This window comes from Triturus cristatus, chromosome 5_1 (assembly GCF_964204655.1).
Source record: "Triturus cristatus chromosome 5_1, aTriCri1.1, whole genome shotgun sequence".
NCBI classification, from domain to species: Eukaryota; Metazoa; Chordata; class Amphibia; order Caudata; family Salamandridae; genus Triturus; species Triturus cristatus.
In genome coordinates, this window is record NC_140587.1 from 976,995,047 (window position 1) to 977,067,135 (window position 72,089).

Consider the following 72,089-nt stretch of genomic DNA (forward strand, 5'->3'; position numbering starts at 1 on the left):
TTGTGCTGCAACAGAAGAAAAAGCAACCCAACACCATCTACGACGCCGCTGCCGACTCCGTGTCCTGAAAGCACAGCTGCAATGCCGCACTGTGACCCTGGTCTCACCGACGACGCCTGCTGAAGCTGCCACTGAGCTGCTGCTCGCACCGTGACCTGTGGACACCGCACTCCGCACTGCCTTGCTTCACGACGACGCCTTGGCCTCCCCGACGACGACGCTCCATGCCAAAATCGGTGCCGCTGCTTGCACCGTGGTTCTAGGGCACCACTCGTAAAGTTACATAATGCACCGCCCTTATCCCACACTGCAGCCTTGGCTTACCGATGCCGGTGCCATCGATTCCAGTTCGTCAGTCGACGACAGTGCTTCAGAAACGACGACCTGCCAGCACCGTAACGAGCACCACATTCACTTCGCACTGCGACCCTGTCCTCACCGACGACGCCATCTGATGCCACCACCGAACCGCTGCTCACACCGCGACCTGAGGGCACCGCATGCAGTACCGCTGCACTTTGCACCGCAGCACCCGACGCCTGCCGACACCAGTGCTCCTCACTTCAACAGAGAGGAGATCGATCAGCAATGCGTGTGACTTCGAGGACCCCGACAACTCCTGCACCGACCTCTGGAACCGACACCTGTGGATGCCGTGCTTTCGGAAGCCCAACGAGAGATCGTCGACACCCTGCATTTCTAAAAGGTACTGTTTGCGGGTCTTCCAGACACCCTAGCTGGCCCGCGACGCCGCGGTCAGCCAGAATTGTTTGAATTTGTTTGCTCATGATGCCGTGATAGACCCGGACAGAGCTATCGACATCAAGGAACTGTTTTTCAAGCATATGTTGATAACTGAAGATTTTTAAGTACTGTATTGTGGATTTGCATCATTTTTGGTCTTGTCTTAAGTATTTAAAAATATTGGATATTTTTCTAAACTGGTGTGGTATCCTTTTGTAGTGCTTACACTGCATTACTGTTGGTTATGTGCAAATGCTTTACACACTGCCTCTAAGATAAGCCTGACTGCTCGTGCCAAGCTACCAAGGGGGTGAGTAGGGGTTATTTTAGGAGTGTAACTCCCTCATCCTGACTAGAGTGGTGGTTTCTGCCCGACTTTGGCACATGCCCTAGCCAACCAAAAATCACATTTCTAACACTGTACTCACTCTGACAGTGTCTTTTTGCTTATGGTGCAGTTGACGCAAATGAACAAATCTGGCAGAGAAGGCGGCCCGCCAACGGTCTTTCAGGTGGACCCCCTAGTGGGTGGGAGGGGAGTCCAACAAAAAAACAATGGCTGGACCAAGTCCACCAAAATCTAAATCAGGCCCAAATTCAAAAGGTAAGTTTCCACTGGATGAACGTGACCCCTGTATACGACCCATGCTCCATCACAGTCAAACTTAACTCTTAACATTTGACTTTGATCCGGTCTAGTGCACAGCAGAGGTGCCTACCGAACGGGAATGGGAGGTGGGGGGGCAGCAGGAAGCACACAGCCTCCCAGACTCCCCTGACCAATCACAACGCTGCCTTACAGCAGCTTTGTGATTGGTCTGAGTGCCGTAGTCCAGTACAGAGACTAACTGGAAATCTGGCCATGTTCTCCACCCAGGCTGTAATGCAGGCTGGGTGGAGAACATGCAAAGTACGCATGACATTTTGGCCGGTCTGAGACGGCCAGCCAAAATGTCATGCACACTTAGTAAGTGCCCACCACTCCTCCACTAGCCTCTAAATAGCCCAGCCCCGCCTTGTCCCCTAACCAACTGAGCCAGTATACTCAAATAAAATGATAAAAACATTAAGGGGCAGATTTACAATTAACTGGCGCATCCCTGCATATCAGCAGGGATGCGCCAGTTTTTTGCGTCACGGCAGACACCGGTGCACCATGGCACAAGAACAGACAGATGCGTGACGCATCTGATGTCGTAAAGGTGACGCAGTGCTGGAGTTGTGTCAAATTACATTTTCTGTACAACATGATGTTTATGAACCTGATGGCACTACACTGGGTGTGGCTCGCTGAGCAATGAGGGTGGCAGGGGCACAGATTAAGGCTGCCTGAACATGCCCACCCCTCCATATAAGGGTGGAAATGGTGATGTGGTGTGGTTGGGAACCAGACCCCCCCCTGAATGACCAATGACGCCATGGGTGCTAGGTTGAATCTCTGACAAGGACATCTTGCGGAGTGTGTGTGTCCCTCCCCTGGAAAATGGTGGATCCAGTCCCTTGCTACTGTCAATATTTCATGGCATGCAGTACCAGTGAATTACTACTGTTGTCTGCTCCTGCTGTCAACACCATCCACACCGGAAACATACCAAGCAGAATTTTCACTAAATTAACTGTGAGCAGCATCAATGTTTGTGAAATCGGATCAAAGTTGCTCTCACGCTGCGCTTAACTTTAAAATCCCTGCATTGAGAATGTACAGGGCACCGTGCATGGTCCCATCATAATTACAAAAGTAACAATACCGTATCCAGAGCGGTGCTAAAGTGCCACACAGGCAATAATTAAAGCGGACGTAAAACAAGGAAGAAAAAACAGCACTCATATTAAAATATGTCCTGTAATTCCTCTGGATAGGTGATTTTCACCTCAGCCACAAAGGCTTTTCAAAAGGCTCCTAACTATAATATTCAGAATGTATTTTTTCTCATCCTGCTTGCATTTGTGATGTTCATGTTTTTGTATATCAGTAAGTACAGTCAATGGGGCAGATTTATGTTGCACTTGCGCCACTTTTGTGCCGCCGTTGCGTCACTTTTGTGACGCAGCAGCGGCACAAATCCTGCGGCTGCTTGAAGCAGGCGTAAGGATTGACGCAGCATTGTACAGATAGGGCCCCCCAGAACATTGCTGGAGCTGCGTCGCGCTTGCGACGCAACTCCAGCAATGCGCCACTTTTACGGCACAGATGCGTCACGCATCTGTGCCGTTTTTGCCCCATGGTGCGCCGCATTATAAATGCGGCGCATCCATGGTGGCGCAGCTGTGGCGCATAATAATTGGCGCATCCCTGCTGATATGCAGGGATGCGCCAGTTAACATAAATCTGCCCCTATAGTATGTAAATATTCGTGTGTTATTGTGTGCATGAGTTTGCGTCTATGTGCATGTTTGCAAGCACAGATAACACCAGTATTGCGTTGTGTGACTTCCCCTACTCCCCTCTAATCACCGCCTCTCATCATTGCTGCTCAGTGCACCTTCGCTGCTGAGCTTGAGCAATGCAGCTGCAGGTTTAGGTCAGCCAGGGGAGGAAGAAAAGCAAATACTGTATTATATCATCATCTTGGGAGCATGATTGTTTCTGCTGTGTTAATTTACACTAAAATCTATGACCCAGCGCAGCTGATTGATTGCCGAGGGCGGAAACCTAGCCCCTGGCCTAGTTTATTTTCTGAACTGTAGCCTCAGATAACGCTGCGAGCCACAAACATATTGATTCGAAATACACGAGATGGCTCCGCGCGCTCTCTGGGAAATTTATTGTGCCGAGTCAGACCTCAGACAGTGGAAGAAAAGTAGCTCTTTAAATTGAAGAAGGTTATCGTGGTTTGACTCCCGGGTCACTCGGGTTACGAAATGGCCCGAGTGTGGCTGGGTCACGGGAGGCCCCGGGGACCCGCGCTCATCAGTTCTGAATGTCATTGCCCTTCAGTGGGCTTGAGTTATTGCTAATAGGGGCTCTCCTTCGCCTATGACATTTGGCTGCCCTGTGCGTTAAACATCATAACCCTACTCTCAGTGTCACGGTGCTTGTAATGAATGTAGAGCGCGGCCCGCTTGCTCTCTCGATGCTCAACACCGCACGGTTATACAGTATTAAAGAAACTGCCTGCGAGGTGGACGGCGTTAAAACCGCCATTTGTCGAGACAACCCCAAAATCTGCCACGACTGTAAATTGCAACGGTAAAAAGTAATTTACAGGCCTTGTCACGCGGTTACGATTGCTTGGACACTGTAACCGTCTTGTTCCTTTACAGCAAAAATCCAATGTCCTTCTGTTAGCGAGGATAATAAAAGCAATGGTTTAATCTTCATTTTGATTGTGCTTTGGCGTCTTACTGGGGGGGGAGTTGTTTGGAGGTAATCCAGGCGACGGACGTTTAAAGCTGCCTCTGGTTGGCACAGGGAGATATTCTTATTGGCTGGAGATTCACGATATCACACTACCCAAGCAGTACTGTTTAATTTGTTTATTCTAACAAACAACATGCCTCCCAGTGTTAAAGCTGCGGACAGGACCGGACTGGGAACCCAAAGCAGCCCTGGCAATTTTCTCAGACCAGACCCTGCCGAAGCACTGCTTGGCCCGGGGAGGCTGGAAATGCTTGCATGCTGCTTTTTAGGTCTCGCCTGACCCAGCGCATGCGCTGGTCTGGCAAGACATTTTGTGAGGGCTCCAAAAAGTGCTACCAGGCCAGCCTAGACATACAGTGAATGTGCGCGGGCGCGCGCGTCGCGCTTTCCCGCTATTGCTTTCACTTTAGCGGCGGCACGGCCGCTTTGATGTTTGATCGCGATCACTTTCGCGACCGCACGGCCGCCTTGATGTTCTCCGTGAGGCTTCAATAAATTGCAGCAGTTAAAACAAGCATTGGCATAGCCAATAGGTCTCGCTTTTGGGACCTTATAAGTGTTTAGTTATGCAACTGTTGCATGGCTAAACACTTATAAGGTCCCAAAGGGGAGACCTATTGGCTATGCCAATGCTTGTTTTACTTGGGCCAATATTGCAACACTGCTGCAGAACTGGCCTCAAGTAACACATCGGGCCCCACCGTTGCAAAACTGCCCCCACCTTTTCAACCTCCGGGGGACATGCCTGATGACAGGTACAGTTCGGCCCTGGCTGCAGATCATGTCTGTGGACAGCATGTGTGCACCATGCTCATGTGATGCACGGAAGAAAACGAAAATGGTGACGTAGACTTTAACTATTTCAGTAAAGTGTGACACCTGCTAATCAGCCTTATGGTCTAATTAGGACGCACAAACACCTGTGAGTCAAAGTATACTAATTACGAACCAGGAACATTTGATGCCTACGTTTGCTGTGATATACAGAGGGACTTTCGATAACCCTCCTAAATGTTTGTGCTCTTTTAATCTGGTTCTGCATTGTTTGCTACCCACTTCATATGAAATTCACACAAATGTTTCGAATGCCCAGATTACTTACCGGTAATCCTCATTACTCTTAGTCCTTCTTATCCTGGACCCAGACCTTACTAATGAGATATTGTCCAATTAGAGATAGGAAACAAAACAGGAAATGTTTGCTGACAAGACTCACCCTGCAGCTAAGGTCTATAAGGAATTGACAAGGCATCCACTCCCCAGGCCAACATTTCTGCAGTCCTTGAACAGAGCAGTGGTAGAAGCGCACTGGCTCGGTAAGAAAATGATCAGTAGGTACCTGGACAACTAGCTTGCCACTTGCCTGTGGCTCCCGTTCTTGCTTGTTCCAGACTGATCCAGTGACACCGCATCTGCCCGAGTTTTCCTGCTAGGAGTTTCCCGATCAGGTTTTCCCACTCCCCGTTCTACCAGCCAACAGAAGCCCTCACCAGCCCAAGGCCTACTTAATGCAGGCCGCAGTATGACCGCGCAGTAGACACATGCAATGGGCGTGCTGCTGGCATGCCAACTGTGCATCAAAAGCAAGCCCAACTGTGACCTTTCACACCTGGACCACACTCAGCACCACAACTCCTGGCGCTCCCACCCCCGAAGATGCACCACCACATATTGTGTGCTTCCTGCATGGCCCATTGTAGTCTATCTGTACATACTGGAGGCCTCATTTTCCTTTGCACACATTACTGTAAAAACACATTTGCGTTTGTGCCACATTGTATTTTCGCACCAAACCTGCATATGTTTTTGCATTCTGTTCTTTCTTGGGATTTAGTCTGAACACCATGGACAAGGTCAAGCAATAATGTCCCTTGCTATTATTTCTGGCCAGACACTAACACCTAGACATAACACAAAACTGCAGCTGTTGTTTATGCACACACATTTCCTATCATATAGATGAGCACATGAGCAACAAACACACACATGCAACAAGAGCACTGCGTCTGCAGAGATGTAGAACGTCCATCTGTGTATGCTGAGGTACGGAGTCTGCTAGTAATCCCAGACATCATTGATATATAATCATTTATCTTCATTAGCAAGGGAGGGGGGTTTAGGTTAGCCTGTCCTATAAAATGACTGTACTTTTAATGAAATACGTATTTTTAACCATGCTAACAGATTTTTTTAGTATGCATTTTTTGCTTATTGTGGCACATATACTGCATTTCAGAGCACAATAATTTAAATAAATATTCAAAAATTCCTCTGTGGCTCCTGGTTTGTCTTAATGTGGACAAGTACGAGTGAAAGAGCAAAAGGGTGCTTCCTTTTACCGTGATCCCTGAGAGGGTTGAGAGGGTTGTGTTCTGGGTGCCAATTCACTTGTTTCTCTGGTAAGGTTAGTAGGGCAAGTGAGGCACAATAGCTCGTCGGACTCGGGCCCTATAAATACTGAGGTGGTATGGTAACTCAGTCACTACATACTGATGTCCTATGATTTTAAGTACAGTTCTGTTCTAAGAACACAATCCGTGCATCCACCCGAAACACACCACAGACACCACCGGAACAAAAAAAACCTTGCATGCGCCCTTCCCAACACACGCTCACTATGCAAGCATTCCACTGAATTATAGGACCTCATCACCACCCTCGCACCGGACATAATCTTCCTCACTGAGACCTGGCTCAAACTCACATCTACCCCAGACATTGCCACAGCGATCCCCGATGGATATAAAATCATTCACCATGACCACACCAACAAGCCGGGAGGAGGAACAGCCATCATCTACAAAGAAACTATACAGTGTACCACCACCACCGAAAATACCACCACCCCCATGAAAAATCTCAACTTCAAGCCCCACACAGATGACAAGACAAACATCAGAGGAACCCTTGCATACGGTCCGCCCGGCCTGCACTCCAGCTTCTGCAACACCATTGCCTTAGACTCCATCTTCCTTGGAGATCTAAATTTTCACATCCACCCCAACTACAAAAACATCGCACACCTCCTTGACAGTATGGGAAGCCTCGGATTAACCCAGATTGACCATGACCCTACACACACCGCAGGACACATGCTCGAACCAATTTTCACCTTGAGCAACTGCATCAATTACAGCCATGTCACAGAACTCACATGGATCAATCACTCCATCGTCCATTTCAGCATCTCCAGCCCCTACACCGCCACCCCATGATGACTACCGCCACCAACCTCGAACAGGGAGTGAAAAACTTCCATGGCTAGAACACCAATTGCACAGACAGCATTGTCCCCATTATGAGAAACATCGAGGGGAAATCCTCCAAAACGGCCAGCTGGTACATACAAAAACTCAGAACAGTGAAACGAGACAGCAAACTGTTGGAAAGAAGATGACGCACCCACAAGAAAACCTCAAGCAGGGCAGCCTTCAAGACCTCCCTCAACCTCCACTAGCTCCTGCTAAGGGCAACAAAGAAGACAGCCCTTGCTGCACGCATCACAACCAGTGCCAACAACACCAAGGAACCTTTCAACATCGTTAAGGAATTCTCTAACCCGGTTGCCAGCAAAAACAACATCACAATCTCATAGGAGCTGTGCAACAACCTCACCCACTTCTTCCATGACAAGATAGCAGCCATATACAGAAACTTCGAACCCCAACCCACACCTACAGACTTTCTCTACATATACTGCACCACCACATAGGACATGAACTGCAGACTGATCACCTAGAACGTCCTCTCCACCCAGGGCACCACCTCCACCATGGTTTCGCTAGTTGGGACTTGTCAGCTGGAAAGCAGGAAAATGCCCCCGGAGTTGATTGTGGCCCTGTATCTCAAACAGTCCATTAGAATCACTTCTGGGGTCGTGGAGGCAAGGAAAGCAGGTCCAGTCTTGCTTCGGGTTCTTCAGAAAGCGGGGTAATCCTTCTGACCCTTATCAGGTCCAGGAGTGTTCTGAGGATAGTTCTGGAATGCCACTTCTATGTCCAGTGTTAGCCTGTGTGTGGGAGAAAAATCCTTTATCCACTCTCTGAACCATGTCTGGAAAGCTCCCCTGTCCTACTGGTTTTGGGAGACAGCCTGACTAGAAAGACTAAAGAGAGGTAGACCTACGTGAGAGCTTCATCTGCCTGTGACAGGGTTGGCATCATTTGAAGCTTAGGAAGTGTCTGGGCACACCTCCAAGGCCATCCTGTTAACTCCCAACACACAGAGGCCTTTGTCCACTGTCCATGAGCAATGCACATCTCATCACAGGCAAGTCATCAGCAGTTAGGTGACAGATGGATACTGGCAGAAAGGTCTTTTAGTTCTATGTAGGAAAGGCTACTTTCTAAAAGTGTTTTTTCCAAAATAGTAATATAAAATCTGGTTTAACGATTAAATGTGATTCTTGGTTAGTATTAAAATGAGTCTTTAAAATATTTCTATAGCTATTCCCAAAAGGAATTTTGCATTATGGAGTGCCATAATGTTGCTAGGGGAGAGCTAGCCTTCCCATAGGGAAACATGACTTTGGAGTTTTTCCACTACCAGGGCATTTAAAACATTAAATATACATGCCCTACTTTTAGATACCATGCCCCCCTGCCCTCTGAGCATTTGGTGCCTACCTTAGGGGTGACTTATAGGCATAAAAAGGATGGTTTAGACCAGTCAAAATCAATATTTTGACAGGTTGAAATAGCAGCTTAAAACTGCACACCCAGGCTGTAGTGGCAGGCACAGAACATGTTGTTTTACAGTGCTACATTAGTGGGTGGCACAATGTGTGCTGCATAGCCCTGCCTGCTGAGAGTGCAGCAGTAAAAAGCAACGATTCAATAGAATAGCCTCATTTTATTATGATCTGCATCAGTGCATGCCAGTGGTGACTGTGATGGTGGGGTTATTCTTCCTGCTGATTGATTGGCAGCAGCACTGTTGCAGGGATGACACCTAAAGTGTGGAGTGCACATTTCAGATTGGCCAGCCCCACATGCGCACTTGTGCCTGCAGCAATCCAGCAGCTGTTTTAACAGCAGTGGATTGCAGACACAGGCTCCCAGTCGCACAAGAAGCGCAGGGTTAGCTGCTCCATCCAATCTTGCAACTTCTCCTAATCTGAAAACAGCATGATAGCAGCTGCAGGATTGGTTAGCTTCATATCAGTGGTGTCACGTGAACCTGTCTGACAGCTGCCTCTGAGGTAGAGCAGCCTGCAGCTCTCAGGGAGAACAACCGAATGCCAAACTGAAACTGATTTACTGTAGGTGAGGCCAACTGGACAATGGGGCAGATGAACCATGTTATGATCTGGGGTCGCTGTGGGCTATGCCATGCAACTCAACACCTTGGTGCAGTTTTTGACCTTCTGGTAACTTGTTCAAAATTGTAGCCTGCAGTGTCGTTAAGTACTAGAGCTCAGCCTGCGAAATCTTCATAGGCTTGTTATGCACGTACAGCCCTTCCATACGTATGCAGCATGCGCTTGTACTCAGTGACATGTCATTAAGTTGGTTTCTCATGTAGCAGATGAATGGCATGATCGCCAGATAGTGAGGCTGCTGCCTCGACTCAGATTAATATGTGAATTTTTGCCTTTCATCCGATCAAGGTCGATAAAAGGAGTTTCAATTAGGTGGGGTAAAGTAATTCATTTTTTTACAGCTGCATCTGCTTGGATGTAAGCAATCTGTTACAAAATTCAGGCTGGCACAATCATGACTCTTTTGGGCAAGTTGATGCCCTGTTGGTTAATGGCCCTCATGGTGACAGTTCAAGGTATTCTCATTGTTGGACCCTTGAGTTGGAACATGAACTCATACTGCATGTGGACTCCCCTGGGTAACAGTAGAATAAATAAGCACAGCATCATCCGTTGTAAATCACTGACAATCCATAGGCAACTGTGCGCGCTCAGTGCTTTATGGAATCACCAGAGACTACAGAGCAGGAATCTGTACAGTCAAAATGTTTTTCTTGTGCAAGGTGTAATTCTATAATCCAGTTCCAAAGATAGGAAGATATTCGCTTGTGGTAATAAATGCTAACCAGCTTTAAATATCGAGGGGACATCAGTTGGCCCTACGGTAATTTATGACAACATTCTGCAAGACATTGTAGAGAATTGGAAAAATAGATTACCTTGTTAGTTGAATGCAAGTCAGTCATTGCCCCCCAAGCATTTAGTGCACACTGCTGAAATTTGGTGTGGCCTACAGGTGATGATTTGAATCCTGACCAGGTTAGCACAACCTTTCATCCTTCCAAGGTTGATCATTTTAGTACCATTATTATTAGATATTAGGCATTGTTTCTTTGAAAACCTGTTTCAAGTAAAAGATGCTTCAACTTCTTTCAATCTTAGACAATAAAAACTTCTGTAAAGAAGAGCAGTAAACATTCCCTCTCCTGCTCCTTCCTTCCCAAACAGATGTGCAAGGTAGGTTACCACTTACACAATATCTCTTATTTGGTTAATATTATAGCACCTTGGAGAAGATCATTATGTTCAATGGGATCTCTCCTTACTACATCCTTCCTGTTCCCTCCTTTCCACCTGACTTGTTCGCCCTCTGGATTTATCATACGAAATCCCTTTGTTGATGTCATAACTACACTTTCATAATTGCTTTATTAACCTTCTTGCTTTCTCAAATTTGTTTGAAAATGCACAATTTGCCCACTTTTCAAATGTCACCAGCCACCACTAAAGGGTATACCAATGTTAACAAGTTTGAAAGGCAGAGCACAACAATTTTACCACTAGTTAGCAGAAGCAATGTGTGCCGAGTCCTGTGGCCAACAGAAACGGGTTCATCAAAAGAAGGCAAAAATCTGAGTGAGCACCATATAAAGAATGGTCATTATGAACAACTACCGTAGGCTCTCATAGGTGTGGAAACCCACTGTTATTGACAGCAACAGATTGTAATAGAAGGAAATGACTTTTCATAAGCATTTCCCATGGAGTGTTGTCTACTGGTGTCAGACCTCTTCGGAGAGTACTGCCAAAGCCACAACCATTGTGGTTGCAGTTGTTTGCCGGTCTTGTCCTGGGGTCCATCCGAGTAGGGCCAAGTACACCTTATTGGCATGTGACTCTTAGGGTAGTGAGGGTAAGCAATACAAATATTCTAAGGGATGTAGCAAGATCTCAGATCTCAACAGTCAACTAACAGACAAAATAGCGTAATGTCCAGCCCAATGGTCATCGTTTGTTAAAAAAGAGAGTACTTCAATCTCACAGGAAAATGAATTACTACACAGTCTTCATCCAGGGCTATCGAGTGGGATGCCATGAAGGTGGTACTGAGGGGGGAATGTCTAAAAATAACATATGGAGTTAGACAGCAACTCAATAAGCAGTTAGATAGCCGTGAAAAATGAATTGCTGTTCTTGAAGAGGAACCTATTGAGAAGCCCCACAGGATACAGCCCTGGCAGGATTATAAGAAGGAACTAATAGAAACCCGGGATAGGCTTGACAAATTTGTGCTCTTTAACTATAGGAAGAGGCTACACAGAGAAGGAGATAAAGCAAGCTGTATGCTCGCTATGCTTATTAAAGGCAAAAACAACTGTGCAGCAATTGCAGGACTCCGTGACCAATACAGTAAACTGGTATCCTCGCAACACATTATAGTGGAAGTATTTGTGAACACCTGGAGGGAGGATACACAGCCCCAGCTCTCACAAGTGCATCCGAGATGTGGGCCTACGTTGACACAATATGCATGTCAAACCTGTCGAGGGAGGACAGAGGCACCTGGGATGCCCATTTAACCAAAGACAAGATAATGGTGGCAATGAAAATGATGAGAACTGCAAAGGCACGGGGTGGGGATGGTGTACCAGCCAAATTCTACCACACTAAGCAGGGTGATCTGGCTCAATGGCTGTTGGAAGTCTATAATGAGGTGTATGGGATGGAATGGTTGCCTGTGTCGATGAGCGAGCCATTAATAGTTATGCTACTGATCTGGACTGTTCAGTGGTCTCCCCCTACCACCCCCTATCTATCCTAAATGTTGATCTGGAAAATCTAAGTATGGTCCTGGCGCGAGCCTATTAACCCACTTACCGCAGCTGATAGCTGAGGAGAAATGCAGGTTTATCCCAAATATGAACACTCTACACAATTTTCACTGGCTGTCCCTGGTATTACACTCCCGAATTTTGAGGAAGGACCAGTATGCACTTGCATTACTGGACAGCGAACAAGCTTTTGATTCATTATTGTGGGAAATTCTGTGGGAGGTATTACGTAAAGCAGGTATCGGGTATTCCTTTGTTAAATGGGTTCTGCTGCTATATAGAGTACCTTCGGACAGGGTCCGTGTGGGTAGGACTGTATCAAGGAGATTTGTGCTGAATCCGGGGACCCACCAGAGGTGCCCCCATCACTGGTTCTTTTTATGATGGCCATGGAGCCACTCGCTTGCCGCCTTAGGGCAATGCTAAAGGGTTGGGGCATACAGGTCGGGGAGACTACTCACGTAGTCTCCCTCTATGCAGATGATGCATTAATATATCTCAGGAGTCATGGATACTCTGTACCTATTATGCTGAAAATTCTGACTGAATTTGGAGAGCATACAGGACTACACGTTAATCACAACAAGTTTAGGCTGTTTCCCCGGGGGACCCTGGCAAGGCAGTGGATATGGATATGCCACCCCTGGACCTCCCTTGGGAGGCCAAGATGGTCCGCTACCTGGTGATCCGAGTCACACACGAAGCACAAGACTTTGAAAAGGCAAATTTGGATAGGATTATAGAGTGCTTGAAACATAGCATATCATTCTGGAATACACTTAGACTATCCCTGATGGGTAAATCGCTTTAATCAAGATGGTAATACTCCCCAGATGCCTCTCTCTCTTTCAGGGGACCCTATTCGACATACCGAGACCGGTCTTCCCAGACCTAGATAAATTGATAGTAGAAATGCCCTGGGACACTGGTAAGAGGAGAGTCAGTTAGCAACACTGAACGTACTTGGAGGAGGGGTGGGTTGGAAGTCCTATGTTTAGAATATTATTTCTTAGGCTTGCAAATCCAACACGTGGGTCATTGGTTGGACGAGCATGAAAATTAGGAGCGCAGACTACTGAAGGGTTTATGCAGCCAATACTCACTTCCTGGTGTCCTAATGCTGGGATCAAAAGCACCAACTTGGTTGCCCCACGTAGTTTGTATGGTTTGTGGAGCATGTAAAACGGTGTTGATGAAAGCGCTGTTTGCATTAGAATTGAATATTTGGGCTTTGCATCCGTTTAAAACTATTTATAGTTCCATGTCCTTTATGTAAATGGGGGGAAGGTGGATGCGAGGTACTAGGGGATCTTTACCCCAATGGCCAGTTTATAACTAGGGCGGAGGAGTCAGAGACGTTCCAATTAGGAAATGGGCAGTTTTTACAGTACACACAAATAGCAGCGATGGTGCAGGAGATTTGGCCAGTGTTCATGTTGGCATCCACTGCCTCTCATATGCTGGAAACACTGCTGTCAATTGCTGAAGGCAGGAGACTGATATCGCACCTCTATAGATCCATGAGGGAGGATACTCCCGCAACCGTACTTAAGGAGCAGGATAAATGGGAGACCCAGCTAGAGGTGCCTCTTTACAGACATACTTGGGAAATCATACACAAAGGGGTTAAGACCACATCTACCAATGCACGGTTCGAGCTACTTCAATAAAACGTGATCCATCGGCAGTGGTGGCTGGTGACATTTGAAAGTGGTGGGCGTAAACGTTCTGTCTGAGTACACAGCGGCGAGCGAGCGCAGCAAGTGAGCCCAAACAACTTAAGGAGGGTTCGGGGGGTTTTCCCCGCGAAAATTTTGAAAAAAGAGTGGGTAAATGGTGCATTTTTAGGCAAATTTGAGAGACAAGAAGGTTAATAAAGCAATTGTGAATGTGCAGCTATTACATTAATAAAGGGATGTCATATAACAACATGTAGATAGAAATGTTTCTGAAGCTAGGCCCTGCCAGTGCCACGAACCTCTAAGCAATATACCATCCAGCAGGGCTTAGCGTCAGAAACATTTCTATTGTTATGTTTCTGAAGCTTGGCCCAGTGCTGGCACTCAGTGAACGTGTAAATGAAATACATGAGTCCAAAATACAGCCAGATTTCAGTTGCCAGGGGAGCACGGAGACACATCAACCAACAGTTTAAGGGGAAACGCTCAGCAGGGTGCCGGCAAACCCCATGAGTGCTGACGGCTTCTATTTTTATATCTGACAAACTCACATGACTGTACTTCAATTTCTTTAGCAAGGTGGTTTTACAGTATGTTTAGGTCGCAGGTGTCTGTTGACTTTAGTCATGTGGCAACGAGCATCGCGCTTGAATAACCTCCTGAGGCTCCAAAGGGAATTACTGAGTGCGGAAGGCGAATTAGAGGACTACCACACCATTAAGACACACATTAGACATTCAACTCAGCAGGCATTCCCCCACACATGTATGCACTTCTGCTGTGACGCATTTTAACTTTGACCTCCTAACACTAATTCCTCAGGAAGGAGAAACATTCTTTCCCAAATCACTTTCTTTTTTGCTTTGTTGCGAGAGAGAGGATGGGGCGGACCTGCCGACTTTTGAGCTAAGGAACCAAGTCTCGGTTTCGGTTCAACATCCTGTGATTATGAGGCAAATCACTTAATCTCCCCGTGCCGTAGAAAAATGAATGTGCTGTTGTGTATTGTAACCGGCGCTCATGTAAAGTGCGCCAATACCGTCCCGCAATGTCAAACTGCAAAAATTAAATAAGTGCAGCAATGATGTGCTTTGTTGCACCAAAAAGAGGCGGTTAGGTTTGTAGAAAGCACGTGCCCTGAGTGCTAAACTATGAAACTCTTCCAGTGACAGAAGAAGGCCATTCGTCTGCCTACACATGAGAGCAGCACAGGACAACGTCTTGCCCACAGTCCTCGATATGAGGAAATGCGGCATAACTAGATTTACCGTCTACGGTTCAAAGAAGCAGTCGCGACTCGCGGCACTTAATATTCGGGGGGGGTCACGCGGGTGTTGGGGTGGGGGTCACATGGGTGTTGGAGGGGGGAGGGGGGGGGAGATGTGAAAAGTAACTAACCTGACCGGGTCTGCCTCTGCTGCTCGGCCGGGTCCGGGTCTGCCTCTGCTGCTCGGCCGGGTCCCGTGCCGCCTCCCGCGCCGCCTCTGCTGCTTTCAAACACAGGAACAGGCATGCTGCTCCCTCCCCTCCTGTGAAGGCAGCATTGTGATTGGCGCTGAGCCCCGGGCGGCACCCAGCCGGGCACCAGTAGGGACGCCATTTTCTCAATGTAGGCTGCATGCAGCCTACATAGAGAAAACGCACTTGACGCATGACTGCTTTGGTCGGCCCCCAGGGCCGACCAAGCAGTCTGGGCACTTAGAGTGGTGCAAGCCACTCTTTTCTGACCCGCCCACATGCCCGCCCCAACCAGGCAATTCCTCCCACCCACCCCCCTACCAGGCATACCCCTGACATCTGCTTTCTCGCAGGAAATAAAATGGTATTTTAAATACCGTTTTATTTTCTGTTTCTGGCACAGTGAGAAAGCAGTAGGGCGGCGCCCCAACGCCCTAATGGAGCGGCCGCCACTGTCCACCGGGTATACCTCATGCCCAAATGGGTACCAGCCATAAACCCCAAGAGGTCAGCAGGCTGCCCCAGAAATGGGGAGCAGGAAGCTGACTTTCTGCACATAATCTGGAGGTGCCCAGATATTGATAGCTTCTGGCGGTCTGTCACTCAGAGGCTCCACTTGGTTACAGGATGGGATGTCCCCAGTTAGATAACCCAGTGCTTATTGAGGCACAATCCATTCCATAAAAGAAAAAAGCTGACTAGGAAATTTCTTATCCTGGGGTTACTATTGGCTAAGAGCAGAATTGTGATAGGATGGCTGTCTCCCAGATGCCCGAAGGTCAACGACTGCCTAAAAGACATGGCAGAATGGATCAATGCTGGGGATGTCACATGAAACTAACACGTAATGATGAGAAACTAGAGGATAACATGAGGGTATGGACAGCGATGCTTAGCGAATTGTTGTCACTGCCATATTAATTACAACCATAGACTGTTTGATGTGGGTGAAGAGTCAGCCTAAATTATAATACATAATGTCAGCAGCACCCAGTTGTGGACTGGGGGTGACCTTACCTGGCCTAGCCCACACATATTGTTTACCATAATGCTGTTTTGAAATGTCAGTTCTGCTCACACTGAGACATGAGCTGGGGGAGGGAAGGGAGGGGTGGGAGAGACACATTATTTTGTGGGTGGTACTAATGAGATTTTACATTTGGATACAGATTACTGTATGTTCTCTGAAAAGCTAAGAATAATTATATATAAAGCAAATCATTCAAACCCTGCACTCTATAAGCAATCTCAAAACTCACTAACCATTCCAAAATATCTTGGCCTTCCATATACATGTGGCCAAGCTCTTTTTAAATCTTGGCTGGTACTCTTGCAGAAATGCAGGTAGAATTGCCTTTACCAGACATAGCTGTTTCTGCTGCTATTCTGAACCTTTGGCTAAAACAGCATCAGCTCCCTGGATTCCTATCATAGTACCCTCCCCACAGTCCCTCACATTTTCTTCCCTGCTGCCCAGTTTCACTAAATGGCCCCTAACAAAACCTAGAAGGGCCTACCTATACTCACATTTAGGATGCCCTTAACCCTCTCCCCAAACACATACCCATCAAGTGATCTAAGGACAGAGTGTCATTTTATTCTCCCATCAATCATGTATCTGCCTTCATACTGTGTAGGTAATGTGGTGTTCAATCTGAACTTATTGGACTGTTGGAACAGGTACGTGCAGCTTCTACACCACTTGCTTTCCACAATTGTCAGACTCTGTTTGGGCAGGAGAGGAGGCGCAGTTCAACCAGGAGTTACTGAGCCAAAATGGTAGTAGTTGTTTGCCATTGGTGTCTTGGGTGCTATCATATCATGGCATGTCAAACTGGACTAAGTGCACTCTTTTAACAAGTGACTCGTAGGGTACAGAGGGAAAGCAGTCAAAGGCGTCCATGGAGGTAGTGTGGGGGCAAGAGCTCAGTACTCAACAGTCAATCAACAGACACATTAACATAATGTGTTGCCTAGAGATTTGGGCCTATTCACAAACTGCCTTTTGTAGTACATTTAGTAGTATTACAATAGTACTACTAACATTAAATGCTGCTCACTAACCTATGTGCATAGGTCTACTACGCCTCCTCTCCCATCTTTATTGAGTGGAGATTTCTGCTCAAACTGTAGAGATCTTCTCACACATAAGTAATTAGGTTTATCAGTAAATATGGGAAGCACAAAGGGAATAGATGGAAAAAGGGGAGTAACTATGACTAAAGGGGAGAATTTTAGGAGGAGTGAGGAAGGGTTAAAGGAGGGTTAGGGAGGGGTATATGAAGACATAGGCGTCCATCCACAAAAGAGTAAGACTATTATTATTCACGAACTCCATTTCTAAAATTACTGCAGCCAAAAAAGGAACCATAACAGTAGTAAATGTACAGTAGCTCAGAGCTAGGATAAGTACAGCACCTCAAATCTTGGTGGTAGTGACTTAAAACAGAACCTATAGAAATAATGTTAATATAAATTAATTAATGTAATCTATTAATATATATATATATATATATATATATATATATATATATATATATATATATATAGAGAGAGAGAGATAGATAGATATATTTTTATCTATTTCTATATATCTATATCAATATCTGTGTATATATATATTCCATTAAAGAGCTTCCAACAGGATTCCCCGTGTGGCCTCTGCTTCTTCAATCTGGAGGAGTTTTTTGGGATTTTATACGCATCAGCCAGAGACGTGCTACAGAGGCCCCGTTCTACAAGCAGGCCTGAACGTCACTGGTTCTGCATCTGCAGTAATTTTTGGCATCCAAGGTATTGGATTGGTTCAGGCCCGCCTCACAAGACAAGCAAAGCAAGGGCGGCTGCGGCGCAGTTTGTGACTTCACAAAGGGTAGGATACATTGTTATTCCTGCCCCTGCCCAGTGGACACTTGAAATTGGGGGCTAGAACGTCAAAGGGGACCCGAGGAAGCTCTGGGATTGTACACCCTTTAAGATTTTAACATTTGGCTCTACCACGTTTTGTCCTGTACTACCGCCAAATCCACACGGGCACAACAGCTGAAATCCTCACGTAGCACTTACCAGGAACAGTGAATTCTGGGATTTGTGGTTCCGATGAGCAGCAATGAAGTGCACGAGCACATGATCTGAGGTGGAGCGTGTTCCCACCAATGGGAAAGCTGCAGGACAATTCAAAAACGAGGCTGGGACAGCATTCTTAATGAGCGGCATCTGACGAAGGCCGAGATGGCCGAAATGCATTATGCCCTGCTATCCCATTAAAGAGCTTCCAACAGGATTCCCCGTGTGGCCTCTGCTTCTTCAATCTGGAGGAGTTTTTTTGGATATATATATATATATATATACATATATATATATATTTATATATATATATTGTTCACCAATTTCCTAACAAGAATTTAACAACGCACTCAACGGACTCCATATGCTTCAATTAATTTAATTTCAGGCAGACCGGTTTGAGCATTACGCCTTTATCAACGCCAAGTGTGTAAGTCAATCATATTGCCCCCATTTTAAATATCCCTGAGCGTCTTCCCACTGGTCATGAAAAACGGCAGGAAGTGGCATTTGGTGAAGAATATATATATATATATATATATATATATATATTTCTCAACACAATCCCACCAAGGCTGCCGAACACTTCGACGGGTGCTCCATGAACGGGGGTGGAACCCGTATCTGTAAGTAACAACCAGGGGACACTGTGGAGCACTCACGGGATAATTTTAATGATTTCAATTTCGCAGACGCGTTTCGGCGGTATGCCTTCTTCCGTGCGGTCACATCATTAAGCAATGAGCTGAGTGTTGATTCGCTTTTAGCCCCCATCAGTTGTTCCTATTGGCGGGGCTTTGGCCAATGGACAAGCGGCAGAGATTTCAGCAATGTTCCGGGATTTTCACCATCTTTTTTTGCCGATTGTACCTTTGGAAATCAAACATTCAGCGCATATCCCTCGTCAGCCGCAGAACTTGCGGGTGTCCGTACATTGACTGGGCATCCTAGATTTGAATAATCCATGGCCTTCATGGCCAGCGTAGTTCAACTTCGGCGGTTCAGACAAGCCAAACATAAGATTCCTCAACACAATCCCACCAAGGCTGCCGAACACTTCGACGGGTGCTCCATGAACGGGGGTGGAACCCGTATCTGTAAGTAACAACCAGGGGACACTGTGGAGCACTCACGGGATAATTTTAATGATTTCAATTTCGCAGACGCGTTTCGGCGGTATGCCTTCTTCCGTGCGGTCACATCATTAAGCAATGAGCTGAGTGTTGATTCGCTTATAGCCCCCATCAGTTGTTCCTATTGGCGGGGCTTTGGCCAATGGACAAGCGGCAGAGATTTCAGCAATGTTCCGGGATTTTCACCATCTTTTTTTGCCGATTGTACCTTTGGAAATCAAACATTCAGCGCATATCCCTCGTCAGCCGCAGAACTCGCGGGTGTCCGTACATTGACTGGGTATCCTAGATTTGAATAATCCATGGCCTTCATGGCCAGCGTAGTTCAACTTCGGCGGTTCAGGCAAGCCAAACATAAGATTCCTCAACACAATCCCACCAAGGCTGCCGAACACTTCGACGGGTGCTCCATGAACGGGGGTGGCATTTGGTGAAGAATATATATATAACGCCAGTCAATGTATGTTAAAAGGAATGTATTAGACATTTTAGATAGAGTCAGCACTAACGGATAAATTATTTTCCTTTTCAATGAAGTCGGACATTTGTGAATTGTGATTTATGAACATTTTTTTGCAATAGTTAATCAGATTGTTCACAAATAGATAAAACTTCATAAAGCATTGTATGTTCAATATTAGAACAGCAACGTTAGACTAGGAAATAAGTATACAGGAACACTATGTTCTAATTCAACAAATGTTTTCTCATACCGACTGTGGTGATAATTTGCATTTATTTCCTTGTATTGACGGAATGTGCTGGCGTTTGGAAGTATATAAGCATTTACCTGTATACATGGCATAACACGCAGTCCTATGTTTATGTTAACTCGTAAACTGTGTAGGCAATTATCTAAGCGGCAAATTTATTGGTTACCTTATATAAAGTGAATCATTGGTCCTGCGCGTCATGTGATCAAGACTGCCGTGGGCAGTCGAAACGCGTCAGGCTGAGCACTTGCGTGAGACTCTTATGCACTTTGCACTTTAATCTGCTGAAATAAAAGGAATTATTCTCCACATCGTGGTCCGTACCTGTTTGTTGGATCTTATTATGGATTGTTCCAGGATTTTGGCTTTCATATATATATATATATATATATATATATATATATATATATATATATATATATATATATATATATATATATATATATATATATATATATATATATATATATATATATATATACACATATATATATATACATACACTGAAAAAATCATAGGTTTTAGGGAAAGTTATAGTTAGTTGGACATTTCACTCGTAGAAAACCAGAGAAATTCCCCTGTTATAGTTAGTTCAGGTAACTATAACTCGCGCCCCCGCAATGCACTGCTGGTTACGTCACATATTACATCACTCATGACATGGTCAGTGACATCACTCATGACATCACTGATGACATCTCAAATGACATCACTGATGACATCATCCAGTGATTGTGTGTTTCTGTAAAGTTTAAATATGTTTAATATATATAGGGAAAGGCATATTGAGAATGAGTGGATTTATAAGTGTCTGAATGGATGATTTAGTATGTGCGTGACTGACTCTATAAGTGAGTGATTTAACATATCTTACTGAATGCCTGGGTTAGTACGTAAACTGTGTGAATGTCTGTATCCGTCTGTCTGTTGGTGTGTAAGCGGCTGCATGGGTTTGCGAATAGCTACATGAATGCCTACATGGATTATTGATAGGTTGTCTGAGTATCTGTTTGGGTGCCTGAGTGTTTGTGTGGGTGGGGTGTGTGTGACTCTGTGCATAGATGTGTGAGTGGGTGATTCACTGGGTGCATGGTTTCAAGAGTGCATCTGTGATGGACTGTATGCGTGGGTTACTGTGTGTATGGGTGTGTTAGTGAGTGAATGTATATCTCAGTGGTACATGTGTGAGTAACTACATATGTGAAAGGCAGTATATATGTGTGTTGGAGTATATAAATGGCTATAAGTGAGAGTGTGTGATTGTGAGAGTGGCTGTATGGATGAGTGTGTGCTTGTATCAGTGATTGTATAGGAGCGCAAGAATGTGCTAGTATTTGTATTAGTAATTGAGCTGGTGTGTGTATAACTGTATAGGTGAGTAAATGGCAGTGTGATTAATTATTTGCATGACTGACTAGGTGTGTGTGTACCTCTATGGATGAGTGGCGATGTGTGAATGTCTATATAGGTGTATTAGTGCATATGATAGTCCTGTACTACTGAGTGACCATAAGTATGAATGACTGTACGGGTGAGTCAGTGGATGTGTGTGTAAACCTAAGAATCAGTGAGTGGGTATGTAGTTATTGGTGTTGGAGTGTCTATGGTTTTGAGAATGGCAGTCAGTAATTTAGAGTGGGTGTATCAAAGGTTATATTAGGGTGTGAGAAGAAGCATCAATTTATCACATGGATGATGTCATCAGTGATGTCATTTGAGATGTCAACAGTGATGTCACTGACCATGTCATGAGTGATGTGATATGTGACGTCATCAGCAGTGCATTGCGGGGGCACGAGTTATAGTTAGCTGAACTAACTATAATGGGGGAATTTCTCTGGTTTTGTACGAGTGAAATGTCCAACTAACTATAACTTTCCCTAAAACCTATGGTTTTTCAGGGAATTTCTAAGGTTTTTTAAATGCTAATTTCTAACTATAGCAAGCCTGAAAGCTATGGTTTTTTTCAGTGAATTTCAAAGGTTTTTTAAATGCTAATTTCTAACTATAACATGCCTAAAACCTATGTTTTTTTAAAGTGAATTTCAAAGGTTTTTTAAATTCTAGTTTCTAACTATGCCTACAGAGGTAGAACATGTAAAGAAAGAAGAAAAAACGCACAGAAAGAAGCAAAAGAAATGCAGAAAGAAGCAACAGAAGTCCACAAAGACGAAGAAAAGTGCAGGAAGAAGCAAGACATGTGCAGAAAGAACCAACAGAGGAGCAGAAAGCGGTCTTGTTGCAAAATCATCCTGTGCTCACAACTTTTTCAGACGGGTACTGGTGGTAACTGAATCTGACTAACCAGGGGTGACCTTTGAAATCTTACCTGACCTGCCACAAGCTGCCATATGGTCCGCCAGTAACCGGGGACGCCAGAACACAAGCTGCTGCCACGCCGCCGCCGGTGCTGTTTACCGGTCGGCTAAAACTTCAAACCCAGCATTCCTAGCAGCGCGCAGGCTGCTGACGGGGGTTACAAGCGCCAGGAGGCGCACAAAGAGCAGTGAGAGCTCTCGCGGCTCGGGACGCGCGCAGGCGCGCCTGTCAAAGCCCGGGCCAAGGGTGGGCCCGTCCACGTCCGTCAGGGGCACGAGGAGGCAGGGCAGGGTCGCCCCTCTAACGTTTGGCTTGCAGGTTGGAACATGGCACTGGTGAACCATCTGTGACTGTTATCCCCCACAGGTACTGTTGCAGCCAATTTGGATGTGACTGCTATATCTAAAGACCGTGCTTTCTTGCATTCAGTGGTAAAAGACTTGGACTATCCATACCAGGAAAATGTTCCCATTACTATGATGAAATAAGGAGCTTATACATAGCCAACGAGTGATATAGAACACCTAATTGAGAACAGGTGTTATTTACTATACCCTGTATGATTGGTAAAGACATATTGTAAACCAGTTGTTACTAGCAATGGGCAAAAGGAATCTGCTGCTTGGGGGTGAGGATGGGGGGGAGGCTGGAGGCACAAGTGCAAGCTCAAATCGGAGTAGAAGGGGTAAAAGGGCAAGGAACCTCCCAACTCATGCAAGTAGCAATTGTGTTCTAGACCGTATAGATACCCTGATAGAAGAGTGTGAGGGTATCCTAGAGCTACAACCAATGTCACAATTAAACAGTAACCCACCTTCTAATAGGCCGGCTCATGCTGATAAAATGCACAATACTATCATCCCGGCAATTTTTCATAAAGCACGTGCAGGAAAAGTTGACAAAAGCACTAAGGAGGGTGAATTATCCAAAGAGGATGTAGCCAATATAGATCATGTCGTTACATTGGTGCAGTGCACAAATAGATTTCTCCCGTTACTTGATATTGGTAACAATGAAACACGAGATGAAGGTAGGGCACAAGCATCTCAGCTATCCCCAGTCACATTTGACCAGGATAGGGATAGGGGGTTAAACTCATCTAAGGAACATCAAGATATATTTTTGCAAGTTATCTCGATGAGGCAAGAAATGGGTATAATGAGAGGCCAGATAGAGGATCTAATTGCGCTGGTAAAATTATTGACATCTGACCGATTGCAATTAAGGCCCACAAGGGAAGATGAAGATCTAGGACACTCACACATAGATCCGAAGGCCATACCACCCCTCAGCTCACATACCAACCTTACACAGGCTCATGGGGCCATACCTAGTTTGGGTAGGCCCAGGGATGAGATTAGAATTATTCCTCTAACAAAGTCTTGACCTATCCTGATTCCTACTAGGACAAATGACATCAATAGCTATAGTGAATATTCTCCTTCAACAGATTGTGTAAGGGCTCGGGTACATCAGAATGGGAACAGTGCATTACATCTTACCCAGCTGAGGGCAGAGGAGCAAAACATGGATTTGGCTTTGTTGCCATACGGAATCGCAAAGCTCACTAAAAATTGTTATGGTGAACATTCCCAAACTATCTGCGAATAATAGACCTGAGAGCGAGGATTCCCTAATAAATAAATACATTCATTGGATTCGGCATGTGGGAAGATGCCGGTCTGTAATTAGGGAAGACATAGTTAGGGCCCGTAGGTTGGTAGTAACAACAAATCCCTTGGACAGCATTGAGCTTACGATGGCCAGGACATAGATAGCGGAAAATCTTTTTGACCTGGAATTTCGTACAAGCGCCCTAGGGCAATCTGCCATCCGGTTTAGACGCCCACCTAGGAGAGCCGATAATGTCCACCAATATGAGAATTATCTTTACAGGCACCGGGGGGTATCTACACTGGAAAATATAGATTTACATGTGAGAGATCTGGATAAGTGGCAGCAGGTCCAATTGTCGTCAGAGGGAGCCCTCAGAGATAGTCTTCTTGGGTATGATTGTTTACCATTAGAGTTGGAACAAGGTGTAAGAGAGAACTCCTTGCTAAATAACCAAAAAGTAGGGATAGGACAAGACAGCAGCCAAAGTCCAAGCTTACCTGCAGTAAATATCAAATCGGCGGGCAATAGGGTAATAGCAATGAACACACTACTGACATGGAATATTGCAGGATTAGGTTCCAAGCTGGTATCTCCATAGTGGCATGCTTTTATTGAGAGGTATGAGGTTTGTCTGTTCCAAGAGACTTGGGCAGAGGCCCCCCTTTTTTGTGTTGGGTATTTAAATTTTCATATTCCAGCCGTCAAAGGATCAAGAGGGAGACCTTCAGGGGACCTGACAATGTGGGTGAAGCAAGAAATGGGGTTGAATATCCAAACAATTCCAACACATAGTCAAGATATTCAGGCTGTCAGACTGTCCAGGGGCTCCTAGGGGATTGTAGTAATATATAATATGTACGTGCGTGGCACTAGAGAGAAAAAGTCGGTGTATTAGCGGCACTTGACTATCTTCTCGTGAGTAATCAATCATGCTTACCCTTGATTATTGTAGGGGATTTTAGCACGACGTTTGAGCCACTCTTGAATGAGGAGGGTAACACATTTGATGAGGAAGATTCAAAGTGGGGTGTCCCAAAGTTGGAGTTGGAGCCAATAAAAAGATGGTCTGATGTGGTGATTCACCTTAACTCAATATGTATGGAGAATGGTTTACGGGCACTTAATGGCCGTACAAAGTCTGATAAATTGGGGGCCGTGACATTTAATAATGGCCACAGTACCAGTAGGATAGATTAAGTTCTGGTCAGTCTAGCACTTTGGCATAAAGTGAAAGATATAAAAATTCAAGGTAGACTAGAAAGTGATCATAATCCTTTATGCGTGGACCTGGACCTTTTTAGTTCTAGGACCCGTAATGAAATAGTAGCCAGCTATATCTCTAACGATGTAGTCCTATCAAATGACCAAAGGCGATTAAAATGGACTAAACCAAAATAACTACCATTAGTACTTGCTAGAATCAAAAAGGAGCTGGACCGGGCCATTGGTGATTTAAAGGCTAGTGTAACCAACTTGTCTGATCTTAAAACACCAACCAGCATACATAATGATTTTTTTGGACAATTGTGTAAGCACTTTGTAACAAAGAGCAAACCTAATAAGCAATTCATAACTAAAGCACAGGATTGGCATAGTGATGAATGCAAAAGGTCGCGTGTAGCGTTAGGAGACGCTATAAAACAAGAGAATCCCGCATTGGTACGATTAGGAAGGGCCACATATCGGGGGGCGACACAAAAGGCGAAAAAGGAATGGGATAGTAAAAGGTGGGACGATCTGAAGGAGGCCTGTGTTAACAGGAATTCAAAACAATTTTGGAATGTCCACAAATGGAATAGAGGAGGGCAGGCTTCCCAGCCCTATAATTATGTTTCACAGTTAGAGTGGGTAAACCACTTTAGACCACAATATGCTGCAACAAGGATGAAAATGAAGGCAGTATTATCAAACAGTATTTTAAGGAGGAAGCATTCAGTAAGGCAGACGTTGAGGTGGCCCTGAAATCTATCATGGCAGAAAAAGCCCCGGGTTTAGACGGAATACCGGGGGATGTATTCCTTGCAAATAGAGTACGATGGAGCTCATATATCCGTTTGTTGACAAACGCTATAGCTCAGGGTTCGCCGAGTCCAGATTCCTGAAAATGCGCAGAGATTATCCCTGTCTTTAAAAAAGGTGACAAAGTACGCCCAGTGAATTACAGGCCCATCAGCCTTATTGACTCACTTCAAAATGTAATGGGCAGGATGGTGCTCAACAGGGTGCAAGATTGGATTGATGAATTCGGTATTTTACCGCCCCTCCAAGCAGGATTTTGTGCTTCTATAAGCACAATAGATCAAGTATTCAGGTTTACTCTTTTACATTGGAAAATAGTAACCCTAAGTAAGGGCAGTTTATATGCCGTTTTTGTTGACCTTCGGTCAGCATTTGATCTTGTACCATGTGGAAATCTTTGGCAGACACTGCAAGATATGGGGTTGCCTTCTGACCTGTTGACACTTATCATCAGAATGCATGAGAACAATAAGGCAGGGTTGTTTCCTGGCCCGACCCTATTTTCGTTGTATACAAATGGGATAGTGAACTGCATGAAATTAAATAACACTGACGTAACGTCACTGGCAGGCGAAAAAGTCCCCATATTAATGTTTGCGGATGACACATTGATCCTTTCCAAAACACAGAGTGGACTTCAGAAAATCCTTTCAATCTTTGAAGAGTTCTGTGCTCGATGGAGATTGGAGGTCAATGTGTCAAAAAAAAAACTGATGGCATTTATTCCACACAGGGCTTTTAAGCGGGGCATTATGCTGAATAACAACACGCTTGACCAGGTTATGGAGTTCACATACCTAGGGGTCAATATCCAGGAGGGGCTTAAATGGGCACACCAAGTCGATCTTGCATCGTTGAAACATCGACAATTGGCTGGGGTATTACAGAAAGAATATAACACTTCATTTACCAAGATAATCAGCCCCGCCACGGAGCTATACAACATGAAGGTAATTAGTACTACATTATATGGTGCAGAACTCTGGGGAGATGAGAACTTCGCCAAATTGACTGTTTCGGAAAATAAGTTCCTCAGAAATATTGCTACATTGCCGCAGAGTATTCTGACACGCCCACTATTGATTGACCTTGGGAGGAAGCCAATCGCAGAAACTGCAAAATTATGCCCTTTATTGTATTGGCGGAGACTATGGTCCACCCCTGAGCTTGAAGAGTATGCGGCTGGCTTTCTAGATGTAATAAGGATAAGACAGCTTAGAGCCACATTACTAATTATGGGTATGAGCTCGCTATGGGATGACCCCAAAAATTCTATTTTTCCTTCAAAGCAGATCCTGAAGCTAAATACTGGGAAATGGCTCAGACAAACCTAATGAGGAGCTGTGAGTCATCTTCTCTTACAGGGCGTTTCCTGTGCTGCAAATCTTTACCCAAGTTAGAACAATATTGGAATATCATTGCAAAGCCCTTTGAGCGGAAATTATATTTCCAGTTCGGGGTTGGCACATTGCCTTTAAAAGCTTTTACCACCAAATGGTCTACATTCTGTGTTGATTTGTGCCCGGTGTGCCAGAATGGTAACGAATCCTTGGTCCATGTATTGATGGAATGTGATGGTTACAAAGTCCCGCGGCACACCTGGTTGTCTCCAATATGCAAGCTTTTGGGAACAAGAAGGGCACAGGAGGCAGAAAGAATTCTCAGAAGTGAAACAACAGAAGTGATAGTTGTAGCTATGGCGAAATTCCTGGGGTGGGTGTGGACAATTAGAGCAAGGTCTCTTAAAGAGATAATAGCCCACTAATCATATATGCTTTACTGTGATGTACGCCTGTGTAATCAAATGCTTTTTAAATGAGCTAGTTTGTATATAAAAGTATTTATATGAAGTTTTTTAGCTAACTAATTTTTGATATATTATCTTTTAAAATTGTATACATTGTTTTTAAGATACCTATATACAGCCATTCTAGAGAGTGTGTATTGATTCTGCAATGATCTTTTCATGAGCTATATGTAGAAGTCGTGTGTATTTGTTTTATATGTAAAGTTTTGTGCTTTTATGACCTAATAAGTCAAATAAAGCTTTTTGGAATGGAATGGACTCTGACTAACCAGGCCTAGAGCCAGTGCCATGCTAGAAGACACTTAGAATACAGTGAAAACACTTACATACACTAGGGAACACTATGCGTTGGGTAACCCCTGTGATTAGCATAACCTCCTCTGTAAGGCCCTAGTACATAATAGGGCAGGGGGATTAAAACTACCTCTAAGTCAGAGGTGCAGAAATATGCTACTTTAACTAGTATTCACATTTGCAGAGTGGTAGAGAAAGGGTGCTGGGCATCCAACCAATGCTCAGGAATTCCACTGCGTAGGATTTACAGGAGGTACCAGGAGGGATTCTTGGCCCCCAAACTCCCTCAGGACTAAATTGGACTTCATCCCCCATTCTGTAGTCTACCACGAGGCATGTTTGCAGGCAGAGTGGTAGAGAAAGGGGGCCATGGCCTCCAAAGACGTCTTAGCAATCCCCATGTGTGGGACTTACTGGAGGTAACTAAAGGGGTAGTTGGCCCCCAAGGACATCCTTGGGGGCCAACTTCCCAAACTATTACCTCCAGTCAGTCCCACACAGCAGCACTGGTAAGTACTCATACCAGGTCATGCCCACTTGGCCCACCACTCTACAAACACGCTCCATGGCACGCCCTTGGATGGGGATGGAAGTCCCCTTCACTGCTGGGGGTCCTTTAGGGGCCACCTAGCCTATCTTTTACCTCCAGTAAGCCCCACGCAGTGGGATTGGTGAGAGGTAGCCAAAGGCTATGCCCCCTTTCCCCACCACTCTGCAAACGCTCCCCCGGTGCGTTGTAAGTTGGGGGATTATGTCCCCTTGAATCCTGAGGGTCCCTGGGGTCCAACTAGCCCACCAGGTACCTCCAGTAAGCGCCACAGAGCTGTGTTGCAGAGAGGTGTAAAAAGGCGCGTGGCCTGGCCCACTTTGCTGCAAAACAGAGCAGTGGCGCTTACTGAAGGTACCTGCTGGGGTTGTTGGCCCCCAGGGACCCTCAGGATTGAAAGGGAATTAATTCTTCAACTTTAAATGCACCACAGGGCGTGTTTGCTCACATGTCAGCTCAGGCCCCGCCCCCTCCCTTCACCACTGTGCAAACGCACCTCATTGCACGTTTTAAATTGGGAGATTAAGTCCCCTTGAATCCTGAGGGTCCCTGGGGTCCAACTAGCCCACGAGGTACCTCCAGTATGCGCCACAGAGCTGCGTTGCTGAGAGATGTAAAAAGGGGCGTGGCCTGGACCACCTCTCTGCAACGCAGGCCTGTGGCGCTTACTGGAGGTACCTGGTGGCCTAGTTGGCCCCCCAGGGGCCCTCAGGATTGAAAGCGAATTAATTCCCCAAATTAAAATGCGCCACAGGGTGAGTTTCCACACATGTCACCTAAGGCCTGCCCCCTCCCTTCACCACTGTGCAAACACGCCCTGTGGCGCATTTTAAGTTGGGGGGTAAAGTCCCCTTGAATCCTGAGGGTCCCTGGGGTCCAACTAGCCTACCAGGTACCTCCAGTAAGTGCCACAGAGCTGCGTTGCAGAGAGGTGTAAAAAGAGGGCGTGGCCTGGACCACCTCTCTGCAACGCAGCCCTGTGGTGCTTACTGGAGGTACCTGGTGGGCTAGTTGGCCCCCAGGGACCCCAGTATTGAAGGGGAATTATTTCCCCAACTTAAAATGCGCCACAGGGCGCGTTTGCAGAGTGTTGCTGGGAGGGGGCGGGGCCTTTGGCACGATTGCGTCTTTTTTAAAAATATATATTTTTAAGAAGGGGGCTGTGTGGCCCCCCTTCCTTTCCTATTTTATGGGCCCTGGGGACCCCATCCTCCAGGGCCTTACCCCTATTTGTTTTTAAAAATGGAAGGGGGCAGCGTGACCCCCCTCTCAAGGCCATATTCGGCCCTGGGGACCCAATCTCCCAGGGCATGGCCAGTATCTTTTGTAAAAAAATTATTTGGAAGGGGGCTGCATGGTCCCCCTCCTCAGGCCATTTATGGCCCCAGGGACCCCATCCCCCGGGCTGCATGGCCCCCCTCCTCAGGCCATTTATGGCCCTGGGGAACCCATCCCCCAGGGCCGGCCTTTGCGTGTTTAAAAAAAAAAATAATAATTATGTGAGAGGGGGCCGCGTGGCACCCCTCCCAGGCCACTTCTTGCCCCGGGACCCCATCACCCGTGGCCTGGTTACTTCGTTGGGGACCGTAGGGGAAGGGGGCGTCCCAATGTCCCCATGGTCCCTGCCAGCTCCTCGCCTCCTGCGGGAGCTGGAATTGCTTTTCCACATGGGGAGCTGCTAACTTGCAGCTCCCCGTGTAGAAAAGCAATCTGGTTTGGATTTTGGAAGAGAGAGCAGGATTCCTGCTCTCTCTTCCAAAATCCAAACCACAGTTATAGCAGGGCAAACAGCAGTGTTCTGGGGTGGCCAACCCGGGACACTGCAGGAGCCGGACCTGGGGGGTGGCAGTCCCTAGGGCCATGAAGGGCTCCAGGAGGGGGGCCGCACGGCCCCCCTCCTAACCAATGCACAGCCCTGGGAGGTGGTGGTCCCCGGGGCTCGGGGTCCGTAACGGACCGCCAAATTTGCATTATAGTGCCCCTGGGAGGTGGCGGTCCCCGGGGCGTGTGGGGGGGCTCGAGCCCCCTCCCGCATAGGTATATATACATTTTTTTAAAAGATGCCCCGGGGGTGGCGGTCGGCCCCCGCAAATAATTAATGAAAGTCCCGGGGGTGGCAGTCCCCGAGGCTCGGGGGGGCCTAGGAGGCCCCACAAACATTAAAAAAACAAGCCCCGGGGGTGATGGTCCCCGGGGCTGTGGGGGGGGCCATGTGCCCCCGCAAATATTTTATCAAAGCCCCAGGGGGTGGCGGTCCCCGGGGCTGCAGGGGTCCCCTTGGGCCCTCACAATTTTATTTGAGCATGCTTCGTTATTTTTTATTTTCTCGGCCAGATTCACACACCCAGCACAATTTCGGCCAATTTATTAAAAAAAATAAATAAATGCTTTCTTGGGCCCGGGGGTCCTTGTGGGCCTAGGGGGTCAAGGTGTTTCTACCCTGCCCCCTTTTCTTGTTTTTTGCGTTTCTTTTTCTGTTTTCTTGTGCCTCGGTTATTGTGGCACAAGATGGCTGCCAACACTTCCTGGTTTGGAGTGTTGACAGCCAATTAGAATAAAGCTCGTGGTCGCGAGGGTGCGCGGATCGACCGCGCCTCTAAATATTGAAACTTTCATGTTTTGATTTTCTCAGCAACTACTGAACGGATTTACACCATTTAAAAAAAAAAGTCTCTTTTTGAACCAAGGGCAACCTTTTTGCCAAATTTGCTGTAATTCCGTTCAGCAGTTCAAGCTGTAACCGTGTCTAAAGTTTCCTATGGGAAATTGATTTTCCGACCTCTATTTTATGAATTTCTCAGGAACTACTGAACGGATTTACACCATTTAACAAAAAGGTCTCTTTCTGAACCAAGGGCTACCCTTTGCCAAATTTGGAGTAATTCCGTTCAGCAGTTCGGGCTGTAGCCGTGTCTAAAGATTCCCCGCTTGCCGAATCACCCTGAAATTTTAAAGATAGGAGCTGACTGGAGCGGGCCATATGTTTTGAAAATTTTGCGAAGATTCGTCAAACGCCACCAAAGTTATTGGAAAAACAATAAACGCTTTTCCTATGGAAACTAGATCCTAACTATTACTACCTACTGGCGACCGCCAGTAGGTAATATATACATATATATATATATTCACTTAAAAAACCATAGGTTTCACACATGTTATAGTTAGGTGGACATTTCACTCGTAAAAAACCAATGAAATTTCACCGTTATAGTTAGTTCAGATAACTATAACTCACGCGCCCGCAATCCACTGCTCATGACGTCACATATTACATCACTCATGACATGGTCAGTGGCATCACTCATGACATAACTGATGACATCATCCTTGTGATAGAGTGGCAGTCGCGCGAGTTATAGTTATCTGAACTAACTATAACGGTGGAATTTCATTGGTTTTTTACGAGTGAAATGTCCACCTAACTATAACATGTGTGAAACCTATGGTTTTGAAAGTGAATTTGCAAGGTTTTTTAAATGCTAATTCCTAACTATAACGTGTGTGAAACCTATGGCTTTTTAAGTGAATTTGTACGGTTTTTTAAATGCTAAGTTATGTATGTATTATTTTAATTTTTTTAAAGGTTTTTCACCGTGCGCGCACGGTGCGCAAAAGGCGCGCTGCGTGCACCGTGCGCGTACCCCGCGATTTAAAAAAAAAAAAAATAATGTTATTTTCACCCTTCAGGGTCCTTTAGGGACCCCCTGACACAGGCTTTGGGGTCAGGAACTCTCTACCCTGCCCCCTTTTCACGTTCGCCACCTCTCTTTTTCACTCTCGCACCCAAAACAAACAAAATGGCGGCCGACACTTCCTGATTTCGATGGATTCGAATGTTGACTGACATGTAACCACCATTCAGAATTACGCTCGTGCACGTTAGGGTGCGTGCACCGTGCGCGCACGGTGCGCGCACGGTGCGCGGCTATAGATATTTATGTGCTTTAACTGCAATTTTCTCAGGAACTACTGTACAGATTGACACCATATATGCAAAAGGCACATCCCTGACCTGAGGACTAACTCCGGTGGAATTTCATTGGTTTTTTACGAGGGAAATGTCCAGCTAACTATAACATGTGTGAAACCTATGGTTTTTAAGTGAATTTGCAAGATTTTTTAAATGCTAATTCCTAACTATAACGTGTGTGAAACCTATGGTTTTTTAAGTGAATTTGTACGGTTCTTTAAATGCTAAGTTATGTATTTATTAATATTTTTTTTTCAGGTTCTTCACGGTGCGCCCACCGTGCGCGCACCGTGCACGCTCTGTGGGCGCTCGGTGCGCTTCACCGAGCACCCACGATGCGTTGTGCGTGCCGTGCACGCACAGTGCACGCACCCCGCGCTTTTTCGAAAAAAAAAGATTGTTTTTTTCATCCTTGGGGGTCCTTCAGTGACCCCCTGACAAAGGCTACGGGGGTCAGGAACTGTCCACCCTGCCCCCTTTTCACATTCTCCACCTTTGTTTTTAACTGCCTCAGACTGCGAGAGACAAAATGGCGGCCGACACTTCCTGATTTCGACCGACTGGAATGTTTACTGTCATGTAACCACCAATCAGAATTACGCTCGCGCACGGCAGCGTGCGCGTACGGTATGCTTACCGTACGCGCACGGTGCGCGCTTATAGATATATATGTACTTTTAACTGAAATATTCTCAGGAACTACTGAACAGATTGACCCCAGATATTCAAAAGGCACATCCCTGACCTGAGGACTACCTCTCTGCCAAATTTCAAGTAATTCTGTTCAGCTGTTCGGGCTGTACCTTCTACTAAAGGTCCTATGGGAAAATGCATGGGGAAAATGCGTTTTGGGTCCCCCCTTTTTTCTCCGCCCTCGCTTGACGAATCACCCCGAGACTTTCTGGGTAGGAGCTGAGCGGAGCGCCCCATTAGTTTTGAAAATTTCACGAGGATTCATCAACCGGCGCCAAAGTTATTCAAAATAGAATTTTCAGATTTCCTATGGAAACACGGTCCTAACTATAACTATCTACGGGCGACCGCCAGTAGATAATATATATATATATATATATATATATATATATAAAATACAAACGATAAAGAATATTTAGGTATTTTTAAAATATTGAATTTACTTTGTAAATCTAAAAAATAATGTAGATCGAATTAATAATTAACCATAATACTTACAAATAATTCTATGCATAACTTTAAGTATCTTCTAATATATAATAAATACTTATAAAAATACTTTTGCTTGATTTTTAAAATAAATAAATCCTTAAAAAATAATAACATTTTTATTTAATATACCTACATCAATTTATTTCAAAATTAAGTTAATAGTGGTGCCTTTTTTATTTTTACTGTTTTTAAACCTTTAAAACAAATATCTAAAATAAGCATTCAACACAAAAGAATTAATTATTTGTTTCTTGACTTCAATAAACGTTAAAACAGTTCCCAGTACTTACCATAGGGAGATTCCCACCCTAACTGTGGAGGTCACCACCAATTGAGTGGAATGGCGAAAGTAGGTGTGAAGTCACTACTAATATTAACTTCATGGTCAAATATGGATTTTTACATACATCACCCTTTGGTGCAGGTGTTGCTCATGTATGTCTACAATTTTAATTAACTTTTCAAACATAAATGGTGAGTAGCCAAAAGTAGTAACGTTACTCAAATGTATGGGAGTAAACTTACATGTATAGGTTTATTCACGTGCAAGTTTACCTTTGTGAATAACCCCTTTTATCTTTAGTTAAAAAGAGAGTACCTTTATCTTGCGGCAAATTGAAATACCACATGGTTCGATGGGGGACAGTGACAGAGTTGTATTCTTGTCCACAGTTCCAAGTGAGGCACCACACACCCTCTGGTGCCTTCTTCCCTCGCTAAGACATTCTAATGTCTAAGGTCCCAATAATACTGTATGGGCCAAAGGCAAGCCAAATCAACTTTATTCAGCTGAACATGCAGCCATAAAAGTACAGAATAAAACAACACAGTAGTATAAAAAGCAGACACTGGGCATACAACTACTCATAAATTTGTGATTATTATAGTTCTGGGCAGCTTGCAATAACATCTGTAAAATACCTTAATTAAAGTGCTATGTGCTTAATCACGGTGCATGCAATGTTTGGAACGCACAGCGGCCCTTAAAAATAAGCTTACATGAAAACATTTTTCATCATCATGCATCTTTCCAGAAAAATAAATTACTGCATACAATTCATCAGATTACTACATTTGATAAGTGTCATTAGAAACATTTTGGCATATTTCTGATAAAAATAACAGAAAAAAATAAAATTGAGCATGAGCTGTTTAAAAATAGTATTACATGGGTAGACAGTGATTCAAAATTGTGTTGAAAACCAAAGGAAGATCACTGTATGGGCATTGTTATCTGTCAAGCATAGGTGCAGTTCATTCTAGGTTGCTCCACTGAATAATGTGTAGATCAGTTCAATCGGCTTTTGCTGTAAAGAGTTCACTTGAGCAAAACGTCTAATGTTTATTTCGCAGATTTGTAAGGATGCACACTCTCTCATTCTGTTCACCTCTATGTCATCTTTACCTGCTTGGCAGAGTTGTAGTACTGATGACACTGACTGGCTCATTCATTGAACCAATTCCTGCAGCAGTGACTTCTGTGGTGCAGGGCACCATTGGCAGCCTCTCAGTTTACAGACCACTTGGTAGGGATCACAGCAGTACGACTGCATGATGGTGCTAGTTTTCAGCAGGTCATGACATCCAGGTAGGATACAGACAAGTGCTTGGACATGGTATTTGCAGCCTTTGGCATGGATCTTCAGCAGTTGTCTGAGCAGGTTTGGCCTCTGGCCAGATACGGGCGTCTGTATTAGCAGGGTTAGTGTCTCTTTATGCGGTAGTTCTGACGTCAAGAAGCAGCAGCACCAATATTTCTGACACACAGCATGGCATCAGTCGATACTTCTTACTCTAATGCCTTGGCACAGTTTTGAGTAGCAACAACTTGGGTAGACTAGGAGACCTCCAGGACAGCTTCTTTCCTGCAGGACCTGGTACTGTCCTCCCCTCCCTCAGCAGGAAGGTCTTCAGACACTAGGCAAACCCTCAGGTCGTCCAGCCCCCCAAAAAAAACAAAGCCTTCAGGTGATGTCCCTTTACCCAAGAGAGACACTATCATGCATTCATGTATACTTCATTCGTGATCACACAGCAGTCCTTTGAGTACTCTTCTGAGCACTCCTACATTGGAGAAGAAGACCATGGGAATGGGACAAAGTATGGAGGTTTGGGTCATAGTTGTATTCTGATTTTCAACACAAGGGATGTGGATCCTCTTTCAAAGGCTTTGGAACCAGTTTGGGTTATTTTCTTCCTAATGTCATTTTCTGGCTTTTTCTCTGGCCCAACATTTGTGCAGGGTGATGATTCTCACAGTAGAAAGCACTGATGCGTATCCAAAATAAGGGGACAATGAAGTGTGAAGTCTTTGCACTTGGCTGTTGTCAGCGTTCTTAAAGTAATAGTCAGAGACAGACAAAAGGGGTGGCACAGCCTAAAAACTTCCTAACCTTCAACAACAGGATCTGATGGTCCACTCTTTGCTTCTATCATATACCAAATGGCATTTGTCCAGAAAAACTAATTGGCATCCCTTTGCTAAGAAGGACCACACTGAATATATAACTTTAGCCTGATCTTCATCCAACCTTACTTCAGTGTATATGTTTGCACCCTTCAGCCACAGAAATGCATTCAATATACTTCTACTGCCTGAGGAAGCTGCATCCACCCTCCATGTTGTGGAATGCTCTTTTTAAATTGGTCAATTAGTCCCGAGCAACCAGATCCATTTCTCTATCCATGTGGGACATCAATAACAAATGCACAGGTACTCTATGAAGGAATCCATATTCATTTGCTGCATCTGAGTAGTACAAAAGACGTAGTTTTGAGAGAGAACTTTGTGAATTGCGGGCCCATCCAAAGTATTACTGGAGTCCTTGCAGAGGACCAGACTTTAGGATGTGGCGGGTCCAGTTGAAGTGTAGGCAAACCCCTTGCCCACTTGCATCTGAATTCTTCTCCAGAAGTGTTACCCACATGAAGTTCAGAGGTAGAAGTGTGACAGCTTTTTAGTCTATCAGTCATTTGTTTTGGGTCTCCTCTGTTATTGAACTCTAATTCCAATGCACAATCCTGTTGACATGAGAGGGCAAATGCTGTGACTTGAAGAGTTTGAGAGGAATACACAACATCAAGAACTGCCTGAAACTGATGCCCGAGAAACCACAAGCTGACATTAAAGATTTCTTAGTAACCAGAACTGGTGTCTTACAGCAGGAGGGGGCAAGAAACCTTTCTGCGCTCCAGGGTTTGGGATACTGACTGCCAAACTTCTTTCCCAGGTTCAGGAACAGGAACTTGAAGGTTCTGAAATCTGCTAGGAGAAGAGCTACATTGTGACCACCTTGAGAGAAGGACCCGACTGACTGGTGAGGAGGGGTGCTCGAGGTAACCTTTGCACAACAGAAAAACTGCCTAGAAAATAAGAAAGGACTACAAGGATCTGAGACAGGAAGGACTGAAAGCATCTCTCTGCAACCTATGGAAAGGATTTGCAATACCAGGCTATGTTGTTAAGAAACAGAGGGTGACAGATAGACTACTTGAATAAATCTCAGCCACTGGTATCCTCTCTAGGCAGCAACCCATGCCACCGTTTCTTGGCCTAACATGTCATCTCACACAGGAACCATACATATGCAAACCATTTCCATGTTCCAATAGGTTGAAAGTCCAAAATATATCTGGTGTGGAAGTTCTGGCTAGACTGCTTCTATTGGAACAGGACCAAGACTGATTTACATAGATTAGGCATCTCTCTAGAGTAACATTGTAGGTGAAAAATGTTGGTCTGGAAGGTGCCCGAAGTGATCACCAGTGGTTGAGATTAATTCTGCCATCACTTCTATCACCTTGTAGTTTGTTGCAGACTTTGTGGCAAAATTCAGAAACCTTGTGCCCCTAAGGCTTGCCAAGAAGCTGAAATTTCTCTGACAGCTTCAATCTCAAGAAAAAGTGTAGCCCTACAGCACTGGAAGAGTAACATACTCACCGCCCAGTTGGCAGAAACATGTCCTATCCACTGGCTCTTAATGCAAAGTACAAGGGGAGACGTTATAGGGTGAATTTGTATGTGAGTTCATTTACGCTCTACACATAAATTAGCCACAGGATCTTAGGTGGTGTAGATAAAGAACCCACCAGTCAAAAGACTCTTTTCCCAACAATTTTTCAAAACATGTCAATGCGTCCCAACTGCTGCACTCATTGCCTTTACACAGTACTGGGCCAATCAGAACACCCTAGGCTGATACCTGAGTGTCCCTTTACACAATAATTACTCACTTGATGACTGTGCACCATATTTTTGCCTTCTAATATGTGTATACAGTATTGCACTGTATACTGAAAGTAAAGTACTTTTGCTTTCAAATAGAATTACTGGATCGAGAATGATTTATTGACTGTTGCTATATGTCTCAATGTGTTCTGAGGTTCCCTTCCATACCACCTCCCAGAATAAGCCTTGGAAATGTTAACTTTGCTATCACAAAGGTCAAGTGCAAACGTGGAGTTCAGTTTGGTGCTCAATAGTAAGGTAATGTCCAGGACAACATGCTACAATCTGAGCCCTTTAACACCTGATTGACATGTACCTCCTGCAAATGCTCATACAAATGGCCAGTTTACTTTTATGTGACCCGACAACACCAATACAGGACATTAAGATCATTCTATCCCCTCAACTAACAGGATCACTCTTTGTTCAGTCTACACACCTTGCATTACAGTTCATGAGGGACTGTTTTCTCTCCTTTGTTTCTTTTCTCTCCTTGTTCCACCTTCATTCCCCCAGAACCCTCCTGCACTTCTCTGCTCTATCTACCACTCACCCTGTATAAGTGGCAACCATTTTAGTTTGCTTTTAACCATTTCAAGAAGGCCACCTTAAGTGCACAAGCATGTGCATGTGTGCCTGCATGACATCTTGGATGTTTTTTTCTAAAAGCAAAAATAAAAGTATTTTCATTGTTCAATCTTTTTAAAGAATTATTTCAAGTACAAATCACATGTAGATTCGAGAGAAAAAATAAATGGAACGGCTACAGATTTTTTTTACCATGCTCTAATTTTGGCAGCCCTGTGAGGTTCCGTGTGGGACGGAACGACACTTTTGAGTGGTGACGAATATGGATGAGTTTGGTGTCTACGAACCGCAAATGACGAGTATAGTGGGTGTACGCAGTTTCGCTATACAACCACGTATGGTTCGTCTTATTTTTGGGTTTGTTCATCGGAACCCTCGGGTTCCATTTTAGATACGGCATCCATTTTGTTTCTTTCCCTCAAGTAGCCAGCGAACGGACTTTGTCCGCTTCGTGACCCTGGGACTCCCAAGCTTACACGAGGGACACGTGTTCCTTTGAGTGTGACTTTTACGACGAGGGAAATGACACGGCGAAGGCAGATGGCCCCGCTCGAGGCTCATCTTGCCGTGCCGGTCTATTGTTTCAGTCATGCATACATTAGACACGAGGTCTCTGATCCCGTTATCAAGTTTCCTTTATTACTCCTAACACTCTTCTCTAATCTGTTGTGCATCCTTGTCCTTTCTTTGCATCTGTTTTTGTCCCTTCTCCTAATGTGTTTACGGTCAGGATGGAATGTGTTTTATTGCAGAGAAGATATGTTTTTACAGTTGGGAACTGGCAATACTGTTGTAATTATGTTCCGGCCTCCTGAAACATGAACGCTACTCTTTGAAGTTTATTGTGGGAACTGAGTTGTAATCTTTGTTCACCATACTGTTCTATGGGAAAAACGTGTATAAAAGGAGCGATCCACTTTTGCAATTCGAAGCAGTCTCCGAGAACCTACACGTTGTGTACTTCTTGTGACCTCTGTATCCCTGCAGTAAATAAACGCTGATCTCTGACGTCGCTGGAAGTGTCCTGTGTCTCTGTGTTTCGTACGCCAGAACAGGTAACCCACGAAGGTTTCAGGTGTTGTTCCCTGGCACCGCTGGGTCTTAGAATAACCCAGTCCTTGAGTTGGCGCCCAATGTGGGGCGACATCAACGGTACCGGTCCAAAGCCCGACGATCGTGAGGAACTTCGTGTGAAATCTCCGAGGGAAGGTGCACCCCGCTTCATCGATCCAGTTGTCGAAATAAGTGGCCCGACGTCTTTTCCCGCGAAGATCCCCGCCTCCTGACGGCTGCGACGGACTGATGCCCTGACTGTCGACCTGTTTTGGCGCCTGGCGTAGTCCTTTGTACGGCGAGACGATAGACGGGCCTTCCTGGTGACGCCATTGTTCTCTCAGTTAAGTATTTGTGGGTCGCTCCCGGTGTTCCTTTGTTGTTTGCATGGTACCATAGCATTTGTGGTTCTTAGTTGTTGGGTTTTATTTGACGATTGCAATTGCCAAAAACCGAGGGTCTTGCATTTTTTGCGAGGATATCATAAATTCGATAGCCCTTGAAGTTTGTAAACTCGGTTAGTGTGCACGATGCCTGGCCGTAGTACTTTGTTTGGGTTTCTTAAATGTTGCAGAATGGATTCCCGGCTGGAGGATTCATGTCCGATACCTCCGGTTGGAACTCGTATTTACGAGCTCTATAGTCGCCATGGCGTGGGTCCTATCGTGTATAATGAATATTGGGTCCGCTACACTAAAAATGATGGTGTTCTTAGTTGGCCATCTCATGGTAGCTTCGAAACTGCCGTTTTAGACAATTTGGAAGCTAAACTGTTTAAAAAGAAGGCTAGGCCGGCCATGTTTGATTCCTTCCGGTTATGGCGGAAAGAGGCCAAGCAGAAAGAAATCAAACAGAGTAAGAAAAATAAAAGAGAAGGCGTTATTACGGTGATGCGAAATGCAGAACAGTATCAGCGAGACAAAGATGAGAAAGAGCAGGAAGTTAGTGCTCGACTTCATCATATGGCGGTGGACAAATGTTATCCGGTGCTACCGTCTAACGTCGATAAGACAGGAGAAGAAGCGATAGAGGATTCGCTATTGTCTTATCTGTTGAAATCACCACCTCCCTATGCTCCCGATGCTGTGGGTCCTGTGATTCTACCTCTTCCTCAACCTGCTGTTTTGGCGGCTGCTGGTCAGCCCGCCATTCCTCCTGCTCTCCCGAATCCCCTTGTGCCGCAGATCGTTCATCCTCTTTTACCGGCTTCTCTTCCTACTGCGCCTTTCCAAGTCCCTCCTCAGTCTGTCGTTCCCGCTACTCCTGGTGCCGCGTCTACCTCTACTGCCTCTACCCCTACTGTTGCTGCGCCTGCATCTTCCTCCTCTTCTCCTTCTGTTCGTAGCCGTCTCCTGACTGCTGTTGCTACTCTTTATTCTCCGCTTTTTGGGCCACTACTCGGCTCGACTCTTTCAGATGTCACTCAGAGGCGCAGCCAGCTTCCTGATGGTAGGGAACGTGAATCGCTGGTAAAAATGGCACGTAAATGGATTCGTAATCCTGTTAAATACACTTCACGTGTAGTATTTGAAACATTTTCTCAGTTTAATGCGCCCACTCAACGATTCGTGTTTGAGGAATTGTGTAAATCGTTGAAGGAGGAGTGGGATCATGATGTGGTTGATAACGTACCGTCTGAGGTTTCTGAGCTCCAGCATCAGTTCACAACTGGTGTGATCGTAGGTGACAAGGTTCGAGAAGCTCTAGAACGCTTGTTATCATTTCGATGTACAGTGCAACCTCGAGCATTGTTTAAGGAAGAGACTGCAGAGTGGATGGCAAAACCTGGTCAATATCCTATGCGGGAAGTTCCCCCAGTATGGATGCCAGGTAATCCTAATGCTAACCCTGCTGTCCCAGGCCGTTTTCAGAGAGTGTGGATACACCTCCCTTGGAAACGATCGGAAGTCTTACAGGTGAAGCAAACTTTGCCTGATCCCCGTAAAAATCCTGCAGGTTATTATAAGGAGCTGTCCCAATTGGTGGATGCTACTGTTATGAACCTTGCTGATATTGATATGTTGTTTGGCAATGTAGTGCCTCAGCCGATTTGGGCGAAAATTCGTCACGAGAATCACGCGGCCGAGTTAGGCGGTGACTGGGCTGCCCTTACGGCGGCAGACGCTCAGCAAGTTGGTGGGGCTAAGCCTGAACAGCTTATTGTGGATTTGCCCCAGAGGATAATTACCCTTATGAAAACGCTTATGCCAGCGATGCGCGTCAATAGGGACAAGTTGTCCGCGTGCAAGCAAAAGAGGGATGAAAGCGTTTCCGATTTCTTTACGAGATTCGAGGAAGCGTTTGTTGATCATAGTGGCCAGGACATGGGTTCAGAGGGTGGTCAGCGGCTGTTTGTTGATAAGTTTGTATCGAACCTGTTGCCCGAACTTAGCAATAAGTTGAAAAATTCTGAGAGTTCGTGGGCTGTTTCTACCACTGCTCAAATATTGGCTACGGCCCAATATTACGAAAATAGGGAAAAGGAGGAAAGTGAGCGTGCAGATAAGAAAACGAAGGATCTTAAAACTAAGGTCTTATTGCAACAAGCGTATCCTCCGCGCTCGAATTTCAGTGATTCGCAGCAGCCAAATCGATCGCAATCACAGTTTTCCAGATCGCAGACACGAAATGACTCTCCCGCACCTCGTTTTGTGTTGGGATATAATCAATGTGCATATTGTCGAGGGGAGGGCCATTTAAAGTTTAATTGTCCGGTTCTCCGTGATAGGAACAATGGTGTGTCGGCTCGAGGAGGTCGTGGTGGTCCTCAACAAGCTTCACGTGGTAGAGGTCGTGGAGTTACTCAGAATCAGGCAGAGCGGTTTGCTACTTCCTCAGACTTGCAGAATTGTTTCGATCGACGCGAACCATCGTCCGGTAGATCTGCACAGTATCATGTGGATGACTGTTACGTCGAGCGTGATGTTGATACGGACGGTATCTACTAGGACAGCCATAGACAAAGGAAGGGAGAAGTATCAGTTCCGGTTGATCAGAGAGGGCCTTATGTTGCAGTAGCCACATTGGGCGTCGTTGAGCCTTTTCTGTTGGACACTGGTGCAGCAAAAAGTTCCATTATGCATTCGAAACTCCCTGGCGCGCCTTTGTCTGGCTTAACGAATGTTTCTGTTGGATTCTCTGGCGCTCCCGTTCGCAATCCAGTTTCTAGCCCCTTGCCCCTTACGATTGGGTCTCATGAGTTAGAAGCTCCTTTGATTTTGACTACTGGTTGTGGTGAGAATCTTTTGAGTTTGGATTTGTTGAAGAGGTTACATGCGACTTTGTACTGCTCTCCTACGGGCGTGGAGCTTACATTGGGTGAGAATGTGATTTCCCCTATGTATCTATCGATCGATAAGCTCCCACCGGAATTGAGTTCTCTTCCGGTTTCTTTGTGGGCGACAGGTCCCAATGATGTGGGCCTGCTGGATATACCACCGTATGTTGTTCAATTGAAAGTTGATGCGCGCTTACCACGCATACCCCAGTATCGTATTTCCCTTGATGGTGAACGGGCACTATTAGCGATCATTTATGATCTGATCGATAAAGATGTTATCGAGGAGACACGAGGTAACGTGTGTAATAGTCCCGTGTTGCCTATTCTGAAACGAACTGATCCGTCCAAGCCTCCCGTGTACCGTCTAGTTATTGACTTACGGGAAGTGAATAAAATTGTTGTCCCGCAGTTTCCTGTGGTTCCAGACATTACAGCCTTACTGACTCTGATTCCAGCCTCTGCATCACGGTTCTCGGTAATCGATCTGAAGAATGCGTTCTTTAGCATTCCGATTGCTGAGGAAAGTTGTGATTTGTTCGGGTTTTCATTGGGCGGTCGCAGTTTCCGGTTCAAACGCGCACCTCAAGGCTACTGTGAGAGCCCATCGATCTACAGCCAAGCTCTTAAGAGTCAACTAGATGCATTTGTGCTGCCGACTGGTGCGGCTTTGATTCAGTACGTCGACGATCTGTTGGTAGCTGCAGACACTGAACAAGTTTGCAAGACTGCTACTGTGTCACTGTTACAGCATCTCTGTGACTTACACCACAAAGTGTCACCTTCTAAATTACAATATTGTTGTCAAGAAGTTACCTACTTAGGTCACTTATTGTCAAAGGCGGGAAGAAGGTTGACCCCTGAAAGAATCTCAGCAATTGCTCGAATGACTGTGCCGACGACCCAGAGAGATGTGCGTGCCTTTTTAGGTATCACGTCATACTGCAGACAGTGGATTCCGAATTTTTCACTGTTAGCGAAGCCATTGATAGCTCTCACGTGCAAGGATGTTTCGACTCCTTTGCCATGGACGGAGGAATGTCAGAAAAGTTTTTCTGAACTACGTGATGCACTGTGTTCGGCTCCCGTGTTAGGTACTCCTGATTACAGCAAACCATTCACATTATACGTTCATGAGAGGGAAGGTTGTGCGTTTAGTGTTTTAACGCAACAATTTGGTGGCAAGCAGCGCCCGTGTGCATATTTTTCCTCGACCTTAGACCCGGTAGCTAGAGCGTTGCCAAGTTGCTTGAGGGCAACAGGGGCAGCAGCGGCGTCTATTCGGCAGTCCGCAGGTCTTGTTATGGATAATATGCTCATGGTGATGGTTCCGCATGCAGTTGATACTCTCTTGAATTGGACAAAGACTCAACATCTGACGAGTGCAAGGTTGTCTGGGTACGAGCTGACCCTTTTGGCAAGTCACATACAGATCAAACGTTGTAATGTACTGAATCCGGCGACATTGTTGCTGATTAATATGGAATCAGATGATGTGCCGCCACATGATTGTTATTTACGAACTGAGGAAGAAACAAAGGGTCGTGTGGACTTGAAAAACACTCCCTTGATAGATCCCGATGGTACTTTGTATGTGGATGGCTCGTGCTTTAAGTTACCGAATGGCGATGTGACGACTGCATATGCTGTAGTGACGTTGAGCACTGTTGTGGAAACTGCGAGATTGAATCAGAATTCAGCACAAGCAGCAGAGTTGATTGCATTGACAAGAGCATGTATTTTGTCTAAAGGAAAGCGAGTGAATGTGTTTACCGACAGTCAGTATGCATTCGGTGTTGCGCATAACTTTGGAAGACTGTGGAGAGAAAGAGGATTTATGACATCGCATGGTACGAAGATTCAGCATGGGCAGCTCGTGAATGACCTTTTGGATGCACTTACATTGCCTAAACAAGTGGCGATTGTTAAATGTAGTGCACATCGGAAAGTGACGGATGATGTTGGTCGTGGTAATGCGTTTGCGGATGAGATTGCTAAGGAAACGGCTAAGGATCTTGCGACCCGAATGTATGTCACGAGTTCAGTGAGGTGGGCGACGGAGACTGGTATGTGTGAAAATACTATTGAGAGTGTGAAAGCAATTCAGAATGAGGCTACTAAAGCTGAAAAGACTAAGTGGAAAGAAGGTACGGGAAAGTTGGACATGCATGGATGTTGGGTTGACCTGACGGAATGTCAGAGGTGGATGTTACCAGATGCGTACGTATTAGCTGTTGTGACGATGGCTCATGGGTTGTCACATATTAGTGCGAAAGGAATATGTAGGTTCTTGTCCCCTGTATGGAGGAATGAGGGTATTGCTAAATGTGCCGAGAGAGTGGTTAAGAATTGTATGGTGTGTTTGATGCACAATCCTGGCAAGGGCACCCCCACTCCACCTGGTCATTTTGCTCCTCCTGTTTGTCCCTTTGAGGTTATCCAGCTGGACTTTATCCATATGGAGAGATGCAATAACCTGAAGTATGTTTTGGTTGTGGTTTGTGCGTTCTCCAGATGGATTGAGGCCTATCCTCTTAAGGATAACACTGCCCTGTCCACAGCAAAAATCCTGCTGAAGGAATACTTTCCTCGGTATGGAATGCCACGGATCGTGTGGTCGGATAATGGAAGCGAGTTTGTGGGAAGTGTAATGCAGAGTGTGTGTAAGGGCCTTGGAATTCGTCAAAAATTCCATAGTGCTAATCATCCTCAGGCAGCGGGTTTGGTTGAAGGGTACAATGGTACCCTAAAACTAAAACTCGCCAAGATTCAAGCTACGACTGGTCTATCATGGCCTGATGCCTTGCCTCTGGCTCTCCTATCGACCAGAGCGACCGTACACTCTCGAGTAGGGCTTAGCCCATATGAGATTGTGTTCGGCCGCCCTGCGAATATTTGGGGAGTCCCGAGGCCAAGGGCTTTTGATAGTCTTGAGTATCCAATGTTAATTGATTACCTGCATGATTTGACCACTAAACTACGGTTAATCCATCAACAGGTCTTTGAAGCTCTACCGGCACAGACAGAGGGTCCTGGACACCAGCTCCGGCCAGGCGACCGGGTTGTTACCCGAAATTTTGGTCGGAAGCGTAACTTGGACCCAAGATTTGTAGGACCCTTTCAAGTCCTATTGACAACGAGGACTGCGGTTCGACTGGAGGGCCGGAAGAATTGGGTACACGCCAGCCACACGAAAAAGGTACCGATCCCCTTACCAACGGATGGTTGGGTGAGGACTGGGATTTCGGCAACGGAAACTGAGACTCCTTTGCACTTTGTGCCGTTTAGTGACGCTCAACCTGTGGGGAATGATTTGTCACTGCCAAACCCACATGTGGAGTCATCGGTAGCAGAGAACCCAAGGTCTGACTCGTTGTCCATTTCATCGAACACTGTTGCACCAGCTGAACAATTGTTTGTAGAGCAAACTTGACCTGGAAGAAGTCGATACTTCCTTCGTTCAAGGACTAATAAAAATTAGTTGTATATTTGCTTTTTGATGCTATGAACATTATGGACAAATATATCCTTTCTTTTTGAGTTTTTATGTGCTGTCCCACGGCTAAGAGATTTGTAATAACACTGAACGTTTCGAGGAAACCTCTCCATCCGGGTTACCGTAGGGCCGTGCGGGTACTCCTTTCTGTTTAGCAGGTTTCTGACGCTAGGTCGGTTACTTTTGTCGATTCCTGGGAACTCCTGGGGATTGATAATCGCTACTCAGAACGAAGTGCGTCAAGTACGTCACGGACGGTTTGTAGAGGATGGCATTCTCTAAGCTGTTGGAAGTAGAAAGGATGTCGGCGCAGAGATCAGAGTTAAGGAGAGTTGTACGAACAAAATGTTTTCTGTTTCAGGTGTTCCTACTGTTCCTGACCGTATCTATGTTATTGGTGGGTGGAGTGTATTTTGGAGTACAGTTGTTATTACCTTCTGTTTCACCTACCTTTTCTCCTAAACTAAGCTCCCTCACCACTGTTTCCCCACATTCTTTCCATCCTTTGCCTCAACATGAACAGGTTAGGCGTGCGGAATTTATGAATAACTCCTTCGTTCAACTGCTACATCAGCATCAGTTGGTGATGAATACTACCAATTGTTGGGTATGTGGGTTAATGCCACATACCATGGATAGGGGTATTCCATATTTGGTCCTTCCTTACAGCTCCCAGGGTTCGGCTCGAGCATTCCAAACTATGTTTCGTAGTGCACTAGATTCCTACCCCAGTCGAGAGCCACGTTCTGTCAATTTTGGTCCTGGGCCGTATCACAAGCCTTTGGCGATAGCGATAGCGGATTTAGATAGAGATGTTTTTGATGCATCGCTTATCCCAAATGAAGAGGTGCAGGCTTATAAGGATCTGAGCAAGGCTGAGTATAGTACGTCAGTGGGTGATAGACAGCTTAAGAGCTCGTCCCCAATATGGATTGTACCACACCTCGGTAATTTCTGCTTGAAAGGTTTGGGTCGAAATCCGAGAGCACAACTTGGGAACAGTGCTTGCACTGACACGTATGTTCTACCGATGTTCTCTTCCCCTGTTTTTCTGACCGCTAAGGGCACTTATTTTGTATGTTATGAACGCGCATATACATGGTTACCCCGTGATTTTTCGGGTACCTGTTATATTGCGAATCTTTTACCACCAACTTTTACAGTCGCCTCAGATTATCACAAAACTAGAGTCGTGAGAGGCGTTATTAGCAAAGAGGATTCTGCCGGTCAAGAAGCAGGAGACTTCTTTAAGGGTTTCTTGCCGTTTTGGGGACCTATGGTTAATAGTAGGAACCTAAGACAGTTGACCCGTGTAGTTGAGTCGACTGCTAACATAACTGCGAGTGCTCTTGGTAATCTAACAGCAGAACTTCAGGCGGATAGACTCATGACGTTGCAGAACCGTATGGTTCTAGATGTCGTTCTTGCAGATAGAGGTGGTGTGTGTAAAGTTATCCATTCGAGTTGTTGCATTTTTATTCCTGACAATGCTCCAACTGTCTACCAAGCCATCTCGAAGTTGCACAAGATTTCCGAGTCCATACACGTGGACGAAGGTAATTGGACGCTTCTAGGATGGTTTTGGGGCCTGATGTCAACTTGGGGTTGGAAGATTCTGATGATCGTAGGGGTTGTTGTAACGTTTCTGTTCACGTGTTGTCTTTGTGTACAGGGTGGTCCTGCCTTATGTGGCCTATGTGCTACAACGTGTATAAGACGGCCATCTGTTACCAAGGAGACGTTGATGAATAGAATGATGTTCCAGCAGCAGCTGAACGATCTGATGAATATTGAAATAGATTCCGATCTTGACTAGTGCTTGCCTACATGTGGGCAAAAGGAGCGTCTGAGGTTCCGTGTGGGACGGAACGACACTTTTGAGTGGTGACGAATATGGATGAGTTTGGTGTCTACGAACCGCAAATGACGAGTATAGTGGGTGTACGCAGTTTCGCTATACAACCACGTATGGTTCGTCTTATTTTTGGGTTTGTTCATCGGAACCCTCGGGTTCCATTTTAGATACGGCATCCATTTTGTTTCTTGCCCTCAAGTAGCCAGCAAACGGACTTTGTCCGCTTCGTGACCCTGGGACTCCCAAGCTTACACGAGGGACACGTGTTCCTTTGATTGTGACTTTTACGACGAGGGAAATGACACGGCGAAGGCAGATGGCCCCGCTCGAGGCTCATCTTGCCGTGCCGGTCTATTGTTTCAGTCATGCATACATTAGACACGAGGTCTCTGATCCCGTTATCAAGTTTCCTTTATTACTCCTAACACTCTTCTCTAATCTGTTGTGCATCCTTGTCCTTTCTTTGCATCTGTTTTTGTCCCTTCTCCTAATGTGTTTACGGTCAGGATGGAATGTGTTTTATTGCAGAGAAGATATGTTTTTACAGTTGGGAACTGGCAATACTGTTGTAATTATGTTCCGGCCTCCTGAAACATGAACGCTACTCTTTGAAGTTTATTGTGGGAACTGAGTTGTAATCTTTGTTCACCATACTGTTCTATGGGAAAAACGTGTATAAAAGGAGCGATCCACTTTTGCAATTCGAAGCAGTCTCCGAGAACCTACACGTTGTGTACTTCTTGTGACCTCTGTATCCCTGCAGTAAATAAATGCTGATCTCTGACGTCGCTGGAAGTGTCCCGTGTCTCTGTGTTTCGTACGCCAGAACAGGTAACCCACGAAGGTTTCAGGTGTTGTTCCCTGGCACCGCTGGGTCTTAGAATAACCCAGTCCTTCACCTGGCAGGTGTGTGATTGTGCTGCACTGAGTAACATTTGGGTTTGCGCTTTCCTTTCTATTTTTTCTTCCTGCGCTATGAAGCTGCGACCTGATTATAGCCTATGGTATAGTAAGCAAATTGGAACACACCAATGTCGAGAGCCACGTTGTGCTATATTAGAGTGGTGTCAGCTTTCCCGTTCATTCTGCACTGCCCACCTGCAATCTTACGGCCTGATTTGATTCTTGGAGGGACTCCTGTTGTCCCTCCATGGCAGTGGTTTCAAGTACTTTGTTGAGCTGAGGGAGGCCCGCCTCCCAATTTTAGATATGTGCTGGCTGAACCGCAATCCGTATCAACAGACTGTTTGCAGTTGCATAAATGGCACGCCTCTGTTGACGCAGCAGCCAGCCATGAAGCCAGAGGGTTTGCATCAAGCTGATTTCAATCTCCCTGTTGTGCTGGCATTGTCCTAGCAGCAGTTTCCTGTTGGAGTAAGTCCCTGGTAGAGTGGAGACCCGTAAGTTCCACTTTAATAATGTGTCACTACACATATAGGTTGTATATGGTTCAAAAATACATGTAGGTGATATGCAATGCACCGTTTTTGTCCATATAACATAGCACACATACAACATACACACACTATTGAATGTACACCCACATGCAACTGCTCCAGCGCTGAATACCAAATCCCTTTCTACGTCACATACCACAGATCTCTACGACCACATTCATTCACTCATTCACCGTTGGGGCCCATGACACCATTCATTCATTCTTCTTTAGATCTATGGTACTCAAAAGGGAATTCTTTTATTCCATACGCTGGAATGGGAGGAAATCCACAAATCCCTGATGAGTAATAAGTTCACCTATTCCTCCCTATCTCACCAGGATCTAAACTTTTAACCTAGTAGTTCCTCCCATGGATAGGCCATGGATCAGCTGAGTTGCTGGGTAGAGCGACACTTAATTCTTCTAAACGGTATACATCAATACACTTCTAAAATAATAACCCGACACAGTTCTTATAATGAATTGAAATATTTATCTGAATAACGCATAAGAAAATCATAAAGCATTCAATATTTTGATTCGCATATTTACCTAATCTGGCTAAATGACGTCCTCCATGTCAAGTTCAGATCTTTTGTCTCTATGCCCATAAATCGATCAATCAGTTCGTAAATTAATTGAGCATCTGATCAGTCCGCCAAAGTCTCTGGTCAGCAGCTGTCCAGCAGTGTCACCGTCCTCTCCGTCAGCATAACGTCAGGAAATCGGGTAAAAAGCGCACTGACCCTCTCTATTCTACTTCTTTTAAAATAAAATCAACAACAAAATGTTACAATACATGTTTTTAAACAAATTTCATTGGTGGAACCAGGATCATTCTTCCTGATTCCCATACACTAGATGTTTCTTTAGATGTAATTCTCAATGTACTAATAATTTGCAACAGTTACTTGTCCATTCAGGGCATTTTGGTTCTCATGCGGGTTTGTGTCCATGGTGTCATCAATTATAACAGTTTTTAGTTTAAGGAAGTCCATTGTCTGAAGATTGGCACCCATCCCGGTGCGACCTTCACGGGTACAGTCTGCCTGGGGTCAGGACGAGGTTATTGTTGCTCATCTTTTAGCGCAGGCGCACTTCACCTAGTAACTTCTGTATTTCGTCTGTCCGTCAAATAGGGATGGCAGCCATTTTGTGGCCACTCCAGAAAGTCAACTTAAGCAAAGAAACACAAAACGTAATTAATACATGCAAGTGACTATTAAAATGTTATTCCCTCACTAAACCCTTTATGTGTGTGTATTTATCTAGCAAAAGCAACACGCATTACGGTTTATACTCACATTAAAAGCACAATTCACATCACAAAAGCAACATATAACATGCAAATTCTAAGTATCTAACATTAGTATGTGTACGAAATTAGTTTACGTATCAATCAAGCCATGCCAATGCGATTCCCACGTGTATTTTCTAATTAGTAATGTTGATTATTCAAACACAGCAAACCATTAATACTATCAATATTAATCAGTTATTCGTTTTAATTTTAACACGATAAAATGGAGGAGGTATACAAATTTTAAGGAAAACCTCACTCCAGCAATCCCCCCTTTGGTGATATTATCACCACACAACACCCAAATTTAGTACCCTTTTATGGAAATTTGAAATGACTTCTTACTCATAGCTCATAATACAGTTTCTCCATATTCATCTCTTTTTGCTTTTTTATACATACTTTCTTTCCACTCATCTAAGGCTATCTCTTCTAAATCCTTTTCTGGATCTTTTCCTTTTCTCTTAAGTTTATCTCTTTTTATTTTAATATTTATTTTCTTATTTCTACAACACATACACCCTAATCTTAACACTAATAATGCAACTATCACACATGTTAATGGAAACAAAATTTTACCTATAAAAGTACTACCTACATCTTCAACCTCCAGTGGTACAAGTTCATCATGCAATTCAGTAATATTTTTAATGTAAACCTTTAGATCTTTACTCCCGTCTGGAATGTAAGTGCAACAATGTTGAACTTTCAGTATTCCACAGACTCCACCCTCTTTTGCCAATAGAATGTCAAGGGCAAGTCGATTTTGCATTACCATAGCACGCATGGCAACCATTTCAGTATTAACCAATAAGAATCCATTAGCAGTGCTTGTTGACAAGCGATCCACTACTGTAGATAATCTTCTAATTTTATTTGCATTCAGGGTTATTCCCACTGCTGGTATCAATGCACAAAAGATGTCACCTACAATTGCTGCCCAAGATTCTCTCTTTCTACGCACTAAATGACTATTTAAACTATTTACACCCTCTTCTCTGTCCAAGTGAAAGATTTTTGGAAATACCAGGCCTACATAACATGTGCCATACCAATGGTCTGGCAAACGATAATATGCACTGTCCCCACAGATAAAATATATTCCAGGGAATACTGGATCTCTTCCACCTTTAAATCCCCATCCACCTATGATTCGGTATGTATCATGGCACTCACTATTACCTACAAAAAGATTATCATATGCAGTTTGATTCCTTCTTATACAAAATTTTCCTTTCTGAGGCCTATCTAAAGCTATTGTTGGTGTTGACTCTCCTTTTGTCAGATGTTTCTCCATTTCTATGTCCCAAGCCGTTTTCTCAACCTTTCCTTCTGATGCCTTTTTGTGCATCTTATGCCTTCTTTCCTCAACCATATTCAAAAATGTCTTTTCTTCTTTCTGCAAACTGCATGTCTAATTATATTTAAACACAGCTTCTTATGTTAGTTCACTAGTCTCTAAGAAAAATTCACCTAAAACTTTAGCAGGTTTTACCTTATTTAGCTTATTATTAGCAGGCACTAATGCAAAAATGTTATCTACATCTGAAAAATAATACTCCAATTTCCCTATCTGATAAAATAAACTAGCTATTACACTACATGTTATTCCATAAGTAGCTGGAAGGTGATGATAAGTCATTCCCTCTGCCACAGAAGCAGGTAACTGCATACAGACGTAGCAGTTCCTTACATCCATAGTCTTTACTTATTCATACAATAATTTTGAAAATACTTTATTAGAGAAATCGTTAATAGACCTATCTTTATGCAAATGAATGTTTGTTTCTACAGTCGGTACTACCTTTGAAATTTTACCTATGTTAGTTTTATTTTGACCATGCCCTTCTATTGTATCTATTGTGACTTTAAATGATATTACAAGAGCTAGGATGCTCCATAAAAGCATTAATAATCCTGTACAACAGCAACATGTGTTACACCATCTTTTTATGAATGTACATCTACTTTTACTACCATCTATGTTAGCCATCTTTACTAAAATAGACCGTGTCTTTTGACTTAGCCTCTTCTACTTTATGACCAGTTTCTAACCCAAAGCTTCTAAGCTGCTACTTGGTTACACTAGTTTCTACTTCTTCTCTTTTATTATCGTTTTCCACATCAACAGCTTCTCTGTTTATTCAGTTTGGCATCTCATCGTCCTTTGCCTCCTTCTCCCAATCAGGATACAGAATTTCCTGAATCTCCGCTTCTTCCTCTCCAATGTCGGACAAGAGAACTCTCAGGATTTCTGATTCTTCTTCTTCTTCAACCACTTTCAGTAAAGCCTCCTCTGGATCTCCTTGACTGTCTGCCTCTTGGGCTTCTTCAGGCAGGGCCACATACGTCCATTCCGGTGACTTATACTTCTGGTTAGGCTTTCTTGTCCTTCCGGACTCTTTGGTTACAACTGTTTCTTCCTCCTTTGATTTTCTCTGACTCATAACTTCATTCACCTGTTCAGCTCTTGGTGATTTCACTCGAGACAATCGATATCTTAGTCTCTTTATTTTGTTCGGCCAAACTTTTGGTTTTACAGTTCTTTTCAATTTATTTTCTTTGACATTCTTTTCTTCTCTCCAAGCTCTCTTTCTCAGAACTCGACCTTCAGGTATTTCGTTCTCACTCTCTTCTGACTCAGTCCCAACTTGCTTTTCCTTTTCACCAGTCTATTTATCCACCACTTGTTCTGGTTTCCCTACTTATTTCCCTCCTCGGGTCTCCGACACGCAATCTTCCTGCTGACTACTTGTCCCTTCACCTAGCTGGATGTTGCAGTTCCCTACACCTCCTCGGGGTTCTTACGCAATCTGTCCCTCTCTCTCTGTATCTGTCCCTTCTTCACTCAATTCTATTATTTCAGGTGGAATTTCTCTCAGTTTTTCATCTGGGACTTGCTTTCTTTGAATTTCTTTTACTGCTTCCTCTTTGTCTTTTCCTTCCTTCTTTTTAGGTTCTTTTCTAGGACCTTTCTTTCTTTGCTCGTCTTCAGAATCTGAGCTGTCCGAAATCTGCAGTCTTCTTCTCAGAGAGACACTTCTAGGAACTGGAATCTGTTTAGGTTTGTTTTCCCCCCTTTCAGGATTTTCTCGCTTTTTTGGTTCTTCGTTGTCTGATTCAGTACTTGACTCTGATTCGTCATAATACTCTTTCTCCTTGCAATCCACTGGATTTGGTATTCTCAGAGTATGGCTGGCATGGATCCAGTTTTTCAGTCCAGCACACTTTACAGCTGTTGTCGTGGTCAGAATGACTTGTCTTGGTTTTCCCCACCTGGGAACCAAACAGTTTCTTCTTCTCTGGACCTTTATCCTCACCCAATCTCCTGGGCTTAGATCATGGGCTGGCTTCTTTTCAAGGGTGGTGGCATCCGCTCCAACCTGATGAAACACAGAATGAACTGCGTCAACCAGGCCTTTATAGTACTCCAACACCTTGTCATCAGAAATCGTCATCAGTTTGTTGACTGGCATGTAAGCATGCCTCATTGCACGTCCCATGATTATTTCATGAGGACTTAACCCTGTAGTTCTATCTGGGGTTGCACGTATGGTCATCAAAACTAGAGGCAAGACATCAGGCCATTTCATTACTGTGGCTAAACACATTTTTCCAATTCTGTTTTTGATTGTACCATTCATTTGCTCAACCACACCAGAAGCCTCTGGTCGGTAGGCACAGTGCAGTTTCTGTTGTACATTCAATGCTTCACTGACCAATTTTACAATCTCATTATAGAAATACCCTCCTCTGTCTGATTCAAGGGTCACTGGGAACCCGATCCTGGGGATGAATTCTCTCAAAAGCAGCTTTGCTACTGTCAATCCATCATTTCTCCTTGTCGGGTATGCTTCTACCCACCTGGAGAATAGGCAGACTATGACCAGAACATACCTCAATCTGTTACATGTTGGCATCTCAATTAAATCTATCTGCATTCTGGTAAAAGGCCCTCCTTCTCAGCCTATAGTTCCTAGGCTCACCACTGTCTTTCTTCCAGGATTGTATTGCTGACAAATTAGACATCTCTGACATAGACTCTCTGATATAATTCTTAATTTTGGGTTGTACCAGGTCTGTTTGAACGACCTGATCATAGCATCTCTCCCTATGTGTCCCTGGCCATGATACATCCGTGCCATGTTAGACAACATGCTATCTGGCAGGACTGGTCTTCCATCTCGATAGACCCACACCTGATCCTTTTCCCTTGGTGCACATCCTGCTTTTACCCACTGCCTTGTTTCCTCATCTCCTGCTTCCTGCTGCAATTGTCTCACTTCTTCCCATGTCCCTACAACGTTAGTAAACATTAAGGAATAGGAAGTCATTTCTCTCTCCTTTGCCCGATTGACTGAATTCTGGCACAGTACTGTGCCATGTCATTGGCATATCTGTTGCCGACAGTAACGTAATCCTCACCTTGGTTGTGGGCAGCACATTTCACCACAGCCAATTGTTTAGGCAGCTGTATCGCCTCAATCAACTTTCCAACCACTTCAGCATTCTTTATAGGAGTTCCACTTGAGGTTAGGAAACCTCTTTGTAGCCACAATTGGCCAAAATCGTGGACAACTCCGAAGCCATACTGGCTGTCAGTTATCACAGTCACTCTCACACCTTTCCCAATTTTGCATGCTCGAGTCAGAGCCACTAATTCTGCTACTTGAGCAGATTTTACTCCTTTTAATTAAGATGCTTCCAACACTGCTGCAACCGTGCACACTGCATATGCTGCACTCAGCACTCCTTCTTCTGTTCTCAAACATGACCCATCGGCAAAAATTACTTGATCATTTTCTGCCAAAGGTACATCTTTTATGTCTGGTCGCGGATTCGTACAATACTCAAGCACATCCAAACAATCATGATCTGCTTCATCTCTCACTTCCACATTCTCAGCATCAGGTAATAACGTTGCTCACTCTGCTCCAAGCTTCGACATGTTGCAGCTACTGCTTTCAGACAACCAGGTAAGCCTACGGCTACTGGATCAAGCATCGATGAATAATATGCAATCGGTCTCCTCAATCTTGCATGCTTCTGGATTAACACAGAAAGTGCACATCCATTTCTTTCACTGCAATATAACTCAAGTTCTTTTTCATAATCAGGCATACCCAATGCTTGGGCTTCACACAATCCATCTTTCAATTGTTTGAATGCTGCTAATTCTTCCTTATTCAATTCAAGGGGATCTTTTACATCACTCCTTGTTAGCCGTACCAGAGGTTTTGCAATCAGCGAAAAGTTGCTGATCCACTGGCGGCAGTACCCTACCATTCCCAGAAACATTCTCACTTCTCTTTGAGTCATGGGGGCTCTCATTCCTTTTATGATTCTGATTCTGTCTATTGTTATTTTCCTCAATCCTTTTTCAATGTTATGTCCCAAATACTGTACTTCTTTCTTACAATACTGCAGTTTGGCTGGGGACACTTTTAGTCCTCCATCTGCCAGGTGATTTAGTAAGGCTATAGTGTCTACTTCACAAGCTTCACGAGTTTTCGACGCCACAAGGAGGTCGTCGATGTACTGTACTAGTACTGAACTCTCGGGCATTTGCAGACTTTCCAATGACTTTTTCAATAATTGATTAAATATTGAGGGGCTTTCTGTATACCCCTGTGGGATTCGGCACCATGACAAAATACGGTCTCCAAACCAAAATGCAAAAATCAGCTGACTGTCGTGATGCAATGGGATGGAAAAGAACGCATGGTATAAATCAATCACTGTATACCATTCTGCATCATGGGGAATCTGATACAAAATCACTGATGGATTTGGTACAATGGGACAACATGGCACAACAATTTTGTTCACCTTTCTCAGGTCTTGCACTATTCTGAACTTCCCATTTGGCTTTTTCAGGCCCATTATGGGTGAGTTACATGGACTGCTCATTATCTCTCTCAGAATTCCTTGCTTGATAATTTTCTCAATTATTTGAGTTACTCCTTCAATTATTTCAGGTGTCAATGTATACTGAGGAATGTTCGGATAACTTACTCCATCTTTCACAGTAATTTTTACAGGGTCTACATTTCTCATTAGCACCTACATCTTCTCCAGTGAAATCCCAAACCTCTGCTTTTACAGACAGTTTCAATTCTTTAGGCAGTTCATCTGGATTAAATACTGCATATGTTCCAATATTCTCACATTCCCTGTTAGCTATGGTCATTTTATACAATACATCCTCATCTGGTGTTTCAAAAGCTATTCCATCTGGAGTACAAAATATAGTGCAATTCATCTTGCACAACAGGTCCCTACCTAGCAAGTTCACAGGACTAGTGTCAAACACCACAAATCAGTGCATTTCATAAAATTTCCCTATACTAACCTTTACGGGTTTGGTAAGGGATGTTTTTAACTGTTGGTTAGATACACCAACTACTTGGATCGTTTCATCCGAAAGAGGAAGATTCTTAACATCAGCTGATCTAACAGTAGATCGAGTAGCGCCATTGTCCACTAGGAAAGTAATGTTATCATCATTAATCTTCCCATCTACAAATGGTCCTGTCTGGTCTACTTCTAGAGTTGCGCCAAGTACGCACTCTTCTTCCTCCCTTCGGCACCGTCAATAACCCATTTCTGAATCACTCTCATTGTGTTGCAGCCAATACTGCGAAACAGTGCGAGCGCGTGATGGTTTATTTACCTGTTCTTCATTGTAGAATTCCGATTCATTACTATACTTCTGTGAGTTTCTGTTCTGTGGAAAAGGTGGTTTTGGCACCTGATTCTGAGAGGTAACCACCTGCTGCTGTTGCTGCAGTTGACCACCCACCTCTTTCCGCACCTGTGGATTCAACAATCGATTTTCAATATTAGTATTTGGAGGGTTTTTACACTCGGATTTCCAATGCCCTAACTCACCGCAATTGTGACATGGGAATTTCTTTTTAGCTTCTTCTATATTACCTTTCCCTTTCCCAGGGCCAAATCTTGGTCTTACTCCTGGATTGTTCACTTGTTCTATCAACTGAGCTTCCTGTCGTTCACCCACCTTTACCTGTGCCCACAATGCCTTTTCTTTCAGTTTTCACTGTTTTGCCTCAATCTCATCGCTGAAATATTTTGCATGTCTCAAAACTGCATCTATTTTCTTTTTTTGCCAATCAACTATATGCTGTTTTATCATATCACCAATTTCTGGGCGTAAACCATATACAAATCTGTATACGAAATGACTCAAATCTTTATCACTCAGGTTCTCATCTCCACTGAACTGTTTAAAAGCCAGAATTAGCCTCTCATAATATGCATGTACTGACTCCTTGCTTTCCTGATGGGTTCTGTCAATTTTTACCCAATCGGTCTCTTTAGGAGGTACCTTATTTTTCAGAAATGCCATAACCTGCTCATATTTCTTCATTACTTCTGGGTCGGGAGCTCCTGTCTTAGGGTCCCTAGGATACTCCTGAGTGGGCCAATTTATCATCAGCTTGCATTCTGTCCACAAATCTGCTGGTACTATTATATCAAATAGACTATTCAAATCTATCCATAATACCTTTGACAATTTTACAAATCTGTCTACCTGCCGGTACCACTCGACGGGCTTTTCGCGTAGTCGAGGGAAATCATTTGTGAAAGACAAAATGTCCTGTCTTGTCCATGGAACATGTACATACCCTCCTCCTGGAATCTCTCTCATGGGGTATTCTGTCATTACCTTTTCTTTCTCTCTAACGGGAAATGCTGAAGCTTTCTTTTCTGTAGTATTATCGCGTCTTTTACACCACTTACTTTCCCATCTGTCCACATCTCCCCATTTTCTCAACAAACCGATTATGTCCTTAATCTGACTTATCCTTCCTGTAGTATTCATGTTCTCTATATCCTTTTCAGTGAAATCAACTCGATAAGATTTTTGTAGGGCTTTTACTTTGTCAAAATCTATTCCCATTTCGTTTGCAATTTCCTCTAATCTTTCATGCAAGTTTTTGCTCTCCACGTTGCACTCTTGAAGAGAAACAACAATTCCTCATCCTGATAGTTTTTCAATTTTTCAGTAGGGATAGTTCCTACTATTAATTCTTCTAATACCATTCGTAATTTGGCCACATCTATTGACTGGGATTCTTGATCCTTTCTCTGTAGCCCTTTGAGCCATTCGCTTAATTCTTCTACAGAGGGCCCTACTGGGTTATCTACATTATTTTGTTCTGGAGCCTTTTGTGGTTCTAATAATGTTTCCCCTGTCATTCTACTCTTTTCAGCATAAATTTGATTTACAAATGGATTATTTGAAACACTCGGTTCAAACATATTTATTGTCGGTCCCCACGGATTCTCAATTTGACTCCGTTCAGTATTTTCAATTAGATTTTGGCTTCTGTACGGCACTGTCAAACAATGTTCAATATCTTTTTGTTTCTCAAATATGGGCATTACTGGACCTATCATTACTGGAACTGTTACAGCTTCTAGATTTTTGGTCAATTCTCTTATTTTCTCGGTTAATTCTAGGGTAGTTTTGGCCAGTGCTACTGAATTTTCACCATTTACCCTACTTTCTGTCTGTTTTTCTATCTCTCTTGCGGAGTTACTTTTCCCTAATTCTGGTGACATAGTCTCTGTTTTAATTGTTCGTAATGTTTCTCTCATTGGGGCACTTGGTGACAATGCTTCTGGTTCTGGTCGATACAGTGGTGGGTTTTTGTAAAACATATCATCAAGAACATCATCTTCCGATTCATTCGCTTCATACCCACTCAAATCCACATTACGCCTTTTCTCGGTGCATTTTCTCCCTTCATTCTCTCCTATCATTCTCACAGGAAACATACCCTCAGTCATACTTGCATTCCGCCACCTTTTCATCCGGTCGTCATGTGTCTCATGTCCGTATGGTCTACCAAACATGTATCGGTAACCCCTACCACTTCTCTGCCTTTCTCGTTCATGCATTTCTTCTTCCCATTCCGTCAATCCCTCAAACTGCGTCGGTCTAGGTCTTGGTTCTAAGTCCATCATTTTGTCTCGGAGATTTCTCAAAACAGCCAAATTAAAGGAACCATGTTCTGGAAATGCCAGGACTCCATCGTCCTTGGTGTATTTTACCCAATTATCTAACCAAATACAAGTATGATACCCATATTTCGCAATCATTATAGATGCGGGTGTTTTCGGTGGAGGAAGTAACTGTCCTTCCCTAGTCTCAACTAGTTTATCTTTCTTGAACCACTTCTTAATTTTCCCAAACCACGATTTCTTCTTTTCTGGTGGTTGGTAATAGATTTTCTCGATTTCCGTTTACCGTTTAGTCTTCTTACAATGGTACCGCTATTCCGTCCACTCACAGCGCAACTCTTACTAATGCACCAATCAGGAGCGTGTACGTCACTATCACAATCCTCCAATCTCAGCGCGACTCACACTAACTCATCAATCAGGGAGCGTTTACGACACTCTGTATTCCCCCACTCCTAGCGCGGCTTTACACTATCGCACCAATCCGGAGCGTTTTACGCCTCCAACCTACTGTCCAATCACAGTGCGGTCGTTCGGACGCCTGCAGCCGCTGCGACAGCGCTGCTCTGCTCTCGTCTACCCCTCCTTTACAAACCCGCGCAGTAAGTTTTTGTATCAACTTCTACAATTCTGTTAGTAACAATACAAAAACATCTCCATTGTCTGATTCGCTTACCAAAGAACAGCAAAAGACCCTTCTCATGAGAATTCTGTCTTTCTCGAGAACAGCGCTTACCTCTGTCCTACTATGGAATTAGTACTTTTGTTGATAAAGTAGCACATCCCTCTACTTCACCCTTCTATCAAGCATCAACTAACCGCTTCTCTAGAATTAAATAACACTAGAGTTTTGCCATTAATTAAAATGCCTTTTTCATACACACACTGTCATACAGGGAAAATGTAGATCATTCACACAGACTTCTGTCTTTCTCGAAAGCAGCGCTTACCTCTGCCCTACTACAGAATATACCATTTGTTAACAAAGCAGCGCTTCCCTCTACTTTGTCCTTCTTGCAATCTCAGAATATACCTGCTACCTTTTCAGTAGTAAGCGTTATCGGTATGCCATTTGGTTTCCTGGTACCTAAGACCAAAATTTCAAACGTAACCCTTTGTTAACAGTCATACTTCTCTCCCACAGAAAATATCCCTAATGACAACACACAACGATGTTGCCGAATCGAACCCAGAAAATGCGCCCTGCAACTTCGATTGCTACACGTTTCCTTCCCGTGTACCTACGGGCAACCACAATCCGGTCTTACCCGAGAGCAGCGCTTACCTCTACTCTACTACGGAACTGTTACAAACTTCCGACTTCCTACATCCCAGAAGCCATGCAAACAACATATAACTCGACGCGACTCAACATAGAGTGTTAGTACTTAAACCAATACCAATCAATAATCAATAAGCTATTTACAAGCAATCGTTACTAAACCCAAAACAATAGCTAACCATCATTCTGCTACCAGAAAACTGCTCCAGCGCTGAATACCAAATCCCTTTCTACGTCACAGACCACAGATCTCTACGACCACATTCATTCACTCATTCACCGGTGGGGCCCATAACACCATTCATTCATTCTTCTTTAGATCTATGGTACTCGAAAGGGAATTCTTTTATTCCATACGCTGGAATGGGAGGAAATCCACAAATCCCTGATGAGTAATAAGTTCACCTATTCTTCCCTATCTCACCAGGATCTAAACTTGTAACCTAGTAGTTCCTCCCATGGATAGGCCATGGATCAGCTGAGTTGCTGGGTAGAGCGACACTTAATTCTTCTAAACGGTATACATCAATACACTTCTAAAATAATAACCCAACACAGTTCTTATAATGAATTGAAATATTTATCTGAATAATGCATAAGAAAATCATAAAGCATTCAATATTTTGATTCGCATATTTACCTAATCTGGCTAAATGACGTCCTCTATGTCAAGTTCAGATCTTTTGTCTCTATGCCCATAAATCGATCAATCAGTTCGTAAATTAATTGAGCATCTGATCAGTCCGCCAAAGTCTCTGATAAGCAGCTGTCCAGCAGTGTCACCGTCCTCTCCGTCAGCATAACGTCAGGAAATCGGGTAAAAAGCGCACTGACCCTCTCTATTCTACTTCTTTTATAATAAAATCAACAACAAAATGTTACAATACATGTTTTTAAACAAATTTCATTGGTGGAACCAGGATCATTCTTCCAGATTCCCATACACTAGATGTTTCTTTAGATGTAATTCTCAATTTACTAATAATTTGCAACAGTTACTTGTCCATTCAGGGCATTTTGATTCTCATGCGGGTTTGTGTCCATGGTGTCATCATTTATAACAGTTTTTAGTTTAAGGAAGTCCATTGTCTGAAGATTGGCACCCATCCCGGTGCGACCTTCACGGGTACAGTCTGCCTGGGGTCAGGACGAGGTTATTGTTGCTCATCTTTTAGCGCAGGCGCACTTCACCCAGTGACTTCTGTATATCGTCTGTCCGTCAAATAGGGATGGCAGCCATTTTGTGGCCACTCCAGAAAAGTCAACTTAAGCAAAGAAACACAAAACGTAATTAATACATGGAAGTGACTATTAAAATGTTATTCCCTCACTAAACCCTTTATGTGTGTGTATTTATCTAGCAAAAGCAACACGCATTGCGGTTTATACTCACATTAAAAGCACAATTCACATCACAAAAGCAACATATAACATGCAAATTCTAAGTATCTAACATTACTATGTGTACAAAATTAGTTTACGTATCAATCAAGCCATGCCAATGCGATTCCCACGTGTATTTTCCAATTAGTAATGTTGATTATTCAAACACAGCAAACCATTAATACTATCAATATTAATTAGTTATTCGTTTTAATTTTAACACGATAAAATGGAGGAGGTATACGAATTTTAAGGAAAACCTCACTCCAGCACAACACAAACACAACACCAACAACCACCACAACAAACGTATCAACACAGGTGTGTTCATTTACAATGATAAGTTGAAAAATGAACACTAATGCATTACACAGAAGAATACAATTGCATGAAAGGGCTATGAAAAAATACACAAAGCTAAAGAAAATATTAACACATGATTCATAGTAAGAGGTGTAATAAACTTGAATAAGTAGAGATTATGTACTATTTGTGCACAGCGATGCAAATAGCAAAGTAAAATCCCTCTTTACCCAGTCACTGGCAAAATAGCAGAGATTATGTACAATATGACCAAAAGCAGTACAAAAAGCAAATACAATTCACTATTTACCCAGCCACCAACTAAATGACTGAGATCATGTACTATTCAGCCGGCAGCCATGCAAACAGCAAAGAAGCTTCAATAATTTCCCGGCCTCTGACTAAATATTAGAGAACATGTACTATTGATGACTACGGTAGTGGTAGGAGGGAAGAGGAAGGACTTTGTAGAAGTGTTATCACACTGTCACAGCTATGGTTCTTAATATGATGGTGCATGATGCACATAAATGGCAGCCTTGGGCTCTTCGTTCCTGCTTGAGTCTTTGCTCTTTCTCTGGAGGCAACTGTCTACCACGGCTCCCACCAGCCTGTGGCCATTCTTGTACATCTTTGCAAAGTCTCAATCTCTCTGTAACAGTCTTTTGTTTCTGTTTCATCTACACTCCTATGCGGTCTATACCCTATAATTTCCTCAGTTATTGTTCACTGTGATCTTTCTGTTGTGTTGGACTCTTCTGGCTCCTGACTCTTTACAATCTCAGGCCTTCCTTGGCAAATTCTGCATATGATGCCTTTGATTCTCAATGACAGGCCACCTCTGATCCCCTTCAGTTTTTAAATGTTTCAGATCGTACCTGCTCTCCTACCTCATACATGGACTACAAGTCTTTGTGGTGAGAGTGGGTGGATGATGCAGGATATAACTATCCCCACAGTGCAAATGATCTTCAAAAAAGCTGATCCAGCATTCCATTCTTCCCTGATTGTTACATTGATTTTGGTAGTCACAGTGGTTATGTACAAAAATCGACAAAAGCTCTTTAGCTGGCCACTGGATAGATAGTGAATGTTCTCTGTAACTTTCTTGGCTGGTGGCTAAATAGTAGAAATTATTTACTATTAGGTCAGTGACCTTGAAAATAGCAGAAACACTTTGCAATTTACATGCCACTGGCTAAATAATAGAGATTCAGCACTATCTGGCCAGTGGCCTTGCAAAGAGCAGGAAAATGTCTCTGTTTATCTGCCTACTGGCTAAATAGTAGAGATTTTGCACTGTTTGGCCATCAGCCATGCAAATACCAAGGGAACTTCACTGTTTACCTGTCCACTAGTTAATTAGCAGATATTCTGTACTATTTTGCCAGCCTCAAGGAAACAGCAAAGAAATGTCACTCTTTCGCCAGCTGCTGGCAAAACAACAGAAATTATTTTCAGTTTTGACAGCGGATATGCAAATACCAAATGAACGTAATTATGTTCCTAGTTACTAGTTAAAAGGCAGATATTATATACTAGTTCACAGACAGCCAGACAAATAGCAAAATATGTCAATATTTTACATAGCTGCTGGCTACATAGCAGAAATGATGTGCTATTTGGGCTGTGGGGGCGGTTCTGAGCGGCCCCTGCATTATTTAAAATTAAAGCCCCGGGGCAGCTAGGGAGGGTCCGCGTGACCCCGCCCACCTTAGCCAAACACAAAGCCCCAAGGAGGTAGCAGTCCCCAGTGCAGGGGGCCAAGAAACTCCCTCATTTATAAAATAATAATCCCCTGGGAGGGGGTGGTCACTGAGGGCAGCAGGGGGGCCATACAGGTCTCTCCTGCATTTTTTATAAAAAATGCCCCAGGGTGGTGGTGATCACTCGGGCATTAGCGAGCCCCAGGAGGGGGGCCCATGCACCCTCTCCTATAATTGCATAGTCCCAAAGACCTTGTCCACCCAAGGGCCGATTAAAAATTAAGCACAGGAGCCTGTGCTTGATTATTTTATTTCGGCAGGCGTCGCGGATACAGCACCACTCGCACGGAAAAGTTGAAAAAAATGCATTTTTAGTTCTCCACAAGACGCCTAGGGGGTCACAGTGTTTCTACTCTGCCCCCTTTTCTTTTTTTGTAAATTTTTTCCTGTGTCGCGGTTAAACCGAGTCACAAGATGGCTGCCAACACTTCCTGATTTGAAGTGTTGGCAGCCAATCAGATCTTAGCACAAGATCTCGGGTAGGGTCGTGGATCCTCCTCTTCCCCAGTTGTATGTCTGAAAAACCTTTGAATAACCGCACAACTACTGAATGGATTTACAATATGTAACTAAAAGGTAACTTTGTGGACCAACTGCTACCTTTCTGCCAAATTTGGTTTAATTCCTTTCAGCAGTTTGGGCTGTAGCCTTGTCTAAAGTTCCTATAGAAATTAACATTTTCTCGGCCCCTGCTTGATGGATTACCCCGAGGCTTTCACAACAGCAGCTGAAATGAGCACCAAACTAGTTTTGAAAATGTCAAGAGCACCAAAAATTTCAAGAGCACCAAAGCTATTGGCAAATGACAAAACTCTTCCTATGGAAAATTCATACTAACTAAAACTATGCTGCCAGTTGTATATATATATATATATATATATATATATATATATATATATTCACTGAAAAAACCATAGGTTTCACACATGTTATAGTTAGCGGAAATTTTACTGATAAAAAACCAATGAAATTCCCCCGTTATAGTTAGTGCAGGCAACTATAACTCACGCGACCGCAATCCTCTGCTGATGCTAATACTGTATTTAGACACTTATTTGCCCATGTCTTCTTCCATACATTTTTAGCTATACATATATTACAAATATTTTTTTTTCATAAAGACACATATGTCATCAGCAGAAGATTGCGGTCGCGTGAGTTATAGTTGCCTGCACTAACTATAACGGGGGAATTTCATTGGTTTTTTATCAGTAAAATTTCCGCTAACTATAACATGTGTGAAACCTATGGTTTTTTCAGTGAATTTGCAAGGTTTTTTAAATGCTAATTCCTAACTATAACGTGTGTGAAACCTATGGTTTTTTCAGTGAATTTGTACGGTTTTTTAAATGCTAAGTTACTTTACGCCATTCGTGGCGTGCGCGCCCACTTAACGCAGTTCGTTCCGTGCGCGCACGGTGCGCTTCGCGCACCGTGCGCGCACAGTGAGCACGCGGTGCGCTTCGCGCACCGCGCGCCCACTTTACGCAGTTAGTGCCGTGCACGCACGGTGGGCACGCGGTGCGATGACAAAGCAAGAAAGCACGTCAACAAATCTGTTTCTGCTTTCCTCCGTGACTATGGTATGGGTGCCATTTACCACAACAACTTGCGTTATGACATGCAAGACATTTATAGAGGAGATGGTGTGCACTTCAATGATGAAGGGAACAGAGTCTTCCTCTTGAACCTTAGACTCTGCATCGGTACTTACTTGTAGGTACCACTAAAAAATCATTTCATAAACACAACGGCTCTTTTTAGAGCCCCCTAATATCTAAACACTTAAATCTGATTTTCATTTTTTTTTTTTTCTACCGTACGCTTACCGTAAGCTTACCGTACGCGTACCCCGTGATTTTTTTTAAAATCAATAAATGTTTTCTTTGTACTTTTCTGTCCTTCTTTGACCCCCTTACAAATGTTAGGGGGTCTGTAACTCTCCTCATTGCCCCCTTTCCTTGTTTTCACTCTTTTTTTTCAGAGTGAAATACACAAAATGGCGGCCGCCGCTTCCTGGTTTCGACCGATTCGAATGTTTACTAAGATCTAAGAGCCAATCAGAATCGCGCTCGCGCACGCCACCGTACGCTTACCGTAAGCGTACGGTAAGCGTACCGTAAGCGGGCTCAGATATATATATTGATTTAAAGGCTATTTTCTCAGAATCTACTGAACAGATTTACACCAAACCTACAAAAGGCACTTCCTTGACCTAGGGACTACTTTTCTGCCAAATTTTGAGTAATTCTGTTCAGCCGTTCGGGCTGTAGCTCGTTCTAAAGGTCCTATGGAAAAATGCATGGGAAAAACGCGTTTTGGGACCCCCCTTTTATCTCAGCCCCCGCTTGACGGATCCCCCCGAGACTTTCAGGGTAGGAGCGGAGCGTAGCGCCCCACCTATTTTGAGAAATTCGTGAGGATTCGTCGACCGGCGCCAAAGTTATTCAAAATAGAATGTTGAGGTTTTCCTATGGAAACGTGGTCCTAACTATAACTACCTACTGGCGACCGCCAGTAGGTAATATATATATATATATATATTCACTGAAACAACCATAGGTTTCACACATGTTATAGTTAGCTGGACATTTTACTGATAAAAAACCAATGAAATTCCCCCGTTATAGTTACTGTAGGCAACTATAACTCACGCGACCGTAATCCTCTGCTGATGCTAATACTGTATTTAGACACTTATTTGCCCATGTCTTCTTCCATTAAATTTTAGCTATACATATATTACAAATATTTTTTTTTCATAAAGACACATATGTCATCAGCAGAGGATTACGGTCGCGTGAGTTATAGTTGCCTACAGTAACTATAACGGGGGAATTTCATTGGTTTTTTATCAGTAAAATGTCCAGCTAACTATAACATGTGTGAAACCTATGGTTTTTTCAGTGAATTGCAAGGTTTTTTAAATGCTAATCCCTAACTATAACGTGTGTGAAACCTATGGTTTTTTCAGTGAATTTGTACGTTTTTTTAAATGCTAAGTTACTTTACGCCATTTGTGGCGTGCGCGCCCACTTAACGCAGTTCGTTCCGTGCGCGCACGGTGCGCTTCGCGCACCGTGCGCGCACAGTGAGCACGCGGTGCGCTTCGCGGGAAAAACGCGTGAAAAAAACGCGTGAAAAAACGCGGGAAAAACGCGTTTTGGGACCCCCCTTTTATCTCATCCCCCGCTTGACGAATCCCCCCGAGACTTTCAGGGTAGGAGCGGAGCTCAACGCCCCACCTATTTTGAAAATTTGGCGAGGATTCGTCGACCGGCGGCAAAGTTATTCAAAATAGAATGTTGAGGATTTCCTATGGAAACAGGGTCCTAACTATGACTTTTCACTTTTCACGAAGCAGTCTTACAGCCTACCTGCTCCCTGTCCCACGTTACTTTCATGAGCATCAGAGGACGACCACGCTAGCGCTATTCGGTGTTTCCCTGCCGCTGCCGCACCTACCATCTACACGGCCGCTGTGTGCAGGGAAACTACAGTTCCCAGCAACCCTTGCGGGACGGACCCGCCCACGTCATCGGAAGCGCGCTTGAAGGCGCATAAATCTAACGGGAGCCCCGGCAGAGCGGGGGTGACTTTTCACTTTTCACGAAGCAGTCTTACAGCCTACCTGCTCCCTGTCCCACGTTACTTTCATCAGCATCAGAGGACGACCACGCTAGCGCTATTCGGTGTTTCCCTGCCGCTGCCGCACCTACCATCTACACGGCCGCTGTGTGCAGGGAAACTACAGTTCCCAGCAACCCTTGCGGGACGAACCCGCCCACGTCATCGGAAGCGCGCTTGAAGGCGCATAAATCTAACGGGAGCCCCGGCAGAGCGGGGGTGACTTTTCACTTTTCACGAAGCAGTCTTACAGCCTACCTGCTCCCTGTCCCACGTTACTTTCATCAGCATCAGAGGACGACCACGCTAGCGCTATTCGGTGTTTCCCTGCCGCTGCCGCACCTACCATCTACACGGCCGCTGTGTGCAGGGAAACTACAGTTCCCAGCAACCCTTGCGGGACGAACCCGCCCACGTCATCGGAAGCGCGCTTGAAGGCGCATAAATCTAACGGGAGCCCCCGCGACGCGGGATCGCGCGCGGGTCGGCGCCGGGCTAAGCCCGGGCAAAGGGCGGGCCGTCTGAGGCCGTCCGAGGACGACAGAGGACGGGACGGGCCCTTTTTTCCCCGGAAAGTGACTGAGTGAGTCTTTTACTGATCTCTGGCTCGTTGGGCTCCATTGTTAATTGAACTACTTACAGCTGATATCAAGCCGCTGTGAACTATTAGTACACTTGTCATAGCTGTGTGGTAAAATGCCAAAATCGAAAAAGTCAGCAAGTGTGAACATTATGGACAATTATATGGTGCAGATTGTTAGTAAAATTAATAACGACAGGAGGGCTTCACTGGGGTTAAACTGCTCTCAAAATTCTCCTTTGCCAGCACCTTTGTCTGATTCGCTGTTGGCTTCCCCTTCATTGGTTAATACTAGCACCCCAATTGAATCTGATGTTCTAGTGAGTGATATTCTTGAATTAAGTGTCCATCCAACAGTTACCTCACAACCTATTCTTGATGTAGATTTGCACACGGACACTGAATTAGTTGATTCCGATTCTTCCATCCCTCCCCCTAGAACCAGGCAAATTAGAGCCTGTAGGAAAACCCAGGCTAGAAGTAATGGCTCCCGCCCAGGGAAAAAAAAGGCAACCTCTGCACCTAAAATCGCGAGAAAAGCTGAGGCACCAGAGTTTCAAATTGCTAAATATTCTGAGAATGAATTGTCCAAGAAAATAGCAAATATGATTGATACTAAAATTGAGAGTGTTATTACTCCTCTGGTAGCCAGAATTGATGAATTAACGACAGAGGTAGCCAGATTAAGTTCCTTACTAAACAGACCCGTAGAGGAAGTGCCTAGAGTTGAGCCTTCGGCATTAAGCCGCCGTACCCTGACTGCACTACCTGATAGAGGGGAGGGAATGGTTATACAAAAAGAGATAGTGAATCCCCCACATTTGCAATCTACAACTGATGAGAATCCCCAGAAGGCATTTAAACCAGGCCCTCCTATTGACCGACCTGCTCAACGCCCAGCGAATGATCAGTTCCAATGTATTGTTGAGGCCCTTCCTACCACATTGGTTCTTGCCAATGTACCTATTCTACCATCTGACAAAATAGAAACTACATCTTCTCTTATTAGTAAATCTCTGCACTGGTTGATAAAAAATATGAGGATGTCTCCTTGGGGAGCGAGACAACTAGCTGGCGAAATTATCATGGCAAGAAGGGTCTCATGGTTAGGCCATGATTCTAAAAAATATGCTGGGGATTGTGTGGTTATCAACTTTTCTAACCCAGCTGTCCTCCCTAATGTCCTGTATAATATATTTCCCCCACAACAGAGACATGGCACTATCATTCCCTTAACACTTAAATTTTTTTATTGTAGAAAGAAATGGGAGGTAAATCAAGCGACAGTGAGGAAAGGGCGGACCCCATTGCCTAGTATAGGGGGTGGGAGTGACCTCACTAGGATGTGGAACATCAACACAGAAAATAGATTTGGGGTTCTGTCAGATCTGAACGACTGTGATTGACTTGATGGGAATGTTAGATTTGAGGATATTGTATCAACTTTGCACGACACCTTATCTATCCCTATAGTGTCAGCCAGTTGTAAAGACAGTATTGAAATAAACAACCCCAGTTTTACCCAGCCCATTGTAAAGGAACCCTATAGATCAACATTACCCATTCATTTAGGATCCGGAGATATTGTACCCCAGGCACCAATAAATGAATTATTAGGCATCCCATGCAGCAGTGTTGATTATGTGAATAGGATTGGAGGTGAGACTCAAAGCTCACCAACGCTAAATGAGCTTACTAGTCCTTTTAAACCCGAGTCACATCTGTCCGTCTTATCCTGGAATCTTGCAGGAATTGGCAATAAAATGCACTGTCCTGAGTGGCACATCTTTGTCGACCAGTTCGACATAATTTTATTCCAAGAGTCATGGTCAACGGACCAGGTTTATCGTTTGGGTTTCCTTAACTTCTATGTACCTGCTACTAAAAAAACTAAAGGTCGTCCCTCAGGAGGCTTGATAATTTGGATCCGCCAATCCCTACGCTGTAAGATCGACCAACATAGTCTTCAATCTAGCGACATCCTGTCATTAAATATCACTTGGCCTAATGACCAGGGAGTGGTTATAACAAATATCTATGCTAGAGGGACGGTTGGAGGCATTTCATCCGATGTGATATCCGCCTTAGACCATCACCTTTCTGTATTACCATCGGAGAAGCCTATTGTAGTGGGCGGTGACTTTAACACGACGTTCGAGCCTCTTGGCTCGGAGGACCAGTTTCTAGCAGAAGAAGAGGATAGTAGGTGGGGGGTTCCCCAGCTGGATCTACCCCCGGTTAAGAGGTGGACAGCCGCGGCCATCCAACTCAAAGCACTCTGTTTAGAGAGAGGGCTCAGAGCTGCTAATGGACGTACCCGGTCAGATCGCCAGGGCGCAAATACGTTTGACAATGGCAGATCCACTAGTCGTATTGATTATTTTCTAGTGGATTTAAGGATTTGGGCCAGATTGAACGATATGACCATAATCGCACGAGAAGATAGTGATCATAACGCCCTGTGCTTGGAACTACAAACCTCCAATGAGCCCATAGAACCTGAAATTGATGGTGGGAAAATCAGCCTGGATGTTGTTGCATCAAACAACATGAGGCATGTTAAATGGGGTAGATTCATAGAGAAGCCTGAGGAATTAGAGGTTCTTAAAAAAGTGGTAACTGATGAAGTGGCTAAATTGAATACACAAACGACTGGCAATACATTTTTTTCATCAATGGATGAGGTCCATACCACTTTTTTTCTAAATCTCAAAAAATTCTTTAAAAAACCCCTAGTGGGTGAGAAATCTAACAAGGGTAAACAACTTATGGCGGGATGGTTCAACAAATCTTGTAGAACAGCTCGCCAGAGTTTAAGTTTGGCCCTTAGATCGAAAAATATGGAAAAGGTGAGATCTGCTAGAAAGCTATATAAACACACACAGCTAGTGGCAAAGAAGGAATGGGACGAGGATCACTGGCAGGATTTGAAAAGTGCTTGTTTGTCCAAGGATCAAAAGAAGTTTTGGGCGATAGTGA